The sequence below is a fragment of the Trachemys scripta genome, chromosome 20, assembly GCF_013100865.1.
Source record: "Trachemys scripta elegans isolate TJP31775 chromosome 20, CAS_Tse_1.0, whole genome shotgun sequence".
Taxonomy (NCBI): domain Eukaryota; kingdom Metazoa; phylum Chordata; order Testudines; family Emydidae; genus Trachemys; species Trachemys scripta.
Window position 1 is genome coordinate 636,519 of NC_048317.1, and position 72,089 is coordinate 708,607.

Below are 72,089 nucleotides of genomic sequence, written 5' to 3' on the forward strand. Positions count from 1 at the left end.
CTCCCCACCCCCATCCCGGAGGGCTTCTGGGAGCGCTGTCTGGACACTTGCAGCTTGTTCAGAATGCGGCAGCACGTTTGCTCACTGTGCTGAGCAGCCATGCGCATAATGCACCCAGTCTGTGCTCTCTGCCACGGCTGCCTACAAAGCCACGGATTTGCTTCCCGCTGCATTGTTGGTTTCCAAGGCTTTTCAGAGTGCTATCCTTGGTTATATTGAAGAGCCTTCCCTTACAGACAACTTACGTCTGCAGGATGGAACACAGAGGCTGTGGGGCTCCTCTGAAAACTTCTGTTTGCAAGGGGATGTTTTACTGGGACCTCTGCCAGCCCTGCTTGTAGCCCTTCTCTGTTCTGCCCTTGTATGACTCTCTCTATTTGTGTTTTAGTTGAGGGTTTTGTGTTAGTTACTATATTGGTTATTTTTGTCATGCTTTCGTTATATTTAATTGCTGTACAACACTCTGAGCACTGGGGCCAGGGAATGGGGTTGTATAAAATTAATAGGCATCATAATCATTAGAGAAAGGAGGCCTTTGGCCAGGTGTCAGCTTTTTACAGGACCGTCACTTTGTCTCCTTTCAAAGCATCTGCACAAAGTTTGCCAGCTGCCAGGTTTGGTTATGAAAATGTAGATTTTGACACCTCTTGCCAAATGTTCCCCCATGCACTCTTCTAGCTTGAGGTAAAGCTACAAGGGAGCACCAGAGCTATGACATGGCACCTAGTCCTATTTAGTTCACTGGAATTTACATAAAGCCAACACTTGCTATTTCTTGACAGCACAGCAAGTCTGCCTGTAGACTCCTGTACATTTTTTCAGATATCCATGAGGAAAAGGTAACCATTATTATACATCATTATCTTGCTGTGAAGCAAACAATCCATCATATTGCACAGCAAGCCCATAAGAAAACCAGTGCTAATCCATTTGCTGTAAGGCTTCCCGTATTTAGCCTAGAGATTCTTTTTACTAAGAATTCACTCAGAGTGGAATCCTTTGTTGGTGAGAATTCCAACATTCCTGAGCTCCTTTCCTCTTAAGCATGAGCTAATGTACATGTAATGTGTTGCTGCTCTGAGGTTTGTAGTCAGAGAGCTAGTTTTAGGCAAATGCATCTTGTATTCACATAAAGTCAACAATGAATACTAGCCACTGCATGGAAAATAATATCTGAATTCAGGCAAATAGAAGACTTCCCATAATGCCAAATTTATATTTTTTGTGGTTTTAAAAGAAGGTTGTTGAATATACAGTGGGAACTGTGTAGTTGAGTTTTATTTATAGCACTGTTCTGTCTGGTTCATTTCCTCTAACTTCCCTACAGAATGATATGAATGAAAATGACACTATTGACTATATGGGTAACAATAAAAGACCTTATAGAAATAAGACTTTTATAGTTTTAGGACTGAGGGAATCAAAAGCCTAAGAGTTATGGTCCTAGAGAACAGGAAAAGAATCAGGCTGAGCTAGTTGAAGAGGTCCCAGTGGTGGATCTTCTGTTTTTTTGTTTTTTAAAAAAACTACAAACTCATAAATAAAGTGATTGCTTAGAAAGACTTACATGGGTATAGAAACTTCAGGTCGGATGCCATAAATCTTGGTATCATCTGCTGCTGAGCTGCAGAGCAGAGTGAAATATAACAGCACCCTCTTTTTAAAGGGGGAATATTTTTTTAAAAATCATTAATTTCTCACTTAGTCAGTTATTCAATTTTTTATGTATCGGGAAGTGCATTGCAGAATGCATGGCATCCATCCCATGCAGCCAGCAAGGGAGTCTCACCTAAATATGTCCAAAGAGACACTGTATTATTAAAAAGCAACAGAGGGTCCTGTGGCACCTTTAAGACTAATAGAAGTATTGGAGCATAAGCTTTTGTGGGTGAATGCCCACTTCATCTGACGCAAGTAATGGAAATTTCCAGAGGCAGGTATAAATCACTATGGAGATAACGAGGTTAGTTCAATCAGGGAGGGTGAGGTGCTCTGCTAGCAGTTGAGGTGTGAACACCAAGGGAGGAGAAAGTGCTTCTGTAGTTGGATAAGTTTCAGAGTAACAGCCGTGTTAGTCTGTATCCGCAAAAAGAAGAACAGGAGTACTTGTGGCACCTTAGAGACTAACAAATTTATTAGAGCATAAGCTTTCGTGGACTACAGCCCACTTCTTCGGATGCATCTAATAAATTTGTTAGTCTCTAAGGTGCCACAAGTACTCCTGTTCTTCTTTTTGTAGTTGGATAGCCATTCACAGTCTTTGTTTAATCCTGATCTGATGGTGTCAAACTTGCAAATGAACTGGAGCTCAGCAGTGTCTCTTTGGAGTCTGGTCCTGAAGTTTTTTTGCTGTAAGATGGCTACCTTTACATCTGCTATTGTGTGGCCAGGGAGGTTGAAGTGTTCTCCTACAGGTTTTTGTATATTGCCATTCCTGATATCTGACTTGTGTTCATTTATCCTCTTGCGTAGTGACTGTCCAGTTTGGCCAATGTACATAGCAGAGGGGCATTTCTGGCACATGATGGCATATATAACGTTGGTGGACGTGCAGGTGAATGAGCCGGTGATGTTATAGCTGATCTGGATAACAAGCGTTCATCTGTAGTTGATGGCAAGAGGTATGGACAGAGCCCACTGGAACCTCCCCCTCTCCTCCTCCCCCGCGCATTCTAAGCAAGGGATGGATGGGCCCCTGTGAAGTCCCTTGCTCTGACAGCTAGAGAGGCAGCTGCAGGGGGCGCTGTATTATCAGTCATACCTGTAGTTCCTCCACATGTGGAACATCCATTGCTTCCATTGCATGCTCAAAGGCCTTGTTGCACTAGGCACTGCACAAACATATGAATTGTCGCCCGTGGGAGTTCCACACACAGAGAGGCCTGCAGGTTAGGGCCCTACATGTATTTTTTCAACTCACAAGAGCATTTGTTTTTTGAAAGTAGAATTTTCCCTATGTGGGTGGATGGCATGAGCAGCCCTAGACATCACTGTAACATAACGAAACAGAAATATACAAACATCATTACTTTTTTGGTATAATTTCAAACTAAGTGTAAGGCATGAACGCAGTGTACAATAACATACAGGTAAAATTACATACAATCATGTATTGTCTAAGATGTACATTCAGTGTTAATCACCATTAATAAGTGCTAGCTCATGGCTAGCTAGTTACTGCTACCCAGGCAATTAACAACATACATACACACTAATGAATGCTTAGAAGAAAGTCATCAGAAGACAAACCCAAAAGAAGAATTACCACAGAAATAATGTGCGACTGGCAAATAGCAAAGAAAGCATTCATAGAATTCTCATGGAATGTAACTAGGTGCTGTCAATAGAAAACAATATGCATAACATCAAAAATTCAGCACGGTTGCTTATAACAAATAAATGTTTTACAGGTACTAGGGAATTCTGCTTGACAAGCTGCATTTCTGACAGCGTCTTTGAGAAGCAGATGAGGGGGGAGATAAGAGATGGGGAGGGGGGCTTTCTCAGTGCTTGTGCACATGCAGTTTTACTGTTTTAATTTAATCACTTCTTATTTACTGACCTGTAATGTAAATGATTGTACATTCTATACATTACACTTATGGGAAGTTAAATGAAACTAAAAAATACTTAGAAATGTGGATCAATAGCCCAGAGTGACACAGGATGCGTGTCTATGCCAAGCCTAGGTCTGAATTTAGTATCACTAAACAAGGCAGAGCTGGGATCTCAGAATTCACACTGACTGAAGCCGTGAGTTTATGGATCTTGATTACACCCAGCAGGGTATCCTTCTTAGTGATGAGAGAAAAAATATTCAACAGCCTGGCTTTTCAATATACTGTCACTGCTGTAGAGGTAGAGAAAAAGACAGATAGGTTTCTACATATATTGTTTCTTCTCCGTGCTTGAAAACTTTGGCTTCTCTTTTAAATCATCTACGGTTCTTTATTTTTGAACTATATCGTAAAAATCATGATAACCCTGCAATAATTATGACTGAGGAAGCACTTTGGATACAAGGCCCTATTTTTAGACATACATTTCTAGGTGAATTACATTGCATTTGTTCCCAGCCTAAAGGTGATTTTTGTACATGTGTCATGTTTACTACAGTTCTGTTTGACCATTTCTGAGAGGAGCTTTCCGTTCTTTAAAATATTTCTAGATTCTTTCCCACACTGGTAACTAATCAATGATTATGCTTTAAAATTTGTAGCTGAGAAGAGCACGGTCCCCAGTGAGGAATAGCCACTATGGTAAACTTGAACCAATTTACTGAGCTGTGAGTGGGCAATACAACAGCATATGTTATGATCCTTATGCTAGGTGCACAAAATGTGGGATATCAGAATATCAATTCACTTAAATAAATTATTGTATTTTGGTTATTGCACATTTAAATAAATGCAATTGCATTTATTTCACTTTGCAGTCATTCAGGGGTGTGGTGTGGGTTTCTTGTTGTTTATTAAACCAAGGAAACTAAATGAAAAAAACTACATTCATGTAACATTAGGGCTGAGTTTCTTGAATTTGGGGGTGTATAATTCTCAGAGAGAGGGGGCACCCACAGTTAGCATAACTTTACAGACATTCTGATAGAAAGTTATACCATAGAAGTTAGAGATGAAAAAGACCTATTAAATCATCCAGTTTATTCCCCAGAGGCCAGTGCAGGATTATTCCTTACACTTAGTGAGTAGTGCTTTGTCCAGTCTAGTTTTAAATTCTCGTGGGACCGAGCTTCTATCTTGTATCATCATATACAGTCATAGGAAATAGAAGCCAGGGGCTCTGTGGCTGGGTTATGGTTACTGTGGGAACCATAACTTTGAAATTCCTGGCTTTTGTGTGTGTGTAAAATTGGAAGCATAGTATGTCCAGAATATAGGTTTTGCATTTATTACAGATTGGTAAAAATGTATCAGAACATGACATTGAAAAATTAATCAAATGAACCTTGCACCATCCTTCTACTTGCTCAGTAGATCAGAACATAAGCGGATGTCTACAGAGGGCTGAATTTAGCACCACGAAACGAGGCAGTGCTGGGATAGCAGCATTCACGCTGATAGAAGCTGCAAGTTTATGGATCTTGATTACACCCAGCAGGGAATCCTTCTTAGTGATGAGAGAAAAAATATTCAACAACCTGTCTCTCCACTGTGTCTGTTGGACACACTTCTCTGATTTTGAATTAGACATATGCAAGTTGTGGGAGTAAGACTCCTTGTCACTAATCCAGAAATCTTCTTCTACATATTACCAATGTCAGACAGTAGTGCAGACATAAAAATCTAATGATGCCATAGGCTAGTAAAAATGGAAAAGTGACTCTAAAAAAAATTGCTGCAGCCCTTGTCCCTTCTCTGATGACATCCTCTCCCGACCCTTTCTTTGTCATCTGGGTGGGTTGGTACTGGCACAGTTTTGCTAATAAGGAATAAAACATCATACCAAGACTTAGCTCATGTTAGTGTTGCATTAGATTCAGAATTGCATTCCTGTCAGGATATCCAAGTTTCACAGAACAGAAGGAGTGATAGATCTCGTGCTGTATCCAGAATGGCTTAAGATGATACAGTTTATAGTTTATTACACTGAAGAAACTATGTTAAAGTCACGGTAAGTCTGTGACTTATACCCACCAAAGCCAAGTTTATTCAGAGTTAGATCTGATCATCTGTAATAAAGCCAGTGCATCCAGCTGAGGCATCACAGCACAATCTAGGGCACGTTCTGTCGCTCCACATCGGATGGGTGTATCATTGCATATCAGGGGATTTCTAAGCAATGTAAGCTAGAGAACAGAGGTATCTGGGATATTCTTAAAGGGCAGAAATTAATCACATTTCAAGGTTACTTGCAGGTGTACACAATTTTCAAGCAATATTTGGGTCATTTTCCCAGCAGACAGCCTGTGTGTCAAAAACTTGCAATGCAAAAAATAGTTGTTTTGTTTTAAAGTATTGTTAAAGCAAAATCCTGGGCATCGTAAAATTGTGGGAAACAAAATGAAAATTTGAGTGTGAACTTCCAGTGACAAACATTGTCAATTTCACACATCGCTGCCAGAAAGGCACTTAAGTTGATTCTCTCACGTAGACCACAGGGCAGCCAAAGGAGTGTTTTGTCTCTGAGGAGAGTAGCCATGTCACCAGCTCTAATGTCACCTTAAAAGGGCGATTTCATTCCTCCGTCCTGCCAGTCTGAGGCCTCGTGACTGCTCCCTGTACACCAGTTATCTCATTCAGAGCTCTCTGAGCCCCATGCAAATCAGGAGTAACTCCACTGCAATAAGTGAAGTGACATGGTATGAAAATGGTGTCCAAACTATTCTTCTCTCTCCTGGTTCTTATACTGCACTCCGTGCCGGTGCTAGCCCATTGAGGGCCCTACACAGAAATATTTGTTCTCCCCCATACTAAAACAGGCACATTCTTATAATAAAAAGCGAATCGGAGCCCCCTTGAGCTGCTCAGGGCCCTATACAATTGTTTAGTCTGCTTATGCCTAGCACTAGGTCTGACTGCACTCCTCGCTCGTGTCTGAGAATCAGAATTGGCCCCAGGTCTGAAATGCAAACCCATAAGAATGTTTAACTGCCGAACTGCTAATGGGCCTCGCTGAGAGCAGGTTGGTTTTGTGGACGAACACCCCCACATTGTGAGTGAGTGGGTTCACGGGCCATATCCAGTTGTCAGAGATACTATGGTGAGCAGTGCAGAATACGAATCAATATTGAATAGAATTGCCATAGAAGTGACATGGATTATTCTTTATATAAAAATAACTTGTGGCTGAATGTATCATAACACTGTTTCACCATTTCTAACAATTACAGCATGAATAACCATTATAATGTCCATAGTGAGATTTTGGTTCCAAGTGCATTATCTAATGGCTCTCGGAGGAGAACACTTGGCTGCTTACACTAGTACAGGAGAAGCTGTGTTGCTGTTTTCCTTGGTGTTTGCATTCTCTCTGCACTTTAGGAAACAGTGTCAGCTACGCAGGCTGCAGCTCTCTTACTTGCGAAGGGGAGGGGTGTGCAGATACAGACATTTATGATGTCACCATTTCTCCAGCAAGGGCCAGCTGCTGTATAGCCCTGTAAGCACAGGATGGAAGCATTCATTTTCATAGGGTAATCTCAGTATTAGAATTGCTAGAGAAATGTGTGACTGCCTGTACCCATATTCACCCCTCTTACAAGGCTATGCTAAATTTCATTGAAAGTATGCCTTGTGAGGCATCATTTGAAAATTCATAATTTACTGATTGTTAGTGTCCTGGTAAAATATATGTGGCAACATTGTTTATAAAGTTGTAGGATTCTACTCTATGATATTACTAAGACATGTGCTGAGTCTGGGGAAGAATCACAAACCAGTTCCCCAGAGACAAAAGGTTAATCAGTGCCTCAGCCAGGTGTCAGCAAAATCAAATGGACTATCACCTGGTTAAGTGGTCATGCTTTGGCAGGAAAGAGAATGTGGGCAAAAATCCGCATCTTGACAAAAGAAACAGCTGGGGGTTCCCATCCACACAGACTTTGTCTCCTGAACCTCAGCTGGAGCTGATTCTCAAAGAAAAGAGAGAGCGTTTTTTGCCTTGGTCTTCACAGAACAGGTCAGCTCCCAGATTGCTGCACTGGGCAACACAGTATGGGGAGGCGGTGAGCAGCCCTCACTGGCAAAAGAACAGGTTAAGGACTATTTAGAAAAGCTGGATGTGCACAAGTCCATGGGTCCAGATCTAATGCATCCAAGGGTGCTGAGGGAGTTGGCGGATGTGATTGCAAAGCCATTGGCCATTACCTTTGAAAACTTGTGGCAATCGGGGGAGGTCCCGGATGATTGGATAAAGGCAAATATATGCCCATATTTAAAAAAGGGAAGAAAGAGAACCCGGGGAACTACAGACCGGTCAGCCTCACTTCAGTCCCCGGCAAAATGATGGAGCAGGTCCTCAAGGAAACCATTTTGAAGCACTTGGAGGAGAGGAAGGTGATCAGGAACAGTCAACATGGATTCACCAAGGGCAAGTCATGCCTGACCAACCTGATAGCCTTCTATGATGAGATAACTGGCTCTGTGGATATGGGGAAAGCAGCGGATGTGATATATCTTGACTTTAGCAAAGTTTTTGACACGGTCTCCCACAGTATTCTTGCCAGCAAGTTAAAAAAGTATGGATTGGATGAATGGACTATAAGGTGGATAGAAAGCTGGCTAGATTGTCAAGCTCAATGGGTAGTGATCAACGGCTTGATGTCTAGTTGGCAGCCGGTATCAAGCGGAGTGCCCCAGGGGTCGGTCCTGGGGCTGGTTTTGTTCAACATCTTTATTAATGATCTGGATGATGGGATGAATTGCACCCTCAGCAAGTTCACAGATGACACTAAGCTGGGGGGAGAGGTAGATACGCTGGAGGGTAGGGATAGGGTCCAGAGTGACCTAGACAAATTGAGGATTGGGCCAAAATAAATCTGATGAGGTTCAAGTGCAGAGTCCTGCACTTAGGAAGGAAGAATCCCATGCACCGCTACAGGCTGGGGACCGACTGCCTAAGCAGCAGTTTTGCAGAAAAGGACTTGGGGATTACAGTGGATGAGAAGCTGGATATGAGTCAACAGTGCGCCCTTGTTGCCAAGAAGGCTAACGGCATTCTGGGCTGTATAAGTAGGGGCATTGCCAGCAGATCGAGGGATGTGATCATTCCCCTCTATTCGACATTGGTGAGGCTTCATCTGGAGTACTGTGTCCAGTTTTGGACCCCACACTACAAGAAGAGTGTGGAAAAATTGGAAAGAGTCCAGCGGAGGGCAACAAAAATGATTAGGAGGCTGGGGCACATGACTTACGAGGAGAGGCTGAGGGAACTGGGGTTATTTAGTCTGCAGAAGAGAAGAGTCAGGGGGGATTTGATAGCTACTTGAGGGGGGGTTCCAAAGAGGATGGAGCTAGGCTGTTCTCAGTGGTGTCAGATGACAAAACAAGAAGCAATGGTCTAGGTTGGATATTAGGAAACACTATTTCACTAGGAGGGTGGTGAAGCACTGGAATGGGTTACCTAGGGAGGTGGTGGAATCTCCATCCTTAGAGGTTTTTGAGGCCCGGCTTGACAAAGCTCTGGCTGGGATGATTTAGTTGGTGTTGGTCCTGCTTTGAGTAGGGGGTTGGACTAGGTGACCTCCTGAGGTCTCTACCAACCCTAATATTCTGTGATTCTTATAAGAAGAGATAGGAGGTCCCCCAAAGTAATCCTCCCTTTCTCTGTACCCCTGGCATCCACAACACCTGAAGAATAAAGGAAATAGCTTTGGACTGGGGGAGGAATCCTGACTGAAAGGACCGTAAGGCTGCTGGAGCATGTGGTGAGAGACCTTCGCTTTAAATTCACTCTAGCTTGTTAAGTTAAGCATTGGTTGTGATTTACTGTTCTTTTCTTGTAACCAATTCCGACTTTTATGCTTCATTACTTGTAATCACTTAAAATCTATCTTTCTGTAGCTAATAAACTTGTTTTATCTAGACCAGTGTGTTTGGATTGAAGTGTTTGGGAAGCTCCATTTGGGATAACAAGATTTGTGTATATTATTTTCTACTAATAAATGACAGACCTTATATGAGCTTGTATTGTCCAGGAGAGAGCTGGGCAGTGCAAGACGTGCATTTCTGGGGGAAAGTCTGGGACTGGGAATTTGCTGGTGTTGCTCTGCAGTGTAATGCAATGGTGGCTAGCCATAGCACTCTTACATCAGATCTGGGAGTGATGTACGTGCTGGAGGCTGTGTGAGAGGAGACCAGGAATGGAAGCTCTCACAGGAAAGCTGTGTAAAAGGCACCCCAAGTTGGAGAACTAAGGGGACACAGCTGTTCATTGGTCCATATTGTACCCCGGGGAATGTCACAATATGTGTGTGATTTTTCTTTAAGGAAAGTGCAATATGGTTGTGAGCTGACCAGAACAGTACAGGCTGACGGGGGTGGGGCTGGCTAGATGCTTGTTTACAATGTCAATTAACCAATATTTCTAGGTATCTCCACTGGCCACCGATACAGCTCTCTAAGCTATTAACAACTAAACTGCCCTATAAGTATTAGTTGCCCTTTGCCATCCGTGTGGGCAGGGAACATGCAAGACTCTCAGATTAGTAGACGATTCTTCATTGCCTTTAGGGATAAGAGGGCTTGCTTGGGTGATGCAGGCTACCTATGGAGCAGCGTGGTTGTGGGGAGCGTGTGTATGTATGTGTGAGATGGGACACTGAATGGGGATTGAACTTCTGACTATGGGGTTCAGGGGAGAACTGATTCTTGTCACCCCCCGAAAGCAGCATTATGGGAGATTAAGTGATCCCAGGAGAAAATGCAGTATTCAAATGCAATACAACCAGCAATATTAATTTAAGCTGAGTGCCATTCCCAATAGAATGCAAATGGAATCTCTCAACAAGACCAGAGCTGTTCTGTAGTTATTTATTCGTATAACACCTCAGGCATAGCAGGTGCTTTAGAGACAAAGATGGCCTTTTTGACTAAATCCCTGACCTAAGGAGTCTACAATGTGGAAGGGTAAAATTCACCCCAGGAAGAAAACCAGCAGAAGTTTTCCACTGCTTTAGGTCTTTTTTAATGGCTAAACTGGGACTTAGTCAGTCAGTAGCCATTATGTGAACACTTCACTCAGCAACGAACGGCACACTATGTCCTGCTTTGTTTGTAAACGCCATGGAGCCGGGGCTCTCTTTACAGTGTTGTGGGGGGCTAAACACACTGTCAACAGTGGATGATGGTTATTGATACCAAGTGATACTGATGGATACTGAAAGTGCTATACAGTATAACACATAATAATACCTGTTGTGCAGCACAAGTTTCCTCAGTTTTCTTCAAGCACTATACAACGAAGGCCAGTGTGATTATCCTCATTTACCAGATGTGAGAGCTAGATATTATTATTGATTTCTTATAGATGTGGATGAGTGGAGAGGTTAATGACCTCATGCTGGTGCCACAAATTGTGTCTGTGGCTTTTGCTGCTGTTCTTACTTGACTGCTAACATATTTTGGGGGAGAGGGTTTGGGGTTGGTGGAGGTGTTTCCAGGATTGGGAATTGGGGTTCCACTTTTTTTTTTTTTTTATGTAGAGGTTTCCCTCTTACTTCTCTACCTCCTTAGAATTTACCTCCGAACAGCCTCCTCTCAGGGCTGGTCCCCAGAACACCATCATTTCTTAGTGCCCTTTTTCTCCCACACCCCTACTCATCTGTACCCGCTAGTCCTTCTGCCCATGTGTACCCAACCTACTGCTGCTTCCTCTCTGAATCCACCACCTGTTCAGCCCCTGTGGGTCTTTCCCACTCAGACCCTTGCAGCCATCCCCCATTGTGGCAATGAGCAGAAGAAGAAGCTCTCTCTCTCTCTCTCTTTGCACACTCTTGGCCTGGGAAGGGATCTGCTTCCTGCTCAGCTGTTCTTCGTGCTTCCCCGTTAAACACTATGCTAAGCACATGCAGTAACACTTTAAATGAAAGGTTTCAGAGTAGCAGCCGTGTTAGTCTGCATCCGAAGAAGTGGGTTGTAGCCCACGAAAGCTTATGCTCTAATAAATTTGTTAGTCTCTAGGGTGCCACAAATACTCCTGTTACTTTAAATGAAGTCTCTTGTGTCTGTGTTTTGGTTTGGGCTAAAGAAGGAGTTGGAGCCGGTTGCCTGATGCTAGTTGCTTAATAAAACACATTAATGGAGGCTTGACACAATGCCCCTGGGCCTGGCTGCATAGGCCCCTGTATCTCCTTTAGAAAGGTACAATAAATGGGGTGGCCTTGCTACATGAATGACTGGGCTGCTGTTTATGGCCCTGAATCAAAAGTGACACTGACTCCAATTGGCAGAAGTTAATCCAAACAGCCCCAGCTAGGACCGCCTTCTGCCTGCTGCCTGCCAGCCTAAAACACGGGTCAGTATCTAGGCACTGTGCCTGAGGGAAAAGTCCCATCCCCTCAGAACTGCTGAGTCCACTGCACAGTCACAGGACAGGGAGTGGGCCCAGCAGGCGAGAAGTGACTTCCCCATCTCTGCTCACATCAGGGAGGGGGAAGGAGGCTCTTGTCCCACCAGAGGGGAAAGCAGAAGGAAGGGTGCGGGGAGGGAAAGAATCTCCTCTGGCTGGAGGGGAAGAATATGAGAGTGTGTCTCTCTCCTAACGAGATGGGATAGATGGCAGCCCTGAGCCCACAGGCTCTGGCCGAGTCCCTGCTTCACCTGCAATCCTTGTGAGAAAAACCTCCCCATTGCCAGCTGCTATGTGAAAGCCAAGGAATACGGGAGAGCAGACTGGAATGGGGAGGACAGCAGACTATACAGACAGGTTGCAGACACAGTGCAACCCCCACATAGCCCCTCTTCCACACCATACACAGCACACTCCCCAAACAGCTGTCAGGACAGATGTTGACAGAGTGGCTGCTGAGGTAGGGAGGCTGCAGTGCTGTGTACATAACTATTCTTACAACACGATGCCCATATGCTATGGTGATGATACCTTATTGTTATACTAATAGTAATATTAATATGTGATTGGGATTCACGTGCACAGCTTCCTCCCTCAGCTTCCCCAGCTGGAGCCCCTGGCCTCTTGCTATCAGTTAGATTGTTTGGCTGTACATTGCACATCAGTTGATCACTGTGGGCCAGATGCTCTTCTCACTTAATACCAGTTTTACACCAGTACCATTCCATTTAGTGTGACCAGACAGCAAATGTGAAAAATCGGGATGGGGGTGGGGGGTAATAGGAGCCTATATAAGAAAAAGACCCAAAAATCAGGACTGTCCCTATAAAATTGGGACATCTGGTCACCCTAATTCCATTCAACAACATTACTTCTCACTTACAACAGTGTGAGAGAAGATTCAGACACTCTGTCTCCCATGGGAGTGAACTTAAGGGTTTCCTCTTTAGTCATGCAATTATTAATGTCCAGTAGCTAGATTATTCATAAAACACCCTTATACTGAGCAAAAAATGTAATAATACGTAACAAAACACTTTTCAAATAAAAACTGGACCTATTTTCCCTTCCACTCTCTCAGGCACAAGTATATTATGTTGTTAGGGCTTTTCCCCCTCATAAAGATCAAGTTACAAAAACTATTTAATAAGGATTTTTCTTCTTCCTTTAAACCAACATTGCACTGATTTACCACGCAAAGAGATGCAGGTATGAGGGACATTTGGTCCCAATACAAACTTCAGAGCACGGCTGACGATTTTTATTTTCATTGCAGTGGCTGGTTTTTTTCATGTGATGTCTCCTAGGATAATACCATAGTTACTATACGGTGAAAAATGCTCCTCTAAAGTCACGGGTATGACTGTCCCTCAAATGCGGATGATTTTTTTCAGAGCAGTGGGTGGATAATTCTGGTGATGGACAAAGGAGTTGGAAAGAGGCATCACAGGATAACAGAGCAGTTCACTGTCGAGAATAGCTCAGAGAGATGTGATTTATCAGTGGCTATTGCAGTGGAGAAGAGGTGGGATTTCTTTGCTACCCTCATAGGTAGAGTGTGGACTCTTTAAGATTCTTTGTGTGTGTAAGTGCATATGCCTGCCTGCATCCCCTGCCACCGATACTCAAATTTCCTTCTTTCCTCTTTCTTGTCTTAGTCTGGGAGGGAGTCCTGGAGCTCTGTGCGGGTGATGGGGCAGTTTCTATTTGTTTTCATGTGTGAAATCATACAAACGGCATCAACAACAAAGAGTCCTTGTGGCACCTTAGAGACTGACAAATTTATTTGAGCATAAGCTTTCATGGGCTAGAACCCACTTCATCAGATGCATGAAGCGAAAAATACAGGAGCAGGTATAAATACATGAAAGGATGGGGGTTGCTTTACCAAGTGTGAGGTCAGTCTAATGAGATACATCAATTAACAGCAGGATACCAAGGGAGGAAAAATAACTTTTGAAGTAGTAAGAGAGTGGCCCATTACAGACAGTTGACAAGAAGGTGTGAGTAACAGTAGGGAGAAATTAGTATTGGGGAAATTAAGTTTAGGTAGGGTTACCATACGTCCGGATTTTCCCGGACATGTCCGGCTTTTGGGGGCTCAAATCCCCGTCCGGGGGGAAATCCCCAAAAGCCGGGCATGTCCGGGAAAATCGGGAGGTCAGCCGGGCTGGCGGGGAGCCGGGTCAGCCGGGCCCGCGGGGACCCCGGCCGGCGGGGAGCCGGGTCAGCCGGGCCCGCGGGGACCCCGGCCGGCGGGGAGCCGGGTCAGCCGGGCCCGCGGGGAGCCGGGTCAGCCGGGCCCGCGGGGAGCCCGGCCGGCGGGGAGCCGGGTCAGCCGGGCCCGCGGGGCCGGGAGCGGGGGGGTGCGCCGGGCCGCTGGGGGCCGGCAGTGCTGGTCGGCCGGGGCCGGCACCCCAGGGCCCGAGCTGACCCAGGCTGGAAACGCCGGGGGGCCAGCCTGGGCCGCGTCTCCTCCCCCCACACCCCCCTTACCTGCTTCAGGCTTCCCGGGAATCAAATATTCCCGGGAAGCAGGGGAGGGGGCGGAGACTTTGGGGAGGGGGCGGGGCTGGGGGCGGGGCCGGGGGCCGTGGAGTGTCCTCCATTCGGAGGCACAAAATATGGTAACCCTAGTTTAGGTTTTGTAATGACCCAACCACTCCCAGTCTTTATGCAGGCCTAATCTGATAGTATCCAGTTTGCAAATTAATTCCAGTTCTGCAGCTTCACGTTGGAGTCTGTTGCTCCGTGATTCCTTTACCTCAAATTCCCTTGCAGTGGTAACTGTTCACCACCCAGATTCTGCCTCCCTCTGACAAACTGCTAGTTCACACTCGAAGTCCCTTTTCTGTACAAAAGTGAGCTCTTCCTAGTGACCTTTTGAAGCTCACCCCTTCCCCCATTAGCTCTATAAATCTAAACAGCTCAGCTGCATGCTTTTGTTGTTCTGCCTTATTCAGCGAGACCATTTAAACCAGGCTGGAATTGCTGTAATGAATGTATATGTGACATGAAGAAAACCAGAGGGTAAAAGATGCTAATCAACCTTTGTTCTTTTCAGGCAGCACAAACATACAGGACCCGAAGTATAGATTTTGTATGGAGAGAGAGAGAGAGATTTTAATTAAACATCTTAATAGAGAATGCCTTCTTGTTTTTTCAGAATAAATTAAGGAAGTAACTTTGATGCAATATCATTTTCATCTAATCAGTAACATTCCAAAATTACCATGTTGTTTTCCATTAGAAATACCATCATCCAACAAATCAGATAACATTATTTAACAAAGCTACAATGCAGTCTCAGCTAACATTAGCCTGGGCATGTGTACACACAAAATAGCAGATGGAGACTGAATTGACAAATGTTTATAGGGGGAAAGGGGCAGACAGTATCAACAATTTTATATACTCCTTTGAATAAGATGCCCAGATCTGATCAAGATTTACTAATCATCAGATAAAGGACTAATCAGGTTCTTGCCATCTGCATACAAAAAATCGTGATACTGACACCAATAAAAGACAAAGGGGCATTGGCCTTTACTCAGACAATACAAACATTACCATGCAGACTTTTGGCAATGTATCTGGAATGAATCCTGAATTGCCTATTGAACATAAAATCGCTGTGTTAGCTTTGCAGAATTTCCATTAGCTATTGTACCGTAGTGTTTGACTTTTTTAACATACAAAATTAAGTACATAAAGAACGGTCACCTTACAAAATTGGAACTATGCATATAATTCTGAAGTGAGAAATGGCATTCTGTAACTGGATGGCTGTGTCTGTTAGAGGAGTATATCGGCTGATGATTTCACATGAGTGGGAACACTTGCGACACAAATCTACACAGTTTATGTTAGTGGAAGTGGATGGAACTAAGAGATGAGTGTTAAATGCTCATTCCCAACACTCTAATCATTATCGTGCGTGCCGGCCACAAGCAGGGCCTCATTGTGCTGGGCACTGTACTTACACATAGTGAAAGTCAGTCCCTGCCCCAAACATTGTGACAAGACAGACAAAGGAGGGAGGAAAGGAAGTAATATTATTTCCATTGTATGGGGATCTGAGGCACAGAGAGATGAAGTGACTTGCGTATGGTCACATAGGAAATCTGTGGCAGAGCTGGAAAGTGAACCCAGGTATCCTGAGTCCCAGGCCTGCACATTAACCATGATACAATGCATCCTCTAGACAGCCATGGCAAAGTGGTAAATCAGGGAAGGTCGGGGGAGTGTCACCTTTTTGGCCTTCTTGTTTGATCAGGTCTTTTGTCAACATAAAGAGAAAATAAGGGTCTGACTTAACCAATAAAAATCAAGGATATCAGAAATTACGATACATCCTACTGTCCCCATTGAGCAAAAGAGTTGCTGTGGACAAACTTTAACGCATATTCTCGTAGACTGATCTGAGACCCTGGCGATCCCTGGCTAGAGAGGCAAGAGTTACGGATGGAGTATGCACCTCTAACTCTGAACCTGAGTGTAGCATTCTATGAGTACTGTATTGAGTCTTTTCTTCTCGTCAGAGTTTGTTTGATTTGTTTTGTTGTGTTTTGTCAATTCAAGCAATAGTAACATTTAAAGTTGACAAAATGCTTTTGTAATGAATTGAAAGGGAGCTCAGCTATTATCCAGCAGCATCCTCGTGCACAGTGAAAATACTGTTCCGATCTGTACCTTCAGTGCTGAAAAAACTTCAGTGCTGGGTTGCTCTTTTCATCCAGTAAGATTTTATGATACAGCCTTTTGCAGGATCATTATACATTATATGGCTTCTGTTCTTCAGCTGTTGGAAATGGCTTTTGTTTAGGGGGAAACCCAGAAATGCGTATTTGCCTAACAGTTAATACCAAAACACAGTCCTTGACTGGCCTTTTTAGCTTACAGAATATGTAATAGTATCGAGACGCACATCTCAAATCCTAGCTGCCTCTAGGTCTGTCTCACCCTGGTGGCAAATCGCTCTCGTGCCCGCCCTCAGCTGGCCTGCCAGAACCTGGGCTGGGCTGGGTTCCGAGCATGATGCGACGCTGCAGTGCCCTTTGCACCCATTTAAGGCAGCTGCAGCGGGGAGCTCGCTGATGGATATGGGGGCACTTACAAGAGTCAAATCTGCACAGGGGCTACTGGCCCAGTTCCTTCTGGGCAAAGGGATGTTAAATTCCCAACATTTGTCAGGAGACAAGCCAATACATAATCCCACGGTATAAAATCCATCATGTTATTACCATTCCGTTCATCTACTTTGCTTCTAAACACAAGTAGCAGCTTAACCTAATGAGAAATTGGAGGAAAATCCCTAAAAAGGATGCTGCAAGTCAAGGACAGATGGGGAAAGCGAGGCGCATGTGTGAATTTCAAACGCCTAGCAGTATGTGTTTCACTTCCTACTGTCTTTCCTACTGTCAAAGACTGAATTATGTTTTGCACCTCAACAGGGGATACCCCATTGTAGGCAAGAGCTTTTAATGATCCTCGGCCTCACACGTGCTGTTCTGGAAACAGCTTTCAAGAAAAAGGAAGATTTTTTCAACATATTATCTCCATAAATAAGAACATAATTCTCACCAGGAATTCATATTCAAATACACTTCTATATTTTAACGCTGTTTTCTTTTCTGGGTAAGTATTGCTCCCTGTGCATGTTCCTTTAGCATTTTCTGACATCCCTTAGTCTCATGAATCCCGATAAGCAGTAACAGTGGAATTTTAGTGTCTTGGATTGTCTGCAGACTCTTTCTAGGTTTTGTCCACCTATGAATCAAGTTATAAGAAGATGATTCCAGCCTGCAATTGACTTTGTACTTGGCAGGGAGGATGGGCAGGCCTGGGGTGAGAGAACTTAAAGTAGCAAGAGACTTGTGTTATTGTCCTTAATTGAACATCCCACAGTATCCCCAGCATTGCAGCAATTTATAGCCACGAAAACATTTTCAAATCGCCTAAATTTTAAAGTGACCCTAGAAACACACAAATGCTCCTGGACTGTTTGTAAATCCCTTAGTTACTGAGGCTGGTGCTGTCTGAGACACGACCTCATCTCAGCTAGTCTGCACAGCCCGCTGGACTATATCGGGGAGCAATGGGATATTTGTCTGGGTTCTGAAGCACAGACTGCAATCCACTCCAGTCGGGACCTGCCAAGATGACGTGAGGCTCTAGGTGCAGTAAATATGGGTCTGTGGAACAGATACACTCGGCATTTGGGATGTAGCCAGGGAACCTGTCTGAGCATCTTCATCTCTGTAGTTCCACAGGCAGGAATAAAAAGCACTGAAACGAGTGACCTGCAAAGCCCTCTCCTGGGAAGTGTTTTGTGTAAATGGTGTGTTTGGAGTGTAAATTTAACAGCAGCCATCTCCCATATGCCAGTATCAGGAGCATTCCCAGCAGGTTTATACTGGCATGCTCTGAGGGATCAGAGAGGTGTGGGGATGTGGGACAGTGGCGGAAGAGAGAGAGAAACTGTATTGAAAGATGGTTTGGGGAGTTGACCTGACATTTTTCTTTTTTTAAATGACACAATTTTAGAATACAACCCTGCAGGGCTGGACAAATATGGAGACTCCAGTGCAATCCAGAACCAATAAATAGAGTGGCCAGTCACTTGTTATCCCTGGGCTGCTGGTGAATCTAGCTCTAAGTGACACTGGACACAGATGCTGCAGTTTGAGATTCCAAGGGGAAATGCAAGCAGCATGTGCTCTGGAATGAGAGTCAGTCTGAAACATGAGTTGACATGTCCACCTCAGCTTGCTGGATGTGTAACTTTAGATGACAGGTAAAGTATTTGGGCTGCCAAACAGGTAACAGTGATGTTGCACATGAAGGAGGCAGCCTTGCCAAAGCCATAGTCAGCACTGTAGTGCATCATTTTATAATGCCTGGTTTGCGTTAATTTCCTGGGGTGGGTGTGATGCCTGAGGACTAGCAGGTTTTATATGCACTATTGTGTGTTGTAGTTACCTCAGTGGAAGTTTCAGAGTAACAGCCGTGTTAGTCTGTATCCGCAAAAAGAAGAACAGGAGTACTTGTGGCACCTTAGAGACTAACAAATTTATTAGAGCATAAGCTTTCGTGGACTACAGCTATATGCTATATGCATCCGAAGAAGTGGGCTGTAGTCCACGAAAGCTTATGCTCTAATAAATTTGTTAGTCTCTAAGGTGCCACAAGTACTCCTGTTCTTCTTTTCTCAGTGGAAGTGGAGCTGTTGAAGAGAGAATGGTATGTTATTGGGACAAATGGGCTCTGATTCTAGAGATTAGTTATTAAGATATTAGAGATTAGGGTACAAGTAGATTGCTAGTTGGGGTAAAGAAGAAATTTCCCCTGTTCTGTAGGGGTGTTGTGGGGATCTATGCCTTCCTATGAAGCATCTGGCTTTAGCCACTTTTGAGTGTGAGATACCATCTGAGGTGGACCCTTGCTGTATTCCAGAGTTCTCCTAAGAGTAGCCAGGTTTATTTTGTCATTTGATTTAGACCCAGAAGATAAACTTTAAATGAAGTCATGGCAGCCTAAGGATTGCAGTGTTCACCATAGACCATGTGTTCACCATGTGTCCAGGCTCTCTTCTGGCATATCAGTGGGATTAGCTACCCTGTTTGAAGTGCCAGATTTTAGGTAAGGTAAAAGTTTGAAGCCGAGATTAGCTCAGCTGCAGAGTCTCACTTGGTAGAGCTGCAGTCTCAGTTTGTGTTTTGTCTCTGGTAACATGTAGGTCACCTACACAGTGAGGCTGCTCATGGAGTCTCTCTCTTTCATGCACACTTCTGCATTATGCAAGTCTCTAGGGTGAGCAAGTACCAAGTCTTGTGCAGTCATAAGGTCCTTTATTTCCCGCATGTGGTTCATTTAGATACAATTCAAAGAAGCATTTTTTTTAATATGGCTTGTGAAGGGGGTTTGTCTGGTACCCGTGCTTCCGGTTACTTTGACTGAAGCGTGAATGATGCTAGAGCCAGGCAAAGGGAAAGTGCCCTGCGCTGGTCACATAAGAGAAATCAGATGCCTTCTTTTTGCTGTCTAAAGTGTGGCTCTGCTCCGAAGAGGGACAATGTAAATATGGCCCATTCTTACTCAGCACACCTGCTCCCTCTGAGTATTCAGCGTCAGATCTACTGACTTCAGTGAAGTATGGAAAGTTTTACTGCTGTCAGACGTGACAAACTGACCAAGCTCTGGAAGAGTGAACTGGATTCTTTTGGAGCTCATGCATCATCTACAGAATTGTTACATAAGGTCTAATTGCAGCAACACATGTATATCCCCACTGCCTTTGAATTGTGCCCATAGGGCTGAATGGGTGTCACTCAGGGCTTATTAAATGAGAGGGTCCATTTGGAAGCACAGGTGTAAATGAAAACAGCATTTAACTTGCATAATCCTTATTACATCCGATGATACCTAGGCCAGAAAGAACATAGCAAGCCTTTCAGTACACAGAAGGATTTTGCAGGGATGCGGTTAGGGGTAAAAAATCTTTTTACATGTAAACTGAGCAAATTTGATCTGAGGTCACTGGGGGACAATAATCTTAAGTGTGTGTGTGTGTGTGTGTGTGCTCATGCTTGTGCACATGCATGCATTGTGCACAAGTGTATCTCTGGTCTGCACACCAGAGCCCTGGGTATGTGTGTGCAGGGCTGGCTCCAGGATTTTTGCCACCCCAAGCAGCAAAAAAAAAAAAAAAAAAAAAAAAAAGCCGTGATTGCGATCTGCGGCATTTCGGCAGCAGCTCTACCGCTGCCGCTTCAGTCTTCGGCAGCAATTCAGCGGCTGGTCCTTCCCTCTGAGAGGGACTGAGGGACCTGCCGCCGAAGAGCCGGACATGCTGCCCTCTCTGTTGGCCGCCCCAAGCACTGCTTGCTGGGCTGGTGCCTGGAGCCAGCCCTATGTGTGTGTGTGTGTGCATACACTGATCATACATTCATACTGTTGCAAATTTGAACCTAAATGTGGAAGCCCAAAGTGCCATTTTTAGAAAATCCCTATTCAGAGTGGAACTGCCATTACAAAAATAAGTGGGTTTTCCCTCAAAAACTCTTACCCTCACCCAGCTTCCCCAAAAGACTTTGGGTTGGATGTGCGTGACTTGAATCTGTAATTAAGGTTGCCAGGCATCCAGTTTTTGACCAGACGCTTGTTCAAAAAGGGACCCTGGCGGCTCCAATCAGCACCACTGACCAGGCTGTCAAAAGTCCGGTCGGCGGCACAGCGGGGCTAAGGCAGGCTCCCTGCCTGCCCTAGCTCTGTGCAGTTCCCGGAAGTGGCCACCATGTCCCTGGGCCCCTAGGTGCAGGGGTTGCCAGGGGAGCTCCATGCATTGCCCCACCTCGAGCGCTGGCTCTGAGGCTCCCATTGGCTGGGAATCGCGGCCAGTGGGAGCTGCAGGGGCGGCACCTGTGGGCACGGGCAGCGTGCACTGCACAGAGCCACCTCGCTGCACCACCACCTAGGGGCCGGACATGCTGGCCACTTCTGGGAGCAGCATGGAGCCAGGGCAGGCAGGGAGCCTGCCTTAGCCCCGCTGCACCACCGACCGGGAGCCGCCTGAGGTAAGTGCCACTCGGCCAGAGCCTGCACCCCAAACCTCCTGCCCCAGGTCAGAACCCCCTCCTGCACCCCAACTCCCTCCAGGAGCCTGCACCCCCTCCTGCATCCCAACCCCCTACCTGAGCCCTGAGTCCCTTCCCTCACCCCAGGCCCCACCCCAGAGCCCACACCCCTCAGCCCATACCCCTCCTGCACCCCAACCCCATGCCCCAGCCCAGAGCCCCCTCCCTCACCCCAGGCCCCTCATCCCCACCCACAAGGGTGTTCAGTTTTGTGCAATTAGAAAGTTGGCAACCCTATCTGTAACCAGTGTCTAGATTTGCCCATGAAAAGCTGTATTCTCCACCTCCTTGGAGGAGGAGAGGCCAACAACCATTTCAGAACCAGTCCATCTCCACGCTCTTCTCCAGTTCCACCAGAGTGATGCTCCTGTCTTGCATGTGCAATGAACCAGCTGTAGCACAATTTCACAAAGGAGCTAAGCAAACCCCGTGGCTGCGTGTTCAGAAGGACTCAAACTCCTCCAGAAGTACATTGCCCTTTCTTTTGCCTTAGGAAACAGAAATATTTCACCCAACAAGTTCTGCATCACTAATAGTAAGGGCCAAAAGCTGTTTACAGATGGCCTTATCCATCAAGCATGCAGTGCAGCTACTCATGCAATGAAGAATCCTTCTGAGCATCCTCCCATGCCTAAACTAGACTCTTCCCCTCCTCTGTGCTCGCACTCTCTCTCTCTCTCACGCACACACTCTCTCTCTTCCCCTCCTCCGCGCGCACACATACACCCCCTCTGTGAGGTATCTACACTCTGAGACTGTGAGCTTTACACAGAGAGACTCCTAATTCTTTGCATGGGGTCTGTGACTGAGCAGAAATCATTCATGGACACACACACGCACAAGGAGGTATTTTCTGACCTCTCTTCATAGCAATCGCATGTCTAGCTCCAGGGGCATCATGATGCCAATATTCCCAATACATAAAATAATCTCTTTACTGCTTCATAAATATATGATCAAAGAAGAGATTTCCCAGGGCTTTTTAATAGAGGTCATAATGATACAACATGAATTTGTACACTTCTTATTCTAAGTATAAAGAGAATAACATGGAATTAAAGTGTATTAGCATTTAGTAAAGAGCTACAACGAATATTATCAATGCTTAGGTTACAGATGTTATAACACAAGTTTTTATTCACAGAACATAATAATTGAAACAAATTATAAAAAGAACATAATGACAAGGATGCACTGGGAAGGGTAGTGCTAATCATTATGTTATAGCGTCTATTAAAACTAATATCTGTTAAGAGAATACACTTTTGCTCACCAAACCATCTCTTCTGCAGAGACAGAGTGAGTTGCTTGTAGTTGAATCTTTGCTACAGGAATAAACCTGTTAAAAGAATTGACTCCAGTGTCACCAAATGACATAAAAATCAACAGAAAGTCAGCCTGATACAAGAATTGATCAGTTCAGTGAACACATTTTCTGTATATCAAACTGAAATGTGTGTTCTGAAAGAACAAAGCTTCTGAAAGAACAAAGCCTCTGAATTGGAGACCCATAAAACTAACAGACCTGCTAAAAGAATAACATTTTGGTGCAACAAGCTTATCTGTTTAACAGCTCTCCACTGCAGTTAACGTATGCAGTAAATATACTCATTTAGCATGACATTCTACTCAAATAACCCTCTTTTAGGAGTGAGGTTATATAATTTACAAATATTAGAGTAGCTCTGAGATTAAAATAACTATTTACCCTATTTATCCAAAATGCCAGCAGCAACCCTCTACTCCATCCCCTCCATCCTGCTTGCTGACTTGAAGTGATCTCCATAGAGCATGGAATCTGGCATCCTTTACATTAATGTTCAGCCCAAGAACAACACTCACACCAGGACTATCAGCTGGAACATGGGAAAGGGAAGTGAAAGGAAACCTCAAGAGGAAATTCATCCAGACCAGCACCAGTTCTTAAAGAGTTTGACCTTGTCATGGTCTGTGAATGGGCAGTCATATCCGCCCAGCAAAACTGATATGAAAAGAATTCTAAAGATCTGGCAGAAAAAAATGATGTGTGGCAATTCACAGCCAACGATCAACCAGTCCCTTGGGCTGGAGGCTCTCCTGCAAAGCGGGTAAGGATAAGCGCTTAGCACAGCCAGCGCTACAGGATCCATAGAAAGAGCTTCAGCCATTTGCATGAGAAACAACCCCTCTGGCTGGTCTCAGCTGAGAACGGACTGGCATCGGTGTCATGGACTAAACGATCAACAGACTGTTTGCAGCTCCAATGCAGCGATTGCCCGCAGTGCAGAAGTTTCTGCCGTACAAGTGATGGCTCTGTCACCCGCTGCAGATCTGGAGCAGGATCTAACCTCGACTCACGTATTGCTGCAAACAGATTTCTATGGTAACAGCAGGTGAGTTTTTACTGCATGGTGCCCAACAGTTACCAAGCGTCCTAGGTTATATAAATGTGTCAAAGCAGCCCCAGCGTCAGAGTCCCACCCCACTATGCCCACCCCTCTCTGGTGTTTGCTGCCCTCCCCCTCCCTGGACAGCTTTCACAAGATAGGTAAATAACTTTAACATCTGTGAAACAGACACAACTTGACTTTGTCCTTCCCTCACAGATGAATGGAAATGACCTGCCTAGGGAACATGAGAATGGGAGCCTAGCAGGAAAGGAACTGGTCAGCGGGGAGACATCAGAGTGCTGAAAGGGGTCGCATGTTGTGCCAGCTTGGCCGAGGTGGGGTGAGGGGCGAACTATCTGCACCTCTGAAGACTGGGACAAGACAGTAAGACCCAGAAACAAACGGAAAATAAAACCTTCTAAAAAGAAATCATCTATGGAAATACACTGCTCCCTGCAGCTGCTCAGTGGACCAAGCAAAGCACAAAGCAGATTATGATTCTGCCTTGAGTGCTCTCCGAGATGATTCAGAGTCAGAGTCACAATTGTGGTGCTAACTCCAGAGCGCTCCCACCATTGATCTGAGAGAGAAGCTCCAGCTTCAGTTAAAATTAGAGCTGCGATAAATGCATTTCCTCTTCCTGATACTCTCAAGTAGAGCAGGTTTTGCTGGGGCTGATGAAGGAAGAAATTTGGATAACTACAGTGTGTCCAGTGCATTCTATTGCCAAAGGAGTCACAATGGCCTTTAACTATTTCCAGTATCCATTTATCTGTGTGATTGATCTTGACTTTCCATCCTGAAAACAGCTTGTCTCTCTTTCAATAGTAGCCACATACGTTAGAAAAGGGACTCCTGATTCCAAGCATCAGCACCAGCAGCTGCTGCATGTTCAAAGATTAGGTGCCAGCCCAACCAGCCAGAGGCACCGGGACCAGAAACTTCAGGGGATTGTATTAATATTCAAACAAGCAGCTAATTTTCAGTAGCACTTTCTCACACTGAAATCAGTGGTGCAGGATCCAACTCACTAGTTCACATTCTAAAATCTTCTCTTTTCATGCACACATTAATGCACATCCACACGTCACTGAACCATCTGCCTTGCAGTGCGCTTTGGGAAGAGCTGGAGTGTCCTCACGGGCGCCACAGATTAGCTTGGACCTGCCCTGGAAACAGGACAAGACCTCACTGGCCTTACTGCTACAGTTGTTTGCAGGGGATTTTTAGGTGCATTCTGCTGAGTTGGGGCTGACAGACTCTGAACATTTGTGAATGTGTTCAAGTGGTATTTACTACAGTCACTAACTGCGTGCGATAGCAGATAACATATACTGCTTTTTAACTGATGGGGTCTCTGCCTTCCATGAGGCAGGAAAGCCCTTGTCTGTATTTCCAGCGTTCTTACTTTCTCTCTCACCTGAAGATATTCTCAGTATTAAAGCATTGCTAAATATTTACAAATGTCCTGAAATGAATTCAGCCAGAAGTGCTTCAGAGAGATGTTAAAAATTATCCATGTAGCTGGGAGCCCTCAACAAGATTGGAAATGAAATGATACCATAAATTGCTGCCCACGGGGCTGTGGTTGAGCTCTCATTGCAACTAGCTGACTTGAGAATACTTAACCACACTAATTATTAATGGATTTGTGGATTGTTATGCTATGATTGCAACAACTGAATCCTGGACACTGGGAAGGAAAGTGAAAAAGCTTTCCTATATTGCCTTGGCGTTATCTCCTAGTTCACAGACAGTAGAAAAGCCTGCGATACTTTGTGTGCCCCAGTCATAGCAATGGCTAATCCCTGCTAATATTCCGGAATGCTCTATGGGCTGTAGTTGGTTTGTAGGTGGATTATAAGCTCTTAAAGGCATGCGAGGCTCCTCAGACATTTGTACCCAGTCCTGCTGGGAGGACGGACAGGGAAATGATGGAGCAGAAAGCCTGCCCTCCTTATGAGTAGAATACATAGGGAATTGAATGTAACTAGTGAGCAACTGTTGGAAGCCAGCTGTTTCTGAGCAGTGCGATTTCCCTCTTCAGGAGAGAGCAAGACGGGGTGGGCCTGTGCAGGGGCGAGGGGTGGGGTGTCAGGGCAGGAGTTGTGGCTGAGAGCATGGCTGCGAACTGTGGGAGGATTTGGGGCAAAGTGACAAAGGTGAGCTCTGAGCCTTTCTTCTGTTACCAGGCACGTTACTAACCTTAGCTCTTGCTCAGCCTGCGATGGCAGGACCCTTGCTTTAAAAATCTCAGTGTAGTGATTATAAAAACTCCAGAGAATTCAGCGTCTGTGTCTAGTCTGGGCTTTTCTCTGGGATATTCCTGAAGACTTCTAACCACCCAGGAAAGCTTCCAACGTTTTCCCAAGAGAAAACAATGAGGATCTAACTTTGGCGCGTTGCATTTTGAAATGTGCGGGAGGCAGTTGCCATTCTTGGCAGAGGATTTGGCCGTCACTGTGGTCTCAATGGGACCATCACCCATTTCAATTCAAGAACAAAAACCTTTCTTTCAGCCTGGCCTTTGTTGTGTTGAGTGTGTGCAAATGAGTGTCTGGAGAACACAGAAAAAGCTATTGCTGAGAGTCAAGGGAGTGAGGGAGCAACCAGAGAATTTCTTAGCCTAAATTCGCTTAACTACTTAGCTCGCTGGGGTAAATCCACACCCCTGAGCTGCCTAGGTAAGATGACCTAACTCCCAGTGTCGACATTGCTAGGTCAATGGACGGATGTTGACCTAGCTGCCGAGTCTTGGGGGGAGTCGGGGCAGGTAGTGTCTTTACTGAAGCACTACAGTGGTGCAGCTACAGCATTTTAAGTGTAGACAAACCCTAAGCCCCCTACTCCCCATATTTAAAAATAGGCTGAACTCCTAACTGAGGCAATGTCTACGCTACTGCGGTAAGTCGACCTAAGTTATGCAACTCCCGTTACGTGAATAATGTAGCTGGAGTCGACGTAGCTTAGGTCGCCTTACTGCGGTGTCTACACCGTACTGGGTCAACAGGAGAGTGTCTCCCATCGACTTCCCTTACTCTTCTTCTTCGGGGTGGAGTACCGGGATCGACCGGAGAGCGATCTGTGGTCGATTTGGCGGGTCTTCACTAAACCTGCTAAATCGACCCCCAGTGCATCGATCGTCAGAGCGTCGATCCAGCAGTAGTGTAGACATAGCCTGGGTGTCTCTGTTCCCTGGGGAGCATTAGGTCACTTCTCACTGAATATTGCCGCTCCCTTTACATATTAAACTTGCCGATTGTTTCGGCTCAGGCACCTGAATTTCCCTCAGGTGTGCTGAACATTTCAGGTGATGATTGACACATTCTCCCTGACATTTGTATGATTATTAGTCTCTTCTCTGTGTGCTATTCAGCGGACAGAGCTGGTCATAAAAAGCAGATAGGAGCAAGTTTGGCTGGTGCCCCTGGTGAGTAGGAGAGAGAATGGGCTGATTGATGACCTCTGGCTGTTTTCTGATGCTGCAGTTGTTTTTTATGATGTCATTAGGAAGCTATAGTCACATTAAGGAATCCCTCATGACATCATAAAGGACTTGATATTTTGCTAATGTTATTTCAGCGGAGTGAAACTCTGGCATTTTATAGTCCTTGTGTTCCCCAAAGAATTAGGAGTTGTCTAACTACAACCTGGAAGAAATGCAAAAATAGTCAAATGCCGACTCCAGAAGTTATGGCTGGAGAATGCTAATACATTTGGCACTTACTGAGCACACAGCACCTTTAGGTGGAGTACATGACGTGTTTATAAAAGATGCCATCAATGAGTACAAATCCTGACTCAGGGAAAGGGCAAAGAGTGCCTTTCACTTTTATTGTTGCATAGCCAAAAATTCCAACTTGTTGGGTCCTTTTCTCCATAATTGAGAGGCATTGTATACCAAAGGGATATCGGCATTTGAGCCCCATAGTGCCATGTTCCTCCCAGTACATGGGCCCTGGCATGGAAGTGCCAAGCTGCCTGGCACAAGGGGGGGGGGGCAGGGAAACTCTGGAAGGGGAGGCAATTGCTCAAGTTTCTGAAGGCATAAATGAGTGGAAAATACTAAACACTCTGTACTGAAAAGACACGTTTGTAGATCCTCGATGTAAGTGGGAGAAAGGCACTGAATGTGCTGCTGGTGGCTCGCTCCATGGGGCCCAGTGACTGTGTTACTGGCTGCACCAAGAGCAGTGCGTGGTGTTACTATATGGGGAGGTGTTGATACTTGCTGAGAGGGCTGTTACTGAAGGGAGGAAAAGGATGCCTGCTGGAGGTGGTGCTGTTTGAGGGAGCTGGGTTCCTTGCTTAGGGGCTGCTGTGGGAAGTGGTTTACACAGGGATCCCTGAGCCTGGAAGATACTCTATTTCTCATCCCAAAAGCCCTGTCTCCTGGCTAAGAGGCGTTTTTGCTCAGGGCATCAGACATTTGTGTTTTCTGAGATACAGTCTGGGTTTCTGGGTCTTTGAGGTTGGTTTTGGGGGTGGGCAGATGCAGTTATGTCACCTGAACCCACCTCACCAAGAACTCTGAGGCCGTAATAGCAGAATCACAGCACCTGCATTGCAGCCACACAAATCACCATACCAGGAAGCCCCCTGGGTGAGCTTTCATTTCTCCCAGTGACATTAGCTGTGCTTTAGTGGAGGGAGTAGGGAAATCAAGAAAAGAAGAGGGAAATTTTGCACCGGGTAGAGAACTAAGCTGGGTTCAGGATGCTGTCCTGTTCTGACAGTGACCTGTGTAGCTATCTACTGCAGGATTCCTGCTGGCGCCTGTCACCATAATAGCTGAACACTATTCACGGTAATCAACTGCTCGGAACATTAGCACAATCTGTCCCGTTTTCCCGGTGCAAACACAGTTCTGCTCTCTGGTTTATTTTGGTGGACCCCCTGAAACCTGCTCAGGGTCCCACTGCGGCCCCAGACCGCCGGTTGAGAACCCCTGGTTTAGAGCAATTAAAGAGACCTTGTGTTTATGCTTGTGGCTTGTGTTGCGAATTGGAAGGAAAGTGGAGAGGCTGTTACTTTTTCTTGAAATTCATCATAAGAAAATGAACTTTAAAATTTCAGAAACCTGGGGGAGGAAAGGAGAGCTACCAACATTGAGAAGGCAAGTGGGAGCACTGGAGGAGCAGAGGGAGGGTCTGATCTTAGTATCGGTCCCACTAACATAACAGGAAATCACTTTGATTTTCTCACAGTCTTTGCTTCTCGCCAGAGAAGGTGCAGAAGAGGCTCGAGCTCCCCCAAAAATAACGGAAAGTGTAAGTGAACCTGAGCTCCTGACTGTGACAAGCGTAGCTCAAGTCCAGGGGGGCAGGCATTATAACTTTCACTTTAGTGCTGTGCCTGGGGAACCTTTGCAGAAAAGGCGTGAGAGAGGAAAAGAGGAGGGAGGAGTGATACCTCAGGCAGATGCCCCAATGTCCAGGCAACTAGAATACCCTGGTCCAGACTGTAGAGTTGCTTTGCCTGCAAGTTATGTTGAAAACAATCACTCTTCTCCTCAGGCGTGATTAGCAATAGACAGGTAGGGTAGGGCCTATCAGTAAGGCACAGTCCGGAGCATCCAGAGATCTGGGTTCCATAGACTCCCTGTATAACCTTGAGCAAGTTGCTTTTGCTCTCTGTGAGTTGGTTTCTCCAGCTACAGAACGGGGTTCCATTAATTCATGCTTGTAAAGTGCTTTGAAATCCAAAGTGCTTGGATGATTGTTCAGCGATCCTGTGGCCAATGGCACAGTGTAGTCAGTCCTAGTCTGTGCAGCTCTACATCCAAAGGCATTCACCAGCTACATTTCACTCCTTCTCCTCCTCCTCCTCCTCCTCCTCCTCTTTTCCTTTCCTCTTTTTTAGGGCTTTGGAACCCTTTCTGAATAATGTCCTCCTCTCCCAGGCATTCTCATCTCCACTTTTAGTCCAATATCCTCAATCAGTTTTATCTGGTCATTGAAAGGCAATTTGACTGTGCTGTATTAAGAAGGAAAATATTAAGATCATGACATATAAGCAGCCGTAGTGTCTCCACCAACCACTGATGCTAGCCCCATGATCTCTTCCCTGTGTTACATTTAACTACTTGCTTCTAAAAACTCCATTCTGAAAAGTTGCTAGCTAGTTCCTGTAGCACGGCATATGACTAGCTGCTCCTCATGCCCTCTGCAGGCTTAAGAGAACTCTTTGCTTTGCTGCTGCAGTGTTCTTCTGCTTTCCATTACTGAAGAAACCAATGTGTTCTGTGCAGGTATGCACATCATTATTTGGGAAGATAAGCCCAGCTCATGTGCATCCAAATTCCAGAATGCATCATAGTGATGCATTGGTTCAACCATAATGGTTCAACCATTAGGGGATAGAAATTAGATGGATTGATAAGCTTGGAATGCATCCACATCCAGGGCTCTTCATTTACTTCTCCAGTTTATCATTCTACTTTCCTCCTCTCGGTGTATGTTTGAAGCTTTAATTCTGCTTTTCTTAGCTAGTGTGTTCCTCCTCCTATGTTCAAAGTTTTCAGGAGCTAAATAAAATCCACATCATCTTTGTAGCTCACTGAAGCCACATATTCCTTGCCTTTTCTTGCAAATCACTCCTTATCCTGCTATATGTGAGTGAGAGGGGGTGGGGGGAGGAAAAAGAACATTAAGCAACATTAAATCAAAGATAATTATCAGCTGTCTGTCAGGAAATGGCACAGAGCCAGGGAAGCACTCAGTGGGGACTCTGTCCGTCCATCCTTGCTTCCCTTCGTGGTTTGCAAAAAGTGCAATATTTGTCTTTAAACAGCATAATTCATCATCAGCGGAATTAAGGACTATTTAGAATTGTAATAGACCACTCCATTCTGAGAATGAAAATGTCTTTTAATAGAACAGTACCTCTGGCAATTCACCGTTCATCCTTCCAGCTTCCCAGTACCTGGTCTTAGCATCCAATATTGTGACACTTTTTATCTTCTCTTGTTTTCAAAGGAAAATATTCTGATCATTTGAAAGAATTGCCAGCACTGGCATTATTAATAAGGCCATGCTATGAAATTACCTTTTATGCACTGTGTATAATAATATTTAGCCTTGCACAAGTGTCGGACACAGAAACTGTTGAAGGACAGAGATTCTGGCGTCGCATCTGTATTTCAGTACATTCAGACACTGTTGTCTTCTACCATCGGGTTCCAAACATTCCTGGGTTGGGACGCTCTGCAGTTGCTAAGTCTCTGAAGAAGTAACTTTCAGATCATGTATCACAGCACACAGCAGAACCAGAGCAATGTCAGAGACCACATTTCCTTCAAGCAGTCCTGCCTTCCACTATGGCTCTGGGATTGGAAGAGGATGGGTTAGGCTTTCCCAGCCTTTACAGAAATGTGGGAGTTGGGGTATTTTGGGTCAGTGGCTGATTGTACCTGCAATAGTAACATGTGGTGATGAGGACATGGCTGTTTCATATTAATTCCGACTGTTCCTAAGCATTAATGAGTCATACTTCTTTTTCAGAGGTCATCTTTGGGTTCTGCCCCCAAATTCAGAGAGGACTTGGGAATGGGCAGGCAGAGTGTGGGGGGGTGTTTCAGAAATAGACAAGGAGCACAAGCCACCTGAAATCCTGCTGGACAAAATATGTGGACCTGTGGCCATGTCCCTCCTGCCCCTCTGGCTACATTTCCCGGCAACTGCTATGGTATTGAGTCTGTGGCCCCATCTCCCTGTGGCTACAGTGACCCCTATAACATGTATTCATAAGGGCCTGTTTGGGAGCCTCCCACTCTGTCTCCTCCCTCACTGGCTGCAGTTCTGGCTGCCGATATGCAGATGCTTGTGAACAGTTGGGCCTCTGTGAAAGTTGCCTTTGAGTGACACAGACAGTTAATAACAAGCCAGAACTTTAGAGTCTGATCCCTTGTTCCTTGCTTCAAAGACAAGAAAATCAGGATTTTGCCTCAGCAGTGGAAGGACCCAAGAGAACAGATAACACTGCCTGGGAAACTCAGAACACCCTAGTCCTGCCTCTGTCCCCTGTTTCCTATATTTCTCTGCGTTCATCGCTGTGGAGATTTGTCTGCAAATAAGCTGAATCTTTCTTAACACTAATCACCTACTCCTGCTGCTGCCACCCTGACTGAAGCCAGACTGCTGTGTGTGATGTCACAGTCACCTCTGTAGCAGCTAACTGTGATGCCACAAATAGACTGTGACTTCAGATGCGGGCTAAGCAGCAGCGAGACATGAGCCCTTGAGGAACAAAAGATCTGAATTTCAGGCAATTGTATGGGGTTTTAGAAGGAAGAGAAATGCAGACAATCGCTCCAAAGAAAGCTCTGCCATCCAAAGTTTCCCAGGGTAATCAGTGGCTCTTTGCAGTTGCTGTTTTTATATATATATGTATGTGTGTGCGTATCTGTCTGTCTGTATGTATGTAATGTGCCTAGCTACACCATCCTAGATGTGCCTGGAGATGGGCCGATGGGAGGTGGGATCTGTCTGTGGGCCAAGATCATTATCTGTGTGCTTTGATCATAGCGACTGATCTAGCTTTTGGGTTTTGCTTTCTCACAAGTTTCTCCAGTTCACCTACTTACACTCTGCCTGTTATTAATAGAATTGTTAGCAGATTCACTCCACAGCTTGTGGGGAAGGTGTGCACATGGGTGGCAGCTGAAGACAGAAAATATCTGATTATATCTATCACCTCTTCTTCCCAGGTGTGCTTTTCTACCAAATTATAACCCAGGCAACTTCACAGAGGGAGGGATAGCACACCCTTGCTGTGGGCTTGGGCTGGGGCCTGGGCTGGACTCCACTACAGGGCTGGCAGAGGGTTATTGCTGTGCTAAGTTATGCTACAGTGAGGAACAGAGATGGCAGTACTGTGTCCCAAAGAGGCAGCATGAGTTAGTGGATAGGTCCCTGGGCTGGGACTCGAGACTTGGATTCTGTTCCCAGCTCTGCCAAGAGCTCAAAAGAGAAGAAACACAGTCTGCCATGAAGTTGAGAGTTTTAAGATTTGGACACTGTGCATCTGAGAGAAGCAGCGTGTTCATTCTATATCTTTCCCCTCCTTCTAAGGGGCAGGGGTATGAGCATGAGCTAAGGCTGAGACTGAGAAATGGGGTCCCACAAAGGAGTCAGAGGAAACTGGGGAAGGACAGGGAGCAAGGAGAGGAGGGAAAGAGTCCTATAGCAGTTGGGCCTCCCTCCCACCCCAAAGTTGTGAATCTTGGGGCAGGTCTACACTAGAAGTGCTACATCAGTGCAGCTCCGATGCTGTAGCCCGTCTTGTGATGATGCTCTATGCCAACGGGAGAGCACTCTCCTGTCGGCATAATTACTCCACCTTTGTGAGAGGCGGAAGCTGTGTGAGCAGAAGAGCATCTCCTACCAATGTAGCACCAGTATGGACAGCACGTAGGTCATTGTAACTTGCGTTGCTCGGGAGGGTATCTTTTTCACACCCCTGAGCGACGTAAGTTAGATCGATTTAAGCGGTAGTATAGCCCTGTCCTTGGTGGAAGGACTTCCTACAATGGATTCCACATAAGACCTTTGCAGGATCTCAAGATTACTTCATTAGAATTTTCATTGCAAACTTTGTGGATGAAATAAGTCTGGCTTTCAGCCTGGTGGATGTCTCAGTCTCCTATGCTTTTAGCCTGTGATCAGGCAACAAGAATGTCTTACTCAGTGGTAACCGTGTCATCTCGTGTTTCATGACATCACCTCTATTCCTGGCAAACCAACTCTTAATCAGTTTGGCAATATTAAATGTGCTGAATTTTTCTATGTGGTATCAGCTATTAACACCTCTGCTATAACATTCTATTTGATTTGTACAAAAGGAAGCATATACCTCTCCTCTCCAGATGCAACGAGAGCTATGCTGCTTAGCAATTAGGCAGATGACAGCTGAGTGTTTGCTGTTCTATCCATCGGAAGCATAGAGGTGGTGGGCCAATTCCTGAGGCTCCAGCCTTTGTGTGCCTCACAGCCACATATCGCCAGCTGTAAGAGTCCCCAGCCAGACACCCTGTGCCGGGGCAGGGATGGGTGGCATAGGAGTTGTTAGGGAAGCTCTGAAAATTCTTTGTACAGTATTGATTTAGGTCCATGGAGAAGGAACCGAGATTAAGATAATGCACACTGAAGTGCTGCATGAGGAGAGAAGGAAAAGCAGATCACACATCTGTCATTTAATCCTAGGGACTGCTCAGAACCCCAATGCAGATGAAGTAACTGCTCATTAACTACACATGTGAGACTGTCTAGATGGAGCCGTGGACTCTGGATAGCCACATCTAGAAAGTACTGGCCACTGGTTCAGTGTGCATGGCCACCTGGGCACTTGGGAGCCCAGAGAGCTGTGATCATAGGCATCCAAGTCCCTAATAGCTGGGTTGGGTAAAAGGCAGGAGCTTCTCCAGACTCACACAAATATTAATGCCTTATTTATAGGGCCACACTCTCATTTCTGTTTATGCAGCCCTGACATATTTATCTTTGATTTAGGAATTATTATTCCCAAACTGGGCTCAGATGCCTCGTTTACTTTTTGAGTTACGAGCCAGGAAAAATGGTGGAGTGATGACGCCTCCCTGACTGATGGCTTCACATCTGTAATTGAATTAATTTATAGGCATTTCCATGGGGCTCCTCCCCATAGCCTCTGAGCACTGAAAAGTCCCAGGTCTCCATAGTTCTCCATGTTGATATTTCGGTTTCTCACACTGTATAGATCTCATCACTCCCAACAATGTGTGGTCCCGGGTTTGGGGGAGCACTGTGAATTTTTATTATCACAATAATACTGCACATTCTTAACACACCTGATTGACCCAAGTTTAATTAATTTCTTCTGGGTGTTTTTTGTTTTTATTTTGCTTATTCTCTTCTGACCCTGAAACCACTGGCACCAGAATCATGGTGCCCCATTCCTAAAGCTTCTCTGGTGTTGAGGGGGGCTGCAGCCTCTTTCCCCTGTGGCAGAAATGGACAGCCATTTATTTCCTTTATTTCCTTTCTATCCCCTGTTCCAGGGACTGGGTTTCCACATGGCTGTTTTTCCCTCCCCCGTTTGGTTTCTACACAATGATGTCACTCCTTTTTCGGTTTCCTGACAGTCCCTGGTACACCATGTGACTGTGACAGTGGTGCCAGCGTTGACTGCTGTTGATTTCAGATCTGAAACATGTTCCTTTTCCCTCTGACACGTGGAAATAAAGAGGGGACTTCAGGGGGGAAATTTCTGGATTAGCATATGCTGTTTGTCAGGAAACTAAGGGCTTCGTTCCCTGCCAGAATCAGTCTCTTGCAGGTTTTTCTGTCCCCTTCCCCTTAATTAAATGTATCTCCACTGAGCAGGGGGGTCCAGTGGGCTCTGCTGTTGGGGAGCTGATTTCCCAGTCTCCCTTTGATGTGTCTCCTGCGAGGGGAGGGCCGGTGCACTCTGGAGAAAGACCTGCTCTCCCTTGTTCTCATGCTGCCCAGGGCAGAGCTCTTCTCTGTCCTTAGACTTACATTCCCTCTTTTTCAACACCAGCAACATCGTCTCAATAAACCTGAAGTTTAAAAGTATTGCAAGCTGCAGGAGGCCTAAAGCCCAGATTGTCTCATTTACTGCATGCTCCAGTACTATTGGCAGTGCAGACAGGAGAGACCCAGGCCAGCAAGGCCTCAGGAAAGACAGAGTCATAGGGCCTGATAGTCAGAGGTGCTGAGCACCCACAAGTTCAAGAGAAGCCTTGAGAATGGGGAGCCCTTACCTGAGTGGTCTTGTGTTACTGTTACTATAGGGTCCACCAAGGGCCAGCAGCAGGGCCCGGCTCCAGGGTTTTGGCCGCCCCAAGCAGCCAAAACAAAACAAAAACAAACAAACAAAAAGCCGCGATCGCGATTGCGATTTGCGGCGGCAATTCGGCGGGAGGTCCTTCACTCCCAGGCGGAGTGAGGGACCGTCCGCCGAATTGCCGCCAAATACCTGGACGTGCCGCCCCTCTCCGGAGCGGCCGCCCCAAGCACCTACTTGAGAAGCTGGTGCCTGGAGCCGGCCCTGGCCAGCAGGACTGTTAGCTGGTGAGCATTTACCAGTGGTTTGCTGAGTCTAGTTTTAAATGTCTGAACCCTGGTGAGTCCAGCTCTTTCCTTGGGAGATGATTCCAGCACCTGTTACATCTCACTGCCAGGGTGGTTTCCCTGATATTGAGACTAAATTTGTCATTTCTTTCCTTCACTTCTCTCCGTTTTAATTCCCTAACTCATTCCTTGGCTTCCTGGAAGTTTTGCACCCTTCAAATATTTGCAGGCTGTTGTCATGTCTCCCCTTTGTCGTCCCCTAGCCAAGAACACAGATTTAGCATTTGCATCCTTCCTTCCAGCCCCTGATCCATTTCCTTTTGCTCTGTTCAGAACTTTCCACGTGGTCAATCTCTTTCTGAGTATGAGGTATAGTTTGAAATGCAAATCCCAAATATTAGTCAGATATACAAATCAGAACTCAATGATGATATTTTGAGTGAATTCACCACATATTCATGCATTCCTATTTAAATTTGTTAGAAGTCGTACTTGCAAAGCTTGACATTCAAATGTTTACAGAAAGCAAATGCAACGGAGAGAATTGCAGATGCAGTCCCACAGAAATTTACTTTTAAATTCAAGTGAGTAGTGGCCAAATATTTTTCCACTATTTGCTCAGCTCTAACCTTCACTTGGGATGGAGACGCTTAAGAACAGGAAAGTTTGCAGCACATTCAGCTGGATTCAGTTAAGGAATAGAGGAGAAGTTTGGGGAAGCAGAAATTGAAGGAATAAATGGTCATTCCTCATCACTAAAATTTTGTAATAAATGACAGCTTGTTGGAGTGAAAATGACCGAGCTTCCAGTTTACAATATCTGTTTTGGCAAGGAAAGGATAGAAAACATCCTCCCATCACCTTACCCCATCATCTTCCAAACGAAGCCAGCTCTGGAATTCTGAGATCATAATCACGTTGTCTGTAATCCCACCAAGACTTCACATCTTTACTTTTTACACGGGCAGTATTTGTATTTACCCTACAACTCCCGCACTTGATTTACCTGCTGCTTATTTCAATCCAGCTTTCACACCCTGATACGGCAAGAGGCCAAATTAATGCTTGTAGCAGCCTGACTTCTGTGTAATAGCCAAGGAAATTACTGCTGCGACTCTGGCTTTGTCTACACTGGGAGCTGGGGATGTGATTCCCAACACAAGGAGACATACAAGCTCTCCTCAAGCTAGCATGCTAAAAATAGAATGTGGCAGCGGTAGTACAAGCAGCTAGCCGCCCCAAGTACACGTCTCTGGTCTCTGACAGAATGGTTAGCCCTTCCTGCCGCTTGCGCTGAGGCGGCTCCATTCAATTTTTAGTGGTGTTAGCTCAATGAGAGCTAACACGAGTATGTCGACATACCCTCTGGATAGCTTGAATCCTACAGCAAGAGAAAACAAAGTCTTCTTAGAGGCAAAGTGGGACAGTGAGTCACTGGCCGGATGTTTTGTCTTTGGCGACATGGGCTCAAATCTGGTCAGTGTACTTGACCTCCTCTTTCTTCTTCTTTGTCCAGAGACTTGCCAAGCAAATTGTCCCAAGGGGCAGAGCTTTGATCATGTAGCTCCCCGGCCTGCCCAGAACTCTGTTGAAGTCGTGAGCGCTCGGTTAGCAGAGCTGTGAGGAGCTCACAGAGCTGGCAGGGTACACACAAGCAATCTGCCTCGGTCTCCCTTTCACGAGCACTATATTCATGCACAAGTTTAGTTAAAAAAATACAAAAGCAATTTATTTCTTTACTATTTTCAGTTCTTTTTACAAGCTATTTTTTGGACTCTGGTGCTGACCCAGTGTGCCAGGAACCTTCCAAACATTCTATCTAGCCAGCTTGTACTTGTATGTCCCTCGTTGCCATGGTATCTGAGTACCTCACAATCAATCATGGAGGCTCACAGCACCCTTGTGCAGTAGGGAGGCATCGTGTCCATTTTACAGATGGGGAACTGAGGCACAGGATAGATAAATGACGTGACAAGGTCACCAAGGAAATCAGTGGCTGGGAATTGAACTGTGGTCCCTGAGGGCCAGCCTAGTGCCCTTGCAGGCTAGACCATCTTTCCATCACAGAGAGACTCACCATTAGAGAATCTAAATGTTTTTCATGCAATAGGATCTTGCATCAACTTTCCAATTAACAGTCTCTTAAACCAAGTGACATTCAGCCCAGTCATGTCACAGAACCACAAGGTCTCCCCCAGATAATCCTGGAGCTGCCACCCTCCCGAAAAGGCAGGCCATAGAGAGTGCATCGTAGTAGCCTCGCTCTGAGGTGCTAATGGAGTGGGGGGGGGCAAGGTCTGCATTGGCAAGAAAGGGCTGCACATTCCCTGCCAGGCCCATGTGAGCACACACCTTTCTGGCTGCACTTGTCATCTGCTCTTCTAAAAGCAGCCCCACATCAGAGACTGTGAACCTGAGTCATAAATGCCAGGTGCCATTTCCAGCATATCACAGTGCAAAGATGGTCTTCCCCAGCACCTTTGAGTGCTGCCCCCAGCCCACCAGCAGCGGGGCATGGCCAGGACCGGGAGCGGAGGGGGTGTGGCAGAGCAGAGCTCATCCTCGACTGGTATAAGGTCCCTGAGTGAGCTGCAGCTGTGCCCCTGCAGGCCCCCCTCAGGTTGCACAGGGTGGAGAAGTGAGGCCAGAGCGTGCTCTGATGACAGGCTTTGCCACAGTCATGGGGCGGAAATGGCGCTTGCTGTCCCCGGCTGAGAGCCAAGTGAGAGGCCCATCCAGCCACCTCGATGCAAAGGGGGTCTCCAGGGCTGGGAAGGGGGAAACGGGGTAGGCTGGGTGAGGGATCATTCCCATGGACTTTGGCTGGCATGCAGATTCTACAAGGGCATTGCCCACAGGTTTGAAACTAATGTAGCAACACAAAAACATTTGTAGTTATTAAATAGCTACTTCCAGTGGGGGAAAGGAGGAAGCCGAGGCCGCTACCTGAGTGGAGAAGAGCTCATTGAGCAAATACGCTGTGCATGGAGAGCTTTTATCCTGCAATAGCTGAGGTGAGGGTTCAAAGAGATTTTTACAGTATCTTAAAGGCAAACCATAATGATATGTGTTTATTACTCAGTAAAGCTGGAGAAGCCCATACCCACAGGTAAGCCAGGGTCATGTTTTGTCAACTAAGCAGATGTTTTCTAAATGTAGTTTTTGAAATACTGCTAATTGCTGCCTCTGCATGTTGCTTTTCCGTTCCTGCTCCGATGCGTCCTCTTAGCATTGTAGGCCAATTAGCCCCGTAACGTGTGAGGGATTGTGTGATGTGAGTGGCACTCATTAAAGTTCCTACAGATGTTTTTTAAAAAACATTTGTCTGGGCCACATGAATTTGAATATTGCAGCATGTGTAATTCAGAACATAGGAGCCAGTGAAGTAAATTACTATGAAAGCAAGCACCGAAGGGCGACATTCCCTAGAAATTACTCTTCTCATGGCAGAGAGGAAACCATCTCTTTTATCGGGGGCTCTCTGAGTCAGAACTACAGTCACCAAATGCCATGTTGCAGCAAGAGCTGCCTAGTCTCCCAGCTCTGCCATGAGATGCAGACTGTGCACAGATGACGCTCTAGGCACAGGGCTGGCAAGAGGGTCCTTTGCTGTAGCCCCCGAATGGTTTCTAGGGTCTCCTATTGGTCACATGGACTCAGGGAGTTGGGCTGCTCTAGCAGACTGACCCAACACATCTTCTCCACACTACCAATGACATGTAGGTAAATAGCCCTTCAGTGACCAGCTAGTGAAGGCATTTGTGTCTAAGAAGGTGCTTGTGCTGTGTGTATGACATGACTGGCAGCTGTGATCGTATTTCTCACTATGGTTTTTTATTGAATAGCACAATAAATACGCTCCCTGGATCTTTTTAATGCACCAGGTAAAATGCCCTGAGGCTGTTCCATCTTATACACACTTTCTCCCTTTAAAATTGAACTGCCAGTTATATATGTGGGAGAAAGGAGCTTGAGCTGAACAAATCACTAAACTTGTAAAGGAAGCTGGTCTTTGTGAAGTCCTTTTTTCTAGTGCAGGTATTACTGCACCTCTTGCTGGGTGTATAGGGTTCCAAGCCTCATAGTACCGAGGTATCAATGTCTCTCTGTCTGCAGTTTCCCTGAGCCTGATCAGCTATGGGGACTCTCTCATCCTTCGCACCAGCTATTTCTGTTAAAATACAATGTTCTTTTCCCTGACATTCTGATGAATATTCTCTCAAATGAACAGTTCCACTAAAAACTCAGGATCCCTCTTCTTGCTAGTTTCAAATATTCACCTGAAGCCACTACTTACATTGCATAAAAAAACAGGCAGTTGAATGCTACTGAATTATTGTTCCATTGAAATGAAAGCTGTCAGCCTAAGCAGCTTTATTGAACTATCTCAGGAGCTGAGAGCAGAGAGGGCATGACTATTCAAAATAAAAGGGTATCAGTTTCACTAATTGGTATGAATAGCTCTTTTGACCCTAATTAGCTGTTTGTAATATCCCTATTTGCATATCAGAAAAGAAACAAATTTGCATATTTGTAAATGAGGAGTGTTTACATCTCTGTGGGTTTGAGCAGTGTGCCAGAGAGCAGCAGTGTGATAAGGGTGGATGGCATTCCCTGGCAAACTGGCTGAGTGCCATCGAGCCAGAGAATGCCCCTTCTCAGCCAGTACTGTGCCTGCCCGAGCCCAGTGCCTGCAGCCATCCAGGGCAGTTGAACTGAGAGCATCAGACGGGAAACATTAATGGGTTAATTGCAGTTCAGATTTAATCATTATAAATCTTAATGTTACTATTTTGATAAAATACTATCCAGGCTCTCTTTCCTGGTGCGTTCCTTCTGTTCTGCTTCTCTAAGCAAATCTGTAGACATGGGATGCAATTCAGAATGTCTGTATCACTAGGCAGGTGGATTTGCCGTGTGTGTGAGTATAAAGTACATAACCTTGCAGTAGATACACACACCAACCACACCGTGCACAGGGCTTTGTGTGGTTACATAATGCACAAGCTGTCCTGCTGGGTTTCATCAGAACGGTGCCCTGTGGGATACCTGCTCCCCTTTGCTATGGATGTAATTTGGAGTTTGAAATCTAAAGTCCAAACTAAACGTTAAGTGAAATATACTGAGCCAAATGATGTGGAGCACGTGCCGGTATGGTGTAGGCTCCCTTGCGGAATAGGTGGGCCTCCCATCTGTAACTTACATTTATTCAACACTTTTCATCCAGAAGATTCTCAGACCATTTTACAAACTTAACAAACTGACCCACAGACTGTACACAAGGGTCACTTCATCGTCCACCACTGAAATGCATCCACTGCCTCAGTGAAACCCAGTAGCTGTTTAACCGTGCACAGCACCATTGCCAATCCATTGAGGTCAGGAAGAGCAGAATGTCTGATCCAGGGATACTGGTTCTAGTCTTGCAAAAAAAGCCTTTGTGGCCTCATCAGCATGAGAGGGTTAGGACCTTCCCTATCTCATCAGGGCGCCATAACTACTTGCCAGGTGCTCAGATACTATGTTGATGAGGGCCATAAAAAACTTAAAGACCTTTTATGAGTCACACAAATGGCAGCCCTTCCAGCAGCCTGGCTCCCCCTGCCCTGATGCTGGGGCGCTGGCTCAGGGAGGAAGATGTCACTTCCTGATTCAGCAGCCCTGCTTTCTACAGTCTCTCCGTTAACACCTGTGTCACCAAACCTGCCTTATGCCTGCTTGATAAATGCTGAGCCTCCTGCTTCTGCACAGACCTTGCAAAATCGACCCTAGATGAGTATTTATACGTTAATTATAGTGTCTCGCGTCGTTACTACTTGGGTAGTAAGTAAGAGAAAGAGAGGGCGACAGAGTCTGGCTAGTACAGATTGCGTGAGTCATGAATATTCATCATTCAAATGAGAACTGGAGTTTGCATAACAGCTCCGCCCACCCAACTGAAATAAATGTCGCAGCCTTTGCCAATAAAGTGCCAAACGAAATGGATAGATGCTGCAGGCTGGATCGTGCCAGGCTACTGATTTCCACTCCGTGAATTTTCACAGGCAGGATGAGAGCTCCCTGCCCGCCAAAAACTGCTCTCAGTTTCACAGGAAATCCAGCGAGAGGGTGAAAAATGTTCTGCAGCATATCTCGAAATGGAAGGGTAACTCACACCCTCCCTCTCCATTAGGGTGACCAGACATCCCGATAAAATCGGGACTATCCCGATTTTTAGCTGTTTGTCCTGCGTCCCGACCAATTTGTCCTGATATTTCGCTCCGCCAGCAGTTTTGTGGGTTTTTTTGCTCTGCTGGCAGCACTCGGCTTTTTTTGGGGGGGGGGTCCTTTTCCCCTTCCCCCCCCCCATGTCCCAATATTTTCTTCCTCTCATCTGGTCACCCTACTCTCCATAGACACGCTTGGTACCAGGGACACTGGAACTGGCCACTGGCAGCAATGCACAGGCTTTCCCCAGGCCCAATGGTTTTATTCAGCTGTGATCATCCTCACATCCTAGTTCATCTTGCTTCCCGCTTTGATTCTTTTGTATAAAGGCACCTACAAATGCTTCATTGTTGGTTCTGTTGGATTTAATTACAAGTGCGTTAGCCGCTTCGCTCCATGTAATTACTAACATGAATGGGGAAAGCAGAGATCAGAGAGTGTAAGTTCTTTCTGCACAGAAATGCAATTAGGTCTGTGGGCGTCTTTCCAGCTGCTGCTTATGTTATGTAAAGTTTTGTGTACGTATGTACGATTGAATGGGGATATTTATGTTTTCTTGCCTTACCTTCCCAGTTTGTTAATTTCAAACGTATTTTATATGGTAACGGTGATTCTGTTCCAATGCAACGTGGGTTAATTAGGCAGCCAGAACAATCCCTCATCCAGGTGCAGACAGATCTGCCTTTGGAAAGCAAAGAAAAGGGATTCCCAGGATTACTGCAGCATGCATTAGCAGGGACAGTCCTTGAGAGGGTCTAGCAAGTGTTCGTAATGGCAGCGGCATTTTCCAGTTAATACCATGTATCTTTTGCCAAAAGCAGATTAACCTTTGATAAAAGAAAAAGTAGGTGTGTGGGTGTGTACATTCACACTAGGGAGAGTTGTCTGAGTTTGATGATGCCATCTCATACCACTTGGCACTGAGTCTGCTCTCACTAACACCACATTTACACCATTGTAATACCACTGATGTCAGTAGGGTTCCTCTGGCTTCACACCGGTGTTACTGAGAGCAGAATCAAGCCCATCTCCTGTATCATATTTATCACAGAAGTGTTGTTGACACTTCCCAGATGAGCAGCCTGTACTCTATAGACTAGGCTAGGCTAGGCTAAGCGTACAGCAGAGCCTAAATGGGAAACTGCACCGTTGTTCCCAGAGACGGGATTCTTTGGGTGGGCCCATGGGATTTATGGGCACAAGAACAAGCGCTATTTCCTCGAGGGTAGATCTTCACTGCAGTGTTAACTTGAGTTATCTACATTCAAATGATTTCTCTTGAGTTAGCCTAGCTTGAATGAGAGCGGATACTGCACATCCTATTTTTTGTGCTGCAATAAGATGAGCCACTCTATGATTCTTTCCCAGTGAATTGTAGGAGAACTTGTCTCTCCTTCCTGACACATGGGGGAATTGTAGGAAGGCACTGGAGGGCAAGCAGCACTTTAGTCATGCTCACCTATGTCCATGCTATGGTGGGTCACATCTGCAGCTGATGAATTGTGTTAACTTGAGCTTTAGCCTACACCCTTTGATTGGCCACCCAACTTGAGTTCCAAGCACCACCGCGCTCAAGTGATGGGCTTTTGTGTGTGGACAGAACTCTAGTTGGGGCAACAATCTAATTAACTTTGCAGTGAAGCCAAACTCTTCGTTGTTGCTTTTGGATTTGCCACTTTCCCCTTGCTCCCCTCATCACATCACAGCAATTCCTCTGTACATTCATTACCATCTGCTAAACAAGGGCAGGTAGTTGCCCAACCCATATTGAAAGTTGGTAAGAGCTGGGCACTAGCTCCCACTGTACCTTTGAAAATATCCGTCTATAGTAACATGGTGCTGCCTGTCCTCGGGAAAGAACAGGAGTCAGGCTTACACAAAATACTTACCTCAGGCTTCAGCTCCATGCTGGGGTGCATGAGGAAACATACCCTACAACAGCCCTAAGGCTTCACCAAATCTACTTCTTACGTCAGCAAGCTGGTAGTAAGGCAAAATTGGGTTAAATGTATATTTAACAAACCAAAATCCCTTTTTGCCCTCATGCAACTGAGTTTTATTAGTAGGAATTCTCACAGAAAGCAAATGTTAGGCTCTCAGACTGAATACTCACAGAAACCAAATTTAACAGATTTTCTGGGAGCATTTGAACCTGGAGACTGATTATGAGTTACTCTCATTCAATCAGTGAACAGAAATAATACCATGTAACTTATGTGATCAAACACAATTAAGTACCAGAGCTTGAATTTCGGTTAGCAAATCAAAGAGTAAATGCAATTCACAGAAAATAATAAAATATCTTGAAGTAAAAAACAAATAGGAGAAAATCACAATCTCTTTGCCCATATTCCACAAATAGAAAAAGAAATAAAATTAATTAGCTAAATTATGCTATGAATCATTCACACATCTCTTAAAGAACTAGCAAATGCCCTTTTGTTGAGCTGATTCAAACGTGCACAGATAGTGTCGAACTAAACCCCATATCTAGTTAGAATGAGGTGAGAATTGTGGAATCAGGGGTTCTCTCCTTAACAAGGTATAGAGGATGAAATCCTGGCCTTATTGAAGTCAGTGGTAAAATTCTTCTTAATGGGACCCTCTTTGTGGTATCTGGGTAAATACTAGATGCCTGCTTATGCACTATGCAGCACCAACAGTGTGAGTGATGTTATGCAAGTAAAATATTATAGCACTTAAAATATGGTAACCTCCCTTATTAAATATGTACATCAGGGAAAACCAACTGTCTTCACTTTTTAAATACAATATAAAATTCATCATACTGTATTAAAAATGAGCAAATTCTGTTTAATAAACTATAGTAATTTGTTAATATCAGAGCTGTTGTCCATCTAATATGCTATATGTGCTGCCTCTGTGTTCCATGTTAACAGTCTTCATTTCATACTTTCTACTTGTCATGCTATAAACCTGAAATGCTCAGAAGTAGCAAGAGGAAGTTTTCATGCAAGACAGCAGTTTCTGAGATTTGTGTGACAAGCCTGGGTAAAATTCAAATGACGCTCTCTGTGATTTAATCCATTTGGAGCTATTGCACTAAATCAGTATCGCCGTTGCTGACATGCCAGCCCACAGAAACCTGGAAGAGGATGATATAAGTTTATCTGTGTATCTACAGGTGAAAACTCAGGCAGCCTTTAATTGTAGGGAGAACTGTTTGCTTCTCTTCTGAATACATTTGGGGAATGAGTAGGGTCTGATTCCCAGAGCATTTTGTGAAAATCCCAGTGCATTTTCTCTGGAAACAAATTGTCCTCATGATCAGATTGTCTCCAAAAATGTCTGTTTATAGGAATGTCCCCATTTACCCTGGACAGTCCAGGACATAACCCCATAAATCCAAGAAATAAACAGCAATAGTCACAAATTATCGACCAGTAAATAAATGCACATCGGCACAGATTTGTAGCTGGCCTCATCCTGCCAAGCAGCAGTTCTGTTAATAACTGAAGTTCCCTTTAAGCACTGAATCTGCATTCTTTACCCAATTTTCTAAAACGACTGAGGCCTGGTCTACACCTAAAACTTAGCTCAAGCTAGCTCAGTTGCTCAGTGCTGGGAAAAATGTTGTGCCCTGTGCGACACAGTTAGGCGACCTAACTCCCAAGGGAGACGCAACTAGGTCGACAACCTCTACTGATGGAAAAAGCCCTTCCATTGATGTAGGAAGCATCTACCTATAGCACTCCAGCTGCAGCACCATAGCTGTACTGTTGTAGCTGCTCTAGTGTAGACATATCCTCAGAAACAGTTTAGGGTCGGATTGAGGTTCTCTTCCTTCTTCTTCTTCTTTTGTATGGCAAGATAGGTGATTAGAAACGTTGAAATACCCAAAACCAGATTAGTGAGCCAGAAAGCAGCTTCGGAAGTCTGACATGCCTCCAGCAATGATAGAAGGATGTGCTGGTTTACAGTGTGGTCCATAGTTTGCTGCTGGGGTCCATCGTCACATTGTGCATTGCCGCTCATCTCCCAGAGGTGTAAAAGATGACAGCATCTGCCATGTGATGTTCTGATACAGTTCATCGTGGCACATTGTTGTCAGGCTAGGTTGAAGGCTGGAAGTCCTTTTGTGGTGTCGCCATCAGGGGTTTGTTTGGGACATTTGTATTATCCCATTGAACGGGTATTGATTTTAATGTTCCAGTTATAATTATCATCATGGTTTCAGAGTAGGACTGAGGTTACACGTCAGGATGAAGAGATGGTGAGAGATATTTTAGTCACCTGTAGAAACTCTGGTTTACAGGGCTTGGGTAAAGTGAACTGATGCGTTAACCTTTCACCTCAATGTGGTTAGGTTCTAATATGCCCTTAGCTCGTACATAAAATGGGTTTGGGGGTCACAGCCATCCCCTGTTAGGACAAGTGTACACATTACAAAACCATTGCAAGGTCAGCAGAGGCTAAAACTGCAAGCCAGGGAGAGACCTATGAAAGAAAAATCAGATCAAGTAGGGGTTATTGGTTTTTTTTTAAAATGACGAAAGGGAAGTTAGAATTTTCCATTCCTGGTTTCCCCGCTCAAAAAGGATTTTTCTAACACGCTGTGAAAAAGAAGAGATACAAAGATTATGGTCTATAGCTCATGAGGACTTGCACAATAATAAATTATCAACCATTTTTTGCTCTCTGGATGCCTTTTAATGCACTGATGGGGAAAGGATATACACAGAGGCAGGTCAGCCAGGCACACATTATTCTTGATAAGATACAATCTCAAACATCTTTTATTTTATTTTCCCTTCTACTACATTAAGGGCTATTTCATTTGTGTCTAGACTCAGAGGTTGTAAAAATAATAGGGAATGAGCTATCTTCATTGAAAGAACTTGCCCTTCTTTCTAAGGGCAGTAGGTGGTCCGTGATCTTACTCAGAACCACAGTTGGCCCATGGATTGGTAGCCTCAGCAGACCGTCCCAAGATAGGATGGGCCTGGAAAGCGTGCTCCTCTCGCTCGGCTCTGAGACACGCTGGTGAAGGGACAGCATAGGGAGCGTTCAGTGTTTCTGCCTGGGCTATCCTTTGCCCTGTGGGTGAAGAGGATAGTTCCGCATCCAGAGCTGCCAGGCTGGCACCTTTCCGCATCCACTAAATTCATGTCAAATTTTAAAGAAAGAAGCAAAAAGAAGAAACTCCACTTTTCATCTCCCTAATCTGCCAAGTGCTGCTCTCTCTCTGCTCTCTCTGCTGGAGGAGATCAGCTCTCCCTTTGCTTTGGGTTAGTCTCAGAGGGAGGGAACATGTTGCAGGGAGGATGTGAATAAGAAATTGAAGCTTCTGTGTGGGCTGTGTTAGTTACTAGATATGGATACAGGGATTTGACTTGAAGCATTTACCTGCCAAGCAGAATTATACACAGGAAGCTTTTGACTGGAAAAAATATGGTTTGGTGTTAAGGTTCAGTTCTGTTTGTGAGTGTCTTCCTGCTGGCAGCTGCATTGAAGTGCAGCTATTGAGTTCCCCATCTCATGCCAGAATCTCAGCCGTTCCTCCCGGCACAGAAAAGAGGGATGTAGACAGTTCTACTCATTAAACTTATTTTTCTCTTTAAATCCATTTTCATAATTTTATTTTTTGTATGAACAGATAAATAATAAGGGATTCTATTATGATAAATGGGGCAGTTGTAGCAGCTATAATGCACAAATTAAAGACGAAGCAGGGGGTTTGAAATGGCTCCATATTTCATAATGAGGACCTAGTCAGATCTATCATCACAACAATGGGTCTGCCAACATGTCCAGGAAGGAGCAAACCAGAGGCTCCCATTGATGCATGGAGAATCTGTGCACTCAATTCCTGCTGGGGCTGGCAATGCCACCAGCTAGCCCTGTGGAGCACAAGGGACGTGTCACTAAGCCCATGAGAGCTGGACACTCTGGTGTTTATTAGTTGGGCCTGATGAGAAGCTCCTGACAGGACTGTAGTTCACGTGCCAGAGGCGTTGCAGCGTGTTGGGGGCACATAGGGGAATGAAACTGGTGTTCAAGTGTTTGGCTTGGGAGTGTTTCAAAGCAATATCAAGTTCCTCTCTCCTTCCATCCCTCTCAACATCCCACCCTCTGTGTCCAGGACATGCAAAGCCTGTGGAAAGGCTGCAGCAAACTGAAGGTGTGAATGAAGCACCTGCAGTGCACAGAGAGGATATCCAGTGTCAACTACAACTGCTAGCACATTGAGCTCAATATGAAAAGCCTCTACCCCTTTCTAATCTCACTTCAGACAGACTCAGAATAACCCTTTTGAACCCTACGAGTGACTCTTTTTTGCTCCATGTTTTCAGCATATTGATGAGGCTTTGAGATACCTGGTTCTTGGTTAGCCAAACAGCAATGGGCAAGCCAGAGAGCGGTCATAGGCTCCTCCCTGTGTCAAGTTCCTCCCCTGGTGGTTCAGACATAGGTTCATGTAGCCCAGTGGGACTGGCTGGCATAGGGTCAGGGAGTAAAACACTAGCTCTGCCTTAGTGTAGATGGACACCCTATGCAAACCTGAACGCACATTCCTGCACTAGGTCACGTTTCTGTTTGAAAGGAATGTGCTATGCTGTATCATTGGGCATTCCCACACCATCACACTGCTGTGTGTGTCTCACAGCTGAAACGCCCCGCTCCAAAGAGCTCTGCTGAAGCTGCGTTACAACGAGGACTGGATGACAAATGGAAAAAATAGTCTCAAATGCTGCGGTAATTAGAAAGGGAATTTTGCTTTGCCATGTTCCCACCTCTTTTGTATCACCTTCCCACAGATGCTTGTACAAGCAAAATTTGGTTTGTGCGAAGACTCAGGGGAAATGCATTCCACACTCATGTCTGAAATGTGGTTCAGTAGGAAATTAACTTTATTTTGGGCAAGGGTGGAAGTAATAGTGCTTGGGACAAGCAGGTTGTCTATGTCTAGAAAAGATCACTGGAAGTTTTGTGACTATCCATGAGAGTCGTGACTAGCAGAAATACTAGGTTGTGATGACAAAGCTATGCTAGTGGTTTTTATGTTACGTCGAGCTGGGAGAGCCGGTGCAGACCAGCCACCAGCATGTTAACCAAGATATTCTATGACCCGGCTCAGAGCTGCAATGGTTGGAAACTAATAAAAATGCTAGTGTAGTCAAGGCTGAAGAGTTGGTGATGTTCATCAGGTAATACCTAGCAAATAGCTGGCATCGCTCCTGATGACAGGTTTAGTAGGTGAAGATGGCATGCATTCGAAGAGCTTTTTGAGCTAATGATAGCTCAGAGCTTTGACACCCAAGGTACTGATTAATTTCTGCCAGTTCAAATACACATCCTCCCCAGGGTGGCTTTGATCCACACAGCACCTGAAATATAAAACCCCAGCATCGCTGCACTTTGGAGATGAAAGTGGGAGTTCTATTGTGAAGTGCTAAGTGGAAGAACAGAAGGCAGGGAACATGTTGCTACTGTTACTTTCATTAGATGACACAAGGCACAAAGTCCTCAGGAGCTATGTCAGTATCCTCTGCAACATGAGAAGCAGCCAATACGCTAGACCTACTCATTCCAATCAGACACGGGGGTCTGCCCTCCAAATTGTCCCCTCTCTCTTCTAAAATACAAAAATCAATGTCAGGAGAGTAAAGAGAATGGAAACGCCTGTAGAGCCCATTCCCCCTGAGTCCCCAGGACATTTCTGCCCTTTAAAGACATTCAGTTACATGTGTGGTGTTTGAAGTCTTTGTTTTGTCTCTAGCTAATCAAAGATCTTTAAAGCCTTAGCCAGCAGAATGGAGAGATGTGCTGCTGACCTCCATTCCAAGGTGCAGGGAGGTTCTTGCTCTGCCTGCTTGACTGCAGGGAGAGGTCTGTTAGGAAACCCATTTGCTCCTCCTTGTCTCAGTGAGGTTTAATTTTTAAAAATACTTGTAATTAAAAATGAAACAAACAAGGTGGGTGAAATTCGGATCATTCCCTTCCCACTGCCCGGGAGTTCAGTTTTTGTTTGCATGGTTGGCTGGGTGTTTTTGCTCCCCACACATAAGAAGTGCATCTTCCCTTCAGCTTTACCTGCCAACATATTTGCATCTTGTGCTAAACAAGTGAAACAAAGGCCCCTTTGAAATGCACGAAACCCTTTATTTCAAAGGGGAAGTGAGGAGTGTGGCATGTTGGCAGCACTTGGTTTGAGTTTGTCTTGAAATGCTGAGACTTTTTTGTGTGTCTCATAATTATATCATTAGCACCTTTAAAAGTTATTTCACTATCTTCTAAATGAGTGGGGTAGAAATTCAGAGACAGAGAGGGGTACTGAGTGCACAGGAGAAAATCAGATACACTTAGCGAGCAAAATACTTGAACCGGTAGCCCTTCTGTGTTGTAGCCCAGCACCCAGCCACAGGCAAAAGGTCTGCTGCTCTGATCCATCCACGAGCACCTTCTTGCTTTCTCCCAGATGACCACTTATGCCTGGGAGAAACACCCTGAAAAAAGTCACTACCTTAACCTTTGTTAGGGCCTTTTAAAGATTCTGCTCGGCCCAGATCCCTGCAAATCGCTGCCAGCTGGCAAAGTTTAGGCAAGAGCTGACCAAGAACTCTGCTTAGTGTGCAAACACATGTTCACCTTCCCTTTCCTGCTCCTGCTCCTCCCTCCCTCCCCTCCCGGTTGTCTCACCTTGTCCTAACCTAGATAGTGGGTAGCATTTGGGGGCAGGAACTGTCTTATTGACAGTGTGTCTATACAGCCTCTAGCACAATGGAGGCACCGACTCTTGAGTAGTGCCCCTACGCACTGCTGCAGTACAGACAAATGCAGTATAGTGGAGGTCATTTCACCCTGTACAACAGCTGAAGAAAAGCTCCATACCGTAATATAGAAATAGAATAGTTTCCTCCAAAGTTGTGGTTGTAACCAGACCCAATTACAGGCCTGATTTTAAGCTCCCCCTTTAACTTTGGCTATTATTATTTATCATATGTAGTATCATAGCATCTGGGAGCCCCCGGCGTGGAGTAGGACCCATTGTGTTAGGCACTAGCAGAATTGGTGCTGGTACTCCATCATGCCAGGCTTACTCCGAAGGTTGAGAATTTTTCTGTAAAGACGTCTGAGTTACAGATTTTTTAAAATTAGCCTGATTTGAGATTCTGACTTGGGTCTCACATTTCTGTGCATCTTTTTGCTTAAAAATGACTTGGTATTGTCCCTCCAAACATTCCACATGCTGAAATCTTTTTGAAAACTCATGCCTACGTGGTGATTGAAGAAAACAAGTTGTAAATAAATAAATGAATCTGAATCTTGTTGTAGCATGTGCATGAGCTGTTTGCACTCACATAGCTAGTTGCAGCTTAGAGAGAAAATAAAGGTCCTTTCATACTTCACCAGTATACCTGACGCAGTTCTTCGAGTGTGACTCCCACTGCAGGTGCTACTGTGCCTCATGCCTGGGAGAATGGAGTTTTTGAACAGCAGCATCTGTTGGGGCTGCACATGTACCTTGTGCTTCCATGTAAAGACATACAGGGCAGAGCAGCTGCAACCCTCCCTCAGCTTCCTCTTCCCGCCTGGGGCAGTGAGACAGAACCTGGCAGGGTCTGACCTGCTACTCTCTTCAAGCTCAATTTCTAAAACTATTTTTGAGAAGAAATCCTTCTTCATCTGTTGTACTTTATTAATATTTCACTTTATTATAAAAAGAAGAACAGGAGTACTTGTGGCACCTTAGAGACTAACAAATTTATTAGAGCATAAGCTTTCGTGTACTACAGCCCACTTCTTCGGATGCATATACCGAAGTTATATGCATCTGAAGAAGTGGGCTGTAGTCCACGAAAGCTTATGCTCTAATAAATTTGTTAGTCTCTAAGGTGCCACAAGTACTCCTGTTCTTCTTTTTGTGGATACAGACTAACACGGCTGCTACTCTGAAACCTGTCACTTTATTATGTGCACCTGCAGCAGGAGCCACATTGACAACATCTGGAAGAACTACAGTTACGGGAAAAACAACGAGGAGTCCTTGTGACATCTTAGAGACTAACACATTTATTTGGGCATAAGCTTTAGTATTGGGGAAATTAAGTTTAGGTTTTGTAATGACCCAACCACTCCCAGTCTTTATTCAGGCCTTATCTGATGGTATCCAGTTTGCAAATTAATTCCAGTTCTGTAGCTTCACGTTGGAGTCTGTTTTTGAAGTTTTTTTGTTGAAAAATTGCTACTTTTAGGTCTGTTATTGAGTGACCAGAGAGATTGAAGTGTTCTCCTACTGCTTTTTGAATGTTATGATTCCTGATGTCCGATTTGTGTCCATTTATTCTTTTGCATAGAGACTGTCCTGTTTGGCCAATGTACATGACAGAGGGGCATTGCTGGCACATAATGGCATATATTAAGTTGGCATCGGGGTTTGTAGCAGGGTTTGTCCTGGGTTGGTGTTTTTGTTGTGTGGTGTGTGGTTGCTGGTGAGTATTTGCTTCAGGTTGGGGGGCTGTCTGTAAGTGAGGACTGGCCTGTGTCCCAAGGTCTGTGAGAGTGAGGGATTGTCCTTCAGGATAGGTTGTAGATCCTTGATGATGCACTGGAGGCTGTACAGGGAAGGTGGATAAGGTAGTCTGACTTTTCTGCCTTGTAGCAGGATCGTGAATCGGGAAACATGGCTGGAGAACAAGGTGTGAGCTGTTGTCGTCTCTTGGCTGCAGTGGCTTGTTGGAATGGCAAAGGGCTGAGTCAGTCTATGGGGATAAGAGGCAAGATGTTGCTGGGGTTAAAAATGGGTGGGAGACCTGAAGCATGGGCTGGGCCTGAGCCTGTGAGCTTCGTATGTGGTGGGTTAGGGGTGGAGTGTGAGAATGTGTAGCTCACGTGGCCAGTGTCTGTGATGCAGGATGGGTGGCAACAAGACAGCTTCTGTCCTATCAGCTGAGGTTGTTACTAAAGTAAAAGTATTTTGTCTGCTAATAGATTTCACTCTGAATTTAAGGCCCCTGGAATTGACTGCAGGCCATGGCACTGAGATCTCATTACTGTAATGGACATAAACCACATCACAGCCTGAGAAGTGTCACTGAAACCAAAAGCTTCAGCCATCCTTAAATAAAAGGTTAGGGACCTGTCTGGTTCCTAACAGCTTAGTGCCTAGTCCTGCAGACAGTTGGCATGACAGAGAGAATGGAGACAAATGTGGTGGGCCCCTTTATCGGAACAGGAAGAAGCATCAGCATCTGTCCATAGTGAGTTTCTAGTGTGATGTGGCCTCCAGGCCGTTCGCTTTCCTATCAGTGCAGCAGTGAATGGGGAATGCCACACTTGGATTCTTGGCACAGGGGCTGACGGTCGGTACAGACAGGCAGGAGGCTCGTGAACTGAATTGTTCACACAGTTGCTGATTCAGCCGGCGGAGATGGCAATGTCTGACTGCAATAAAAATCAAACAGGGAATCAGGAGTGGGAGCTCAGAGTAGACAGGGACCTGTCAGTCTTCTGGCCACTCAGAGAATTACCACCGCAGCTCTATGGCTCGGGGTTACCTGTCATATTCAGTGGTGCTTTCCTGGCCACTGCACCAAACCACCTAAGGCAGATTGTGCAGTCTGACAAAGGCTGCTTCAGCATGACACCATGTCCATGCTGTTAAAGCTGGCCGTGACACAGGGTCACAGAATGACAACCTGTGAGCAACAAATCCTTGGACTGATCTGGACAAACATTTGACAACATCAGTGTCAGCTACAGCTCCACTGGGAGTCATTGCAAACAGCCTCCATTTGGGTGACTGGCAGAGAGGCTCCACAAGACTCTATATCTTATAACTCCATGAAAATAATACAGCAGCCAACATCCTGTCCAAGTGTCAGGAACAAATCAATGTCTATCCTCTGCTCCAGTGTTGTAATAACCATGAGAGACCATCAGTCTGTCTGTCTGTCTCTCTCTCTCTCTCTCAGAATCTGATCCCATTCTTCACTTGAAAGTACCATAAGTTTGATAACTGGAGGGGAGAGAAGACAGAGATTGTCAACGTTAAAATAGGAAATACCACTGGATGCAACTTCACGTGGTATAAAGCCTGCAAAATGCTAGAGGGCCATCCATGGAATAGACACTCCCTCACAAACTCTCAAGTTTGTGGACTTGGAGTCCTGGGACTTGATTGCCCAGAGAACAAAGTCCCATGGAGATTTAAAAACGTGTCTCCAATTTCGTAAGCTTTGGAGGAGGTCCCGTGGGAGTCAGCGATAACCAAGCTGATATTCACCTCCTCTGCAATGCACTGAAAACCTACTAGCAAGGGCTGGGAAGCAAGTGGATGTTTTATGCACTAAGTCTGACTTCCTGCCAGGGTATTTTCATGTACAAAACCTCCTCCCACTCCATCTTACTTAATTCTAGACTCGCATCTGAATGGGGAAGCAAAAGCACATGGCCAGTAGAATATGCCAGCATGCCCTTTCTGGTAAGTGAAACAGAGAGACCAGCTAGGAACCTTTTTCATCCTGTGCCCTCTCTGGCTTTACAAACTTCTGCCACAGCTTCAGCATTGAACCTGGGCAGCAAGAGGTTGTTTCTGTGAGCGACCAAGACACCTGGGGAGTTCCCTTAGCCTGATCTTGCTGCTGGTATCTTGCAGGAGGAACTCTTTCAAAGCAAAAGGGAAAATCCCTTTGTGACCTGGTTTTGGAAATTATGTAAGTGTGGTTTTGCCTGGGCTAGTCTAGCTGTCAGGCATGTCAGCTGCCTTTCTGGCAGCATTTCCAGTGCAGCTGGGAATATTTTGCTAATCAATAAATGATTCTGATGACTGAGAATGAACAACAATTGACCTTTATAAAGCCAATACAGAGAATATATTTGTCCAGTGGATGCTGCTGCTATCCCCTCTGCAAATAAAGAGCATCACCCAAGACAGTGAGCACAGCCATATATTTTCATGCCTGCTAGGGATGTCACATCTGCATGCAGTGCTGAGGGTTGCATGTTGAATGCAACTGCAACTATGGATCACGAGCAGTGATGCATACAAAGTACATCTAATCCTTCTTCACCAATGCCCCAAGGGTCTCGTTCAGGACTGTTCCTGAGATTTCCTAGTTCTTTGCACAGATTATGTTTTCCGTGTCTCAAGCATAAGGGCATCCACCACTTCCTGTGGAAGACCAATCCACAGCCTAATAGCCTTTGGAAGAGGAGTGTATTGGTGTATGTCAGTGAGTGGCTATCCTCCAGCGCTCCATGGTGACTTCAGCGGAACCCTGCAAACTGTCTCTCACCTCCGTTTTCCATCTTGGACTGTTCAGGGGTGTGAAAAAGCACCCCCACCCCCAAACAACTGAAGTTTTACTGACGAAAAGCGCTGGGAGAACTCTCCTGCCAACAAAGCTACCGCCACTTGTTGGGAGTGAAATTTTTTTGTTGGCAGGAGAACTCTCTCCTGCCGACAAAGAGCGGCTATACTGCGCATCTTTTAGCAGCATGTCTGTAGCAGCACAGCTGTGTCACTAAAAGGTGCGTCATGTAGACATAGCCTAAATCTAAGCCACTCTGCTGGAGCCTACTTACCAAGCACAAGCACAAGCACAAGCCTCCCCTTTGCTGCAGCCTCCTGCTATCCTTTATAGGGAAATCACCTGATGCATACCCAGGTGTGGCTTCTTAGTAATCCAGGTTGGCTGGCCCCAGGCCTCTCTAACCAATAAGCAGCAAGCCACCCTGCTACAGCCTAGTGCCAGCTAAAAGAATCTACTGATCAGGGCCTACCTTTTCCAAAACAGCATTTGGGGTGGCTTGGGTGAAGGCTGGCATGCTGGAAGGGTATTTGCCGTAGTAATTCTTCCAGCTCCACTTAAAGATTTTACTAAAGCTGAACTTTCCCTCTAGAAACCGAAATAAAAGCTGCTAAGGGCTGAGTCCTAATTCACAGTCCTGTTTGTCAGTGGTTTGGAAGCCTCATCTTTAGAAATTAATATGCGACAAGGAGAGCAATGCATGCAAGCCATCCTTCACCTCTAGCTGCACCTCTTGTTTTGGATTGTGCATCCCATAGAAAAATGGCCACTGGACTGAGAATAAAATGGCTTTAATGAATAGTACACACTTTTTTCTAACTGAAGAACACAAATTCTGTGTCAGTAGTGTGAAAAATTGCTGTGAACATGGATCCCAACAGCAAAAACCAGTGTTGGTGACAGGATAGTGATCAATTTAACAAGATGATTATTCTTGTTGTTAGCAAGGAAAATCGCCTGCTAAAGGGCTATCATGTTTAATTAATAACCATCAATTGACCAAATACTTAGGGTCATGGTGTGAGTCACTTATGTTATCAATATGCTACTGGCTGCTTTCCTTCTCCTGCTTTGGGGTAGCAATTACTACGTAGTATGGGGTTAGAGCGTTAGTCAGCAGATGTAACTGTTATTTGACCTTTGGGCATCTTCAACTGCTATTTCCAAACTGCTGCTACAGTATGGTGTTCGCTCGGCAATTCCTGCAATGCTGGGGCTGTTTAGTGCTCAACATGGGAGTTTTATTTTAAGTCAGAGTCTGTTGTCGTCACAATGGCTCTTTGTTGTTAATAGATTTTTGTGAAGCCCAGAAGCCCAGTGATCGTCGTTCCGGAAAACACTGGCTTTGTGCAGATGTGAGTGGGAAGCACAGCTGAAAGTTGCATGGGTGCTACGTGCCATCGAAATAACTTTGAACAAAGATGTGAAAACATCCGAATCACTTTGGGCTCCGCAGAGCTATTATGTAAACATAAGAGAGAATATCAGGATTAACTTTCTGATTAAAAAGTGGACAGAGGTTGTGTTAAATACTCGGCCTGATTTCCCTTGTCTTGCAGCTTGTGTCATCCTTTATACTTGTACAAAGTGAACGTACAGTGCTACCATTCTGATTCCATTCTCTTTCCAAGCACTCATATATATCAGAGACAGACAACATAGGGGTTTTCTGTCTGCTTTCCAGCTATTTGCCTAGGTCGAGGTACAACACACAGAACCGTCTCATTCACTGACCTTTGTGTTCCAGGTAAACGAAAGCCAAGGTAGTGGCACTGTGATCACTCTGTCCTAATTTCACTCTAACAAGTTGCCACACTCCTTTATATTTTATATAAGGTTAGAGAAAGCCAGGTCCTGGCTTCCTGATCTTTATTTTTCACTCTCACACTGAAGGACAGACCTTTCTCGAAAGCAAACTGATTTCTGCTGTTGTGTGGGGAACATTCCTGAATAAGCAGGACTCCTCCCTTGGCCTTGCCTTTTTTTTTGAAAAACAAACCTGGTTTCTTCAGACAAAATGATAACACTTGTGCTTCCAATTCTGCTCACCCTTTGGCCTGGGGTTTGCAAGTGTAAGTGCAGATTATGAATGCATGTACAGTGTCTGATATTCCTAGGAAGAATACTTTATAACTGAAATCTCTCTTCTCCTGGGGATGAAAGCAAAACAAATTTAAGGATTAAATCACACAAAGGTATAATCCCCAAGGGAAACTTATTTTAGTTATTATGATTATATTACGATGTACGCCTCAGTACAGCAGAAGCAGTGTGAATACCATTTCAGTGGGGAATAATTTTTAGTCTTACTGCATATAGTACATTATAATGCATTTCTGGGAGCCTGATGAATAATAACTGCAATGCTTAGATTTCTTTGCTTTCTTCAGTTTATTTTGGCATTCCTAACCCACTCCCTTTTGTTTGTTTGTTTTTTATTTGGTTTTTTGTTTTTAAGACCAGGTTATCCTTAAGATAAAAAACTGCAATAATTCAGTTACAGAATCTCTAACCAAATGTTAATTACATGTCCTACACAGTATGTGTGCTTCAGGTTTATGTAGGGTTTGAAACAATAACCACATATGAAGCAGTTTGCATACTATAGTCCTGACTTCCCAGTGTGTAGTCAGTGACACCTGTGCTAAGTGAGTATCAAACACAACCATTCTGATTTGGGAACGTTTGATATACACTTAGCGTGGGTTTGATTACACAAGGTGCAAGGCAGTGGAGAATCAGGATCAGTTTTTAATTGAATCACACTGATACAAGGTATTGATCCCATAATGTACCACACTAATAGCAGGTGGGTTCCCCAAAACAGCTTGTGGTACTGGTATTTGGTAGCAGTGCCTTGTGGGATTGATGATAATACTATGTAGCACATATTTAGTGTTTTCCATTCTCCGAATGCTATGCCAGGAAGGAAAATTATTAAAATTTTCCAGTAGAGAATGTGGCTGTGAAATCTTAACATACACTATAGTGAAGCAGGCAACATTCCTGACGTTTGAGCAATTAGGAAGGAAGTCAGACTGTTTATTTAAATATTTTTTCCTTTTATCAGCTTGAAGTGTATTGCCTTTTAATTTTATTGGATGTGCCTTTCTTCTTGTATTCTGAGAAGGGTAAACAGGAGCTCCAAATTTACTTTCTCTACCATTCATTGTTCTATACACCTTTAGTATGGTCATCTCCATTTGTCTCTTTTGTCAGTCAAATACACCTTATCTTTTTCTCTGTCCTCCTATGGAACTCTGTCTATTCCTCTAATTGTTGTCATTGTCCATCTCTGAGGGTTTTCTAGAACTATGTTCTTTATGAGATGGGGTAACCAGAACTGAGCACATGATTCCAGGTGTGGGTTCCCACTGATTTATATCATGGAATAATATTTCAGTAATCAGTGTTGTTGTATTGGCATTGGTCCCAGGATATTAGAGAGAGGGTGAGGTAATCATAGGATCTTAGAATTGTAGGATTGGAAGATACTTCAGTAGGTCATCTTGTCCAGTCCCCTCACTCAAAGCAGGACTAAGTAATAACTAGACCATTCCTGACAGGTGTTTGTCCAACCTGCTGTTAAAAATCTCCAATGTCGGAGATTCCACAACCTCCCTAGGCAATTTGTTCCAGTGCTTAACTGCCCTGACAGTTAGGAAGTTTTTCCTAATGTCCAACTTACATCTCTCTCGTTTCAGTTTAAGCCCATTGCTTCTTGTCCTAACCTCAGAGGTTAAGGAGAACATTTTTTCTCACTCCTCTTGTAACGACCTTTTATGTACTTGAAAACTGTTATCATGTCCCCCCTCTATCTGCTCTTCTCCAGACTAAACAAACCCAATTCTTCAGTCTTTCCTGATAGGTCATGTTTTCTAGACTTTATCCCTACATGTTTGTGTTGTTTTGTTATATTTATCCTTTATATTTTGACCTAGTTTCCACTGTTTGTAGGACTCTCTTTTGAGTTTCAGATAATTGAAGATCTCCTAGTTAAGCAAGGATGATCTCTTGCCATACTTCCTCTCTTTCCTATGCATTGGGATAGTTTACTTTTGTGCCTTTTATAATGTCTTTTGAAAAACTGCCAACTCCCCTTAGATTTGCTTCCCATGGGATCTTACCTACCAACTCCCTGAGTTTGCTGAAGTCTGCCTTCTTGAAATCCATTCTCTTTATTCTGCTGTTTTCCCTTCTGCCATTCCTTAGAATCATGAACTCTATCATTTCATGTTCACTTTCACCCAAGCTGCCTTCCACCTTCAAATTCTCAACCAGTTCCTCCATATTTGTCAAAATCAAATCTAGAACAGCCTCTTCTCTAGTTGTTTTCTCCACCTTCTGAAATAAAAAATTGTCTCCAATACATTCCAGAACTTGTTGGATAATCTGTGCCCTGCTGTATTATTTTCCAAACAGATGTCTAGGTAGTTGAAGTCCCCCATCACCACCAAGTCCTGTGCTTTGGATAATTTTGTTAGTTGTTTAAAAAAAGCCTCATCCACCTCTTCTTCCTGGTTACATGGTCTATAGTAGCTCCTTACCATGAGAGCACCCTTGTTTTTTACCCAGTTTATCCTTATCCAGAGACTTTCAACAAGTCTGTCTCCTATTTCCATCTCAACCTCAGTGCAAGTGTATATACAAAGCAACACCTCCGCCCTTTTGTCCCTACCTGTCCTTCCTGAGCAAGCTGTACCCGTCTATACCAATATTCCAGTCATGTATATTATTCCACCAAGTCTCTGTGATACCAACTATGTCATAGTTCTGATTATTCACTAATATTTCTAGTTCTTCCTGTTTGTTCCCCATACTTCTTGCAATAGAAGTTGGTCCAATAAAAAAATTGCCTCACCCATCTTGCCTCTATAATATTTCAGTGTAATTCTCCACCCTTCCTTAATAACATACAACATCTTGCCTGCTTTTTTCTTTGAATGACTACTGCACATTGAGCACGTTTTCAGTGAGCTTTCCAGAATAGATTAGAAGGACAGGGAATTGTTTGATAACAGTCATGGCGAACTGGGGAGGCAGAAAAAGCAAAGGAAATACTAACCTTCAAAATAGGAAAGGGTAATATTGACAATTCCCATCCTCTAATATTATTTATGCGTAGTGCTTAGGCACCCCAGTCATTGACATGAACCCATTGCGCTAGGTGCTGTACAAAGACAGTCCTATCTCAAGGCACTTACAGGCTAAATAAATGTAGCTTTTTCCCCCTAGTAAAATAATGAAACAGATATTTCGCGGGGGGGGGAAATCACTAACATGTAGAAAGTGTTGGAGCCATGGACAATGACCAGCACTGAGGTGTTACAGACCATTGAGGAAATCAGGCCCGTGAGCAGTACTGAGGATTTATCAAGAATAAAATCTTGCCAATGAAGCTTGATTTCTTTGTATAGATTTACAAAATTGGTGGACAATGTAGTATTTGTATTTAATAAACAGCTTGATACAATGTCTCATGAAATCTCTCTCTAAATTAATTCACTTACACAGGACTGAAAGGGTCCAGAGGTGAAAGTAAGCCGGTCCGGTCCGGTACAGCATACCAGCAAAAGCCAGTACGCCGTGCCGGACTGGACCGGCTTCCCCAAGCCGGCGATTTAAATTGCCACCAGAGCCCCGCTGCCAGAGCCCCTGGGTGGTGGAGGCGGCTCAGGCAGTGATTTAAAGGGCCCTTTAAATCACTGCCGGAGCCCCTGGCTGCTGCCGCTACCCCTCGGGCTCCGGCAGCGGGGCTCGGGTGGCGATTTAAAGGGCCTGGGGCTCCGGCTGCTGCTGGGAGCCCTGGGTCCTTTAAATCGCCACTGGAGCTCACAACATCCCTGTCAAGTAGGGAAGTGCTATTAGCCTCTCTGTACCTCATTTCCCTACCTGTAAAATGGAGATAAGTGACTTGACAAGGTCACACAGGAAGTCTTTTGCAGATTAGGGACATGAACACAGGTCTCAGACTGGTGTCCTAACCACTGGACCATCCTTCCTTTCCAGTCTTAAAATCAATATCACTTGCACAGATATACTGTTTATAGTTCCAAAGCAACTGCCCCAGAATACTGTGCTGAGTGCAGAGCACTTCATTACCAGCAAGATATTGATTGACATATTGGAGGGAGTTCAGAGAAGAGCAACAAAAATAATTAGGGAGTGGAGAGATTGACCTGAGAGAGATTAAGTGAGAGAAATATGTATAGCTTGGCTCACCAGCAGCTAAGGAGGGGACATGGGTCTGCAAATATTTAAAGGGTGTAAATAATCAAGGGGGAGAGGAATCACCTGTGTTGGTCCATTCTGATTTATAATTTTGTGACTTTACATGCTGCTGTTGTACGATGCTGTTTCACTGCCTGTCTTGGCCACAGAGCTCTCTGTGGAAAAGGCACTTTTGGAAGCTAAGGATTCATTGTTGTATGAAGAGGGAATTCATGGGGCTGGTGCTCACAAGGCAGTAGCCCAGCACTATTGCTTGTCTGATGATATAACAGCATGGCGAAGACAGTGCTGCTTTGTTTCACCTGAGTCTGTGTGTCAGGAGAATGAGTCTAATATTTATAAATGCAACATTAAACCCCCTTGCACAGCCCCAAACTATCAGAAGTCTTTCACTTGGCTTTCAGGAGACTGGGGACCATGCCCACTGTCCCTTCATCTGCAGCCCCAGCCCTCACCCGGGGATGCTGCTTGCCCAAGATGGAGAAATGGCACCTTTGCACTGAAGAACAATTTTAAAGAATAAAATATAAGCCTCTTTCAGCAGTCTGCGCTCCCCCAGCTGGCCCCTAGCAAATGTTTATAAATCCCCCCTGGCGGCGACAGCAGCACTGCATTTCCACTGCTTCCTTGAGCCAGAGACAGTCTGGCATTCAGGGGTGTTAAGTAGTTTAACTTTGCAAGGTCACGCACTCTGCTCCCTATGGCCAGGGCTTTGAAGAGGATTTCTGACTTGGAGCATCAGAAGCGAAACTCAAAGTGTGTAAACCACTGTGGAGCTAACCAAGACATTTCTGTTAACATCACTTACATCAGTTGCCATAGTAACTACGGTACTTGATTATTATGGAATAGCAGAGCAAATAGCCACATAAAGCCTGTGGATGGTCTCGGTAAATTGGGGTATGGAGCTTCCCGTTGTTCCACGAGCCATAGGACTGGTTGGAAAATTTTGAATTATTTCAACAAGAAAATTTTTTGCCAAGATTTTCACACAAATGGTTCCCATTTTTCAAGCCGCATCTGAGACAAGAGAGGGAGAGAGAGGGCTTCATTCATTGGGGGGAGGGATAGCTCAGTGGTTTGAGCATTGGCCTGCTAAACCCAGGGTTGTGAGTTCAATCCTTGAAGGTACCACTTAGGGATCTGGGGCAAAATCAGTACTTGGTCCTGCTAGTGTTGGCAGGGGGATGGACTTAATGACCTTTCAAGGTCCCTTCCAGTTCTAGGAGATAAATTAATGGAGATATCCTATTTATTTATTCCTTCACCCTCCCGTCTCCAACAGTTACCACAGCTACTGGGGCAGCCAACGGCTCTCCCCGAGAACACAAGTCACCTTCTGAGCACACCAGACTGTCTCCGCCAGGCCATGGGTTGGTTCTGTGGATTAACGGACAAGTTTGTAATGTGTGTAAGTGCTACCACATAGTGGGGTCAGTCCAGATCCTTTGCTCTGGGCGATCAATCGTCAGTGTAATTGGGACACTGCACCTAGAATACTGCCTTCAATTCCAGGCACCTCAGTACCAGGAAGGTGTTGACAAACTGGAGGGGATTCAGACAAGAGCACCAAAATGAGGGGCTGGAGGGCTGGGTCCCCAGGGAGAGACGACCTGAGCTAAATACATTATACTCACCAGAATGTCAACAAACAGGGTGAGAGTATGAGAATGTCTTGCAAATATTTGAAGGTTGTAAAAGCAAACACCATATTGTGGCTATAAAGCCACTGGCCCCATTGGGGCACAATGCTTCCTGGGGTGCAACAGGAGCAAGCCACTGCTGCATCCTTTGAAGGGGTGCAGTGTACTGTCCCCCCCAAAGGACAAGTTCCACTGGGTTACAGGTAGAGGCTTCTCCTCCCCTACACTCCCCACCAACTCGGGGAAGCCTGGTGCAATCTTGGCTCTGAGAAGAGGCACATTGTGCATCCCTGTATTTACAATGGGCAGTTGGAGTGCAGGCTCTGAAGATGACGATAGCAATAGCTCTAGCCACAGGCTCAAGAAGGAGTGAAACCAAGGAAGGAGATCTGTATTTAAGGCTGAGTGACAAGGTGCCGCAGCCTAAAGCTAAAGAAGGTGCCTTCAGGTTAGACAGAAAGAAACTCTCCCTAATGGTAAGACCCTTTCCGCAAAGAGAAGGCAACAGTAGGGGACAGGAGGTCCCAGGATTGGGTATGTCCACAGAGAGACTAGAACCCTCATCTAAGGAGAATACAGGCAGGCAGCTGGATTTGATGACCTGAGAGGTCTCTTCCAGATCTCACCCCTGTGATTCAGCAACAACATCTGGGACATCGCTTTACACTGTGAAGATGAGACACTGATCCATTCCCCTCCTCGCATGCAGAGTCCCCGAGTGCACCCACTCCACTCAACAATGCAGGCTGCTGTCTAACCCCTCTGGGCAGAAAAGACATGTCACCTTGAGCAGCAATCAAATAAATAATAGACTGCTGCACTGTCACTCTGTGTGGGTGGCAGCGAAGGCAAGAGCCTGCAGGTCTGTGACCATCGTGAGGAAAATGTCTCCAGCACTACTAGGGGAAAGGGGAGAGTCATTTAATTCCGTTTTTTTAAAGAAATCAAGAAATTTCTTATTTTTGAAGCAATAAAGGAATTTCTTTGGCGCTTTAGAAAATGTCTTTGCTCCTCCAAGAGAGGGACATTTTCCATGTGAGGGACCAGGAGTATGCTCAGGGCTGTGCTCAGCATGGAGAGTGAGGAAAATGGTACTAACACTTATATTGCATCCAGCGAGAAAAGCCCTATAGAAATGCATAGTAAAAGATCCCATTTCTAGGTTTTTAAACTATCCTATAGAAATGACTAGAGAATTCTATAGGATAGTGCAAAAAACCTATAGAAAGGATCCCATTTTTTTATTAAATTTTGTAACTTTATAGGATAATTTCTGTAGGATCCTACTAAATTTCTGTTGGACACTATAGGTTTCTTCCCTACCAAATTCTGTAGGGCTTTCCCATGTAGTGCTCTGTATCTTTCAGGTGCTTTACAAAGTTTAACTAGCCTGGGTCCTCTGTCCTTTCCTTACAGCTGCTGTGTATGCTAAAGTCCCTCTGAAATGAAGGCAACAATGGGTTATGCTGGGGCTGTCAGTTAGAATGTCAGATCTGGGGCTGGTATATCCTGGCCCAAGTTCATCAGCCCACCTGTAAAACCTGAGCCATTTGTGGCTGTTGGGCCAAAGTCATTAGTATTGTAAATGTGCAAAACTCCTGTGACATCAATGGAGCTGTGTCCCTTTATGCCAGCAGAGAATTTGTCCCAGCCTAAGCCCCATAGGTTGCAGTAGGATCTATGTGGTGCATAGGCCTGGTGCTGGCCCTTTCCCATAACTGTGATTGGAATTTAATAAATCCATTGTCCTGTGAATGTGGATTGCAAATTGGGTTTAGTATGTGGGCTGGGGATTGGTGTTGTGTTAGGGTGCAAAGCAACTTCATTTTTTGGTCAGTTTCTCCTCAGTCAGTCTAGAATGAATGGCTATGCAGCTCTCTGGCATTTATGCACAGAAAATAACAACACCTACAACAAAATTACACAGCTGTTTTCAACTGCAAGAAAGAAAGGTACTAATACAGAGCAGCATGTGCAGAACTTCTTGGGAGAGCATTCTTGCTGCACATGCCTCCTCTGCCTAGTCCTCTTGTGCATATGAAAGGAAAGCCAACAGTCTGTGTTCCCATTCCAACTACTGACTTGTGCATTCCCATTTTCTTTTCTTTTCATTGCTAGCTCTGTTTGTAGTTATAGCCGGGTCTCCACAGAGTAATTTACTGGCAGAATCTCTCCCAGAATCCAGCTTGAAACCAAGCTGTAAAAACAGCTGAGAGTGTAAATAATTCATGCAGACAATATGACTTTTTTATGTAAATTCGGTGCATTAACCCTCTATTATAATGATGGACGACAGATATGGGCGACGTTGCCTTGGTAAGAGCTAATGGATGGCCGCCATAAATTCACTGCACATTTTATTGTGTTGCTGGAAATTGTGCCTTCAGGCAATGCTGTTTACTTTTATGTAAAACTCAGGGTTCCCTAAATATTACAAATATTTTACATCGACTCCTCAGCATTTGGGCACAGCGCACAAATCAAGCTTTCTTCATGTGAGTTGTAATTAAAGGTTTGTTATTTTTTTCAGGGACAATTATCTAAAACTATAAAGAGAAATATTTTTTCCCTTTAGATGTTCAGTCATTGACTTATTAGCAATCCTTTGAAGAAAGAGATATTAAGTAACTGCAACATATAACTTTGCATTAGGCTGTATGTCCTGTGCATAGCAAATTCAGAAATAGTTTCTTATTACTAGTTTTTATTTTTACTATTCCTTGTGCTTATTTACACATATAATCTTTTTTCCTCTTGCATATATTTCTGTCTATAATTCATATCCACTTTTTTAGGATAATTCTTTGAACCATGTCCTTGAGGAATTCATCTCAGTAAACATGGAAACTTGAATTCATTTTGGGGAGTTTCAAATAAGGATTTTGTTTTGTTAGTTTTTGGTTTAGTTTGTGACTATTATGTGTATGCCTTAGACAGGTAAATTGGGCTCAGACCTGAGTGATGGATTTGCTCAGACAAAGTATTTTCAGAAAAATATATCTCATTTGCTGAATTTAAATTTTTTTCTCTTTGAAGGTTTGTTTTAAATATATACCGTAATTAATATTGTAAATATATAATTCATTCACCCTACCCCAGTCTGCTGTTTTACTTTTCAGTGCAGTGCAGATTTGAAAAACAAAACAAGCAATAATCATTTGTCAAAAAATGATACCACTGCTTTCTATAGTGTCAAGTAATAAGAGTTTGTAACAAAGGTAGTTAGCATTTGGAACAACACCACGCCTGCCCTCTATCCTGTGTGCTAAGGACCAATTACTCGCCCTGAGAAACGTATGGACCAAAGGATTCTCACTAAGCACCTGTATGAAATATACTGATCAGTTTACTGGATGCTGCATTAGAATTAATATAAAAACATGTGGATTAATAATTGTAAATCACAGGTTTTTTTAAACATTCATGCAAAATCTCCGTTGTTCTTTTTGAGTCCTGGATACAGGGTCTTTCCCTGACAGATTATATTTTCTTATATATGTGGAAAAATGTGCTGCACAAAGTTGAATCTGAGTATTTTTCAACTGAGCTAGCTCCAGTAGCAATGTATTAGACTTTTCAAGAGACATTAATTTCCTGAGCACTAAATAGAAGGCACATTGTAATGGAAGTGAAAAAACACTTATTAAATAAGAGTGGTATGCAGAAAAAAAAATCTGCTAATGAAATCACAATCTTGTGACTCACATGTGGTAATAAGTGAAAGACTAACAGTTTAATTGCATGTAAACATATTTAATAATTGGATTTATTTTGCTTCTTGGCTGTGCATGTAGCTTTCAACTGTATTAGCAGTGTCAGAGGAGAAAAGTGCATGAGCTATAACCAGGGGCATTGACTCATTTTTTTCAGTTTTTAGTATTGACTGAGATTCCTAAATTTGGACTTTCAGATTTTGCACCTTATTCTTCTGACGTGTTTTACTGCCCTGAAGCCACTTTGTAAAATTCACAGCGGCTTTCACATGCTCTGATGCTTCTTGGGACCAATTCAATCTTGAACAATAGATGTGTGTGCAGTAGAGCCAGGAAATGTCACGCTGGAGATCATGGGCTTATTCCCCAATAACATTTTGATTTGTAAAGTATTCCACTATATAAAACACACACAGGAGACTGCATTAAAAACATTAGATCCCCATATCCAGTAAGACAGAAAGGTGACTTAAAATACAGACTGACAGCATGGCCTGGGATATAAGCAGGACATGCTAAATATTCATTGGAAATGTTATGACAAAATGTTTTCAATATTTTACATTATTTTTTACAGTCTTTTAACACATCTCTCCTGGGACTGCCTTTTGCCTTCAAAAACTATTCAGTCTGTAGCTATACAACTGAAACTTTCCCTTCCTACTACTTAAGATAAACATTTTTTTCAGTTCCCACATTCATACTCGGTCAGCTTTCCAATTTTGTTTCTTTCGTGTATTTTCTCAGTGCAGTGTACAGTCCGGTAGAGGTGGGGCGTGAGAGAGAGAGAGAGACATGGGGTTGGTTTGTTTTTTCCAAATGCCTTTGGTCTATTTCAAGTGGATCTGTTCTGTAATCCAGGGTTTACACACTGTTCAACAGGATCAGGTTTCCCTGTGCTCTTTATAGGGTACTGAGACATTCATGGTTCTGCAGGTCAGTATTGTATGCTGCTTAATGACATGCAGAGCAGAAAGTAACCTACTGTTCAGGTGCTCAATCTGTTTTGGACCCTTGAACAGTAACACAAATGCCTGTCACCCTATTCGAGCCAACTGATTTTAGTGTCGTTTGTCACAAGAGCAAGGAGACTTTTGGCAACACTGGAAAAGAAGCTCCTCCCTTCTCATTGCCAGTGAACCAGATGTGTTGGATTGCACAACACACAGCTGTAAGATGAAGAGCCTTGTGTTCTGGGATGAAAAGGAGGTTTGAGAGCCAGCAGGCTGCCTTGTGGTTGTGTGATCTTTGTGGAGAACGCTCCTCCTGTCTGAGCGATGAAGTCATCCCTGGGTCAGTCCAAACACAGTCTGCAACTACAGAGTGTTCCAGATCCGAGCGCTCCAGATGGGGCTCAGCTAGGGAAAGTGCAAGACCCTTTCTTCATAATTTGTTCCGACCATATTCTATGTGTGTATTCTTCGTGGGATTTTCTAAGCTGTATCAGATCAGCCTAGCATGTCATGCATTAGTGAATTTACACTCACGGGTGTTTGGGGCAAAGTTTGAAGAGAAAATATAACCCTCAGAGCAGGCAACAGAACATTAGCTGTGTGGCCCTGTTATACCAACTGGTAATGGAAAGGCTAAATCCCTGGATGGGACGAGTAAGACATGAGACCCCAGCACTGTAGCTAATGGTGTTGCCAACAAAGCAGCAGTGTCCATCTCATGAATAAGAGGTGACAATGGGATGGGAGCCCTGTGATGACACTTCTGTAGCCCTGTGATGACAACTACAGTTGTCCATGATGCTCTGGGGTATTTGTTATATTTGCCTGTAAGCAGTTTAAGAGCTATTGGTGGAAGTGAAGCCATTAGACCTACGAGGGCAAAAGAAGGAAATGTTGATGAGGAAGGAGAGTGACAGGAGAGGTTAGGTTACAAACCACAGGTGCGAAGACGGGGTGTTTTTAGAAGGTGTGGCAGTTAGGGGGATGGGAATTTCAGTACCCAACTGATAGTGCCTGTTACACTCAGGATCAGGCCCATGCATCCACTGTGACAACTAAAGAACCCTCCAGAACAAGTATCAGGGGGTAGCCGTGTTAGTCTGTATCCACAAAAACAACTAGGAGTCTGGTGACACCTTAAAGACTAACAGATGTATTTGGGCATAAGCTTTCTTGGGTAAAAAACCCCACTTCTTCAGCTGCATGGAGTGAAAATTACACATATAGGCATAAATATATATACTGACACATGAAGAGAAGGGAGTTACCTTACAAGTGGAGAACTAGTGTTGACAAGGCCAATTCAGTTAGGGTGTATATGGTACATTCCCAATAATTGAGGAGGAGGTGTCCATATCAAGAGAGGGAAAATTGCTTTTGTAATGAGCCAGCCACTCCCAGTCCCTAGTCAAGCCCAAATTAATGTGTTAAGTTTGCAAATGAATTGTAGTTCTGCAGTTTCTCTTTGAAGTCTTTTTTGAAGTTTTTTTGTTGAAGGATAACTACTTTTAAATCAGTTATAGAATGTCCAGGGAGATTGAAGTGTTCTCCTACTGGCTTTTGGATGTTACCATTCCTGATGTCTGAATTGTATCCATTTATTCTTTTACCTAGAGACTGTCCAGTTTGGCCAATGTACATGACAGAGGGGCATTGCTGGCACATGATGGCATATATCACATTAGTAGATGTGCAGGTGACTAAGCCCCTGATGGTGTGGCTGATGTGGTTGGGTCCTATGATGGTGGCGCTAGAGCAGATATGGGGACAGAGTAGGCAACGGGGCTTGTTACGGGGATTGATTCCTGGATTATGTTTCTCTGGTGTGGTGTGTAGTTGCTGGTGAGTATTTGCTTCAGGTTGGGACTGTCTGTAAGCGAGGACTGGCCTGCCTCCCAAGAGTGAGGGATCATTTTCCAGGATAGGTTGTAGATCGTTGATGATGCGCTGGAGAGGTTTTAGCTGAGGGCTGTACGTGATGGCCAGTGGTGTTCTGTTATTTTCCTTGTTGGGCCTGTCCTGTAGTCGGTGACTTCTGGGTACCCGTCTTGCTCTGTCAATCTGTTTCCTCACTTCCCCAGGTGGGTATTGTAGTTTTAAGAATGCTTGATAAAGATCTTGTAGGTGTTTGTCTCTGTCTGAGGGATTGGAGCAAATGGGGTTGTATCTTAGTGCTTGGCTGTAGACAATGGATCGTGTGATGTGTCCTGGATGGAAGCTGGAGGCATGTAGGTAAGTAGAGCGGTCAGTAGGTTTCCGGTACAGGATGGTGTTTATGTGACCATCACTCATTTTCACTGTAGTGTCCAGGAAGTGGATCTCTTGTGTGGACTGGTCCAGGCTGAGGTTGATGGTGGCATGGAAATTGTTGAAATCCAGGTGGACTTTTTCAAGGGCCTTCTTTCCATGGGTCCATATGATGAAGATGTCATCAATTTAGTGCAAGCAGAGGAGGAGCGCTACGGGACGAGAGCTGAGGAAGCATTGTTCTAAGTCAGACATAAAATTGTTGGCATACTGTGGGGCCATGCGGGTATCCATAGCAGTGCCTCTGACTTGAAGGTATAAGTTGTCCCCAAATCTGAAATGGTTGTGGGTGAGGACAAAGTCACAAAGCTCAGCCATCAGGTGTGCCATGGCCTCATCAGGGATACTGTTTCTGACAGCTTGTAGTCCATCCTCGTGTGGAATATTGGTGTAAAGAGCTTCTACATCCATGGTGGCCAGGATGGTGTTTTCAGGAAGATCACCAATGCATTGTAGTTTCCTCAGGAAGTCGGTGGGGTCTCGAAGATAGCTAGGAATGCTGGTAGCGGAGGGTCTGAGGAGAGAGTCCAAATAGTCAGATAATCCTGCTGTAAGAGTCCCAAGGCCTGAGATGATGGGGTGTCCAGGATTTCCAGGTTTATGGATCTTGGGTAGCAGATAGAATACCCCTGGTCAGGGCTCTAGAGTTGTGTCTGAATAGATTTGTTCCTGTGCAAGAGCAGATGGTGTAGTTTCTTTTTGTACTCCTCAGTGGGATCGGAGGATAGTGGCCTGTAGAATGTAGTGTTGGAGAGTTGCCTGGCAGCCTCTTGTTCATAATCAGACCTGTTCATGATGACTACAGCACCTCCTTTGTCAGCCCCTTTGATTATAATGTCAGGGTTGTTTCTGAGGCTGTGGATGGCATTGTGTTCTGCACGGCTGAGGTTATGGGGCAAATGATGCTGTTTGTTCACTATTTCAGCCTGTGCACGTCTGCGGAAGCACTCTATGTAGAAGTCCAGTTTGTCATTTTGACCGTCAAAAGGAGTCCAGGCAGAGTTCTTCTTGTAGTGTTAATAGGAGGGTTCCTGTGGGTCAGTGCTCTGTTCAGTGGTGTGTTGAAAATATTCCTTGAGTAGGAGACAACAAAAGTAAGCTTCTAGATCACCACAGAACAGTATTATATGCGTGGGGGTGGTGGGGCAGAAAGAGAGTTCCTGAGATAGGACAGACTCTTCTGCCAGGCTAAGTGTGTGGTTGGATAGATTAAACACTATAGTTGTGTGAGTTAAGGGTACCACTGCTGTAGCCCCCTGGCATGTAGGAGTTTAGATAGTGCCAGTATATATATTTATGCCTGTATCTGTAATTTTCACTTCATGCACCTGAAGAAGTGAGTTTTTTACCCACGAAAGCTTATGCCCAAATAAATCTGTTCATCTTCAAGGTGCCACCGGACTCCTCGCTGTTTTCTTCCAGAACAGTCTCTTAAAGCTGACTGCTTCCTAGGCTGCTCCGCGGCCTGAGTACAGACATTTGGGGGCATACTAACTGCACCCCTCCTCTGGTCTGATGTCCATCTCAAGTCATCAGTGGTCCCTGCCTTCCCTCTTAGGAGTGAGCCAATGAGTCCATGCTACCCCAAGGACTCCTGGGCCCAGTGAGCTTCCAGAACTGCTTGGTGGAAATGCTCCCTAGCTCCAGGAGGGCTGGCCAAGC